General features: G+C 45.5%; 1 protein-coding gene and 1 non-coding gene across 2 annotated transcripts; both read left to right on the forward strand.

Moving 5' to 3' along the window:
• The first annotated feature begins 4,247 nt into the window (after positions 1-4,247).
• LOC144510240 (protein polyglycylase TTLL10-like) lies at positions 4,248-52,844 on the forward strand. The gene is made up of 12 exons (XM_078239733.1): positions 4,248-4,368; positions 10,968-11,048; positions 11,946-12,117; positions 13,188-13,306; positions 17,735-17,855; positions 24,873-24,958; positions 29,045-29,216; positions 31,795-31,966; positions 40,544-40,684; positions 42,209-42,325; positions 51,747-51,840; positions 51,974-52,844. The coding sequence occupies exons 1-12, from the start codon at positions 4,248-4,250 to the stop codon at positions 52,609-52,611; spliced, it is 2,034 nt and encodes a 677-aa protein (XP_078095859.1). The 3' UTR covers positions 52,612-52,844.
• On the forward strand, positions 27,564-27,761 carry LOC144510300 (U2 spliceosomal RNA). Its single transcript, XR_013500607.1, has one exon. It is a non-coding gene; the product is annotated as a U2 spliceosomal RNA (small nuclear RNA).
• Positions 52,845-60,948: the final 8,104 nt, after the last annotated feature.

Here is a 60,948-nt window from a genome sequence, read left to right on the forward strand (position 1 = left end):
GGAATGAATCCTGACAGCGCAGTCGAACAGAGCGAGTGTGAACTCAACTTAGCCAAAAGATGTGATTCCACTTTCAGGACAACCGCAGGCGAAGGGAACCCCGGTGAGGATGTTGGAAATGCTCCGTCCAAGGAAATAATTAGCCTGGCCGATGACACCGGGGTAAACAGCGAGGGGACAGGTGACAACACTGGAGCAGAAAGGAGCCACTGTTTGCCAGAATTAGCCAATGTTTGTCCAGAGAGAGGTGCAACTTGGGAGGGCAAACTGGACACAACCGCGGCCAAGTTGCAGAAGGAGACTAAGAAGCCATTACTCAACCAAACAGTACAGGCCATGTTCTATCGAGCAGTGGGGTTTTCCAAACCCAGGAAAGGTGTGTTCCCTCTTAGATTCACTTCCCATGATTTTCCATGTGTCCCATTCGCATCGTGTGTGGCTGTTATCCTTGAATTCTGTCCCCTGTGCTGGGAATTCCTTTGGACAGCAATGCATCTCTTGCCAGGTACATAACAACATGGGTACAGAGCTGTTGCACTCAAACCCCAATACATTTTACATTGAAAAAATACAAATGCATTGGCTCCTGTTAAATATTTATGATAAGTGTGCAATTCAAAAACAAAGCTTTGGAGATACACTCTTTTATAAATATTCCAAACAGGAAGGAGTGAGTTTTCATCTCTGGGTTCATGGAGTTGTGTCTGACTGGAACATGTGTTTTGTCCCTGTATTTATGCTTAATTACCAAGGCCAAGGGCCAGAGCAGTGCATGTTCTCCCTGATCCATTACCTAATTTCATGCCCGTACACCAACCACTGGGGTTTCCAATAAACATCTGGCAAAGCCACAGCGGTGGAGCGGAGCAACTCCCAGGAAAATCCCAGCATTTAGACCAGACAGAGGGATTTCGACAAAGGTGAGTTGTGCCATCCTTACAGAAGATTTACACCTTCAGAAAGAAAGACTTGCATTTATATAGCGCCTCTCATGACCGCAGGACATCCCAAAGCACTTTACAGCACTTTTAAAGTGTAGTCGCTGTTGTAATGTAGGAAAAGTGGCCACCAGTCTGCCCGCAGCAAGATCCCACACACAGCGGTGTGGTCATGGCCAGACCATCATGTTGATTGAGGGATGAATATTGGCTTGGCCAACTAGGGTTAACTCCCCTGCTCTTCCTCGAGAGATCCTTTGGGTTCACCTGAGGGGAAAGCAGACAGGCCCTCGGTTTAACGTTTCATGTGAAAGGAGGTATCTCCACCCGTATGGGACTCCCTCAAACACTGGGAATGTTTCAAGACATATTTATATGTGAATTTCCTGGACCAGCTCACCTCATTTTCATTGGAGTGGAGATCAACGTAAACTGAGGGTAATCTGTTGGGCCGCATAAACATGTTAGTGCTGCCTTTGAACAGGCCAGTTGTGGTTGATCCTAGCGACTGCAGTTTTATGGGGTAAGCAGATGAATAGGGGACAGTGCTCACTCTTTGACTCTCAGCTAACTCGGTTGCTTATCTCATGTAATAGTATTCCTGCCACCTTTTCAGAATGTCTACATAGGAGCAACTGACATATACAACTAAACAAGAACTAACACGTTGGCAGAAGCTCACCTCACTGATCTACATTGGTTCTAAGATATAACATACTTATTTTTGTTCTCAAATCCCCTTATATTGACTTACTTGAGAAAGGATATACTGGCACTGGAGGAGGTGCAGAGGAGATTCACTAGGTTGATTCCGGAGTTGAGAGGTCTGATTTATGAGGAGAGACTGAGTAGACTGGGACTATGCTCATTGGAATTCAGAAGAATGAGGGGAGATCTTATAGCCGCATCTAAGATTATCAATGGAATAGATAAGACAGAAGCAGGGAGGTTGTTTCCACTGGCAGGTGAAACCAGAACAAGGGGGAGCAGATTTAGGACTGAGTTGAGGAGGAACTTCTTCACACAAAGGGTTGTGAATCTGTGGAATTCCCTGCCCAGTGAAGCAGTTGAGGCCACTTCTTTGAATGTTTTTAATGCAAGGATAGATACATTTTTGAACAGTAAAGGAATTAAGGATTATGATGAGCAGGTGGGTAAGTGGAGCTGAGTCCATGAAAAGATCAGCCTGATCTTATTGAATGGTGGAGCAGGCTCGAAGTGCCAGATGGCCTACTCCTGCTCCTAGTCCTTATGTTCTTATTACCTATGTAATCTCTTCCAGCCTCACAACCTGAACCGTAATGTTGTTCCCTTCACCTAGCCCTGACTTCAGCCGCCTAGGTCTCATGTCAGAAATTTCCTTCCTAAAATTCTTTGCCTCTCGACTTCCTCTTCCTATAAGACCCTCTTCTAATGATTGTGATTTGATAATGATCATAGGGAACTGCGCTGACCCCAAACTAAGTTCACTCTTGGGTGATTGATATATGTGTGTGAGCCATCCAGAGTCCCTTATGGATGACATAGTGGCACAGTGGTTAGCATTACTGCCTCACAGCATCAGGGACCCGGGTTCGATTCCAGCTTGTCCGTGTGGAGTTTGCACATTGTCCCTGTGTCTGGGTGGGTTTCCTCCGGGTGCTCCAGTTTCCTCCCACACTCTAAAGATGTGCAGGTTAGGTGGATTGGCCATGCTAAATTGCCCCTTAGTGTCCCATGAATGAATGAATTAAAAATGGGTGCTATATAAATTCAGGTTGTTGTTGAAATCATGCAGGAAAACGCTCCCCTAACCTGTTGGGAAAAGTCACTTTTAAGATATTTAAGCACCGTGGATTCAAAATGAACAAGTTCACATGTGTATAGGTATTCTTTTTAAGCAATTTAACAATCTTAAGGCGGACATGAAAGATTCATGGCAAGGAACTTATTATCTGTGGTGTCATGAGGAGGAAGTGACCTACTTAAAGAAAAATCACAAAGGTTATGTACAAAATGGAACAATTTTGTACAGTCCTCGCAGAGAAATCATAAAGCTCAGTTGAAATAGCAAAAAGCAGGTTAGTAAATATGAAGGGCTGATTCGGGAGCATAATGCAACATCACTAATTGTGATCCAAATGAGGAGTACCATCTATTTTATCTAAAAGGGTGATAGATTGGCACTGTATTGGAAAACATGCTTGATTCTGCATCTCCCTGAGATATGATCGATTAATGTGGCTTCAAGGAGGCAAAATGGAGTCTTGGGAGGGAATTTTCCCATCCTGCCCACACAGGAATCGTAGCAGGTGGGGTAGAAAATCCGGCGGACCATGCAGAGGTCTGTTGACCTTGGGCGGGAATTTCTGACCTTAGGGTGAGTGCGGATGGAAAATCCCCCCCTTGATCTCAGGTTCCCATATGGTTGATAGGCTCCTAGGAATCATAGAATCCCTACAATGCAGAAGGAGGCCATTTGGCCCACTGAGCCTGCACCGACCACAATCCCACCCAGGCCCTATCCCTGCAACCCCACGTATTTACCCTGCTAATCCCTCTGACATTAAGGGGCCATTTAGCATGGCCAATCAACTTAACCCATCTTTGGACTGTGGGAGGAAACTGGAGCACCCGGAGGAAACACACACAGACACGGAGAGAACATGCAAACTGCACACAGACAGTGACCCAAGCTGGGAATTGAACTCAAGTCCCTGGCGCTGTGAGGCAGCAGTGCTAACCACTGTGCCACCCATGCAAAATTGTGTGATCAGAATGAGCCATAGAATCATAGCCACATACAGTGCAGAAAAGGCCCTTCAGCCCATTGAGTCTGCACTGACAATAACTACCACTAAAGGCACACTAATCCCATTTTCCTGCACTTGTCCCATATCCTTGAATGATATGATATTCCAAGTGCTCATCCAAATATTTTTTACATGTTGTAAGGTTTTCCGGCCTCCACTACCTTCCCAGACGGTGCATTCCAGATTCCCACCAGTCTCTGAGTGAAAAAGCTTTCTCTCAAACCCCTTCTGAATCTCCTGCCCCTCACCCTAAAACCATGCCCCCTCGTGAAAGTGGCACCAGATATAATGAACTTGTTAATGGAATGGTTTGTTCTCAGTTCCTCCCTCAGCACACACAACAAAACAAACATTCGAAAGTTGTAACAGTGGGCATATTTTAGTGATGAGATTTATAACCGTTGCTGTGGCTACAAAGATGACAAGCCCAGCAAAGCCATGTTAAGCAACGGCTTTGTGACTGATAGAGGTCACAACTGGCATCATAGTGCATTATGGGGACTAGGCTAAAGATGATATGGCTTCAAAGAAAGATGAAGTCTACTTTTCCAATTTAATAGAATTCAGAATCAACTTCCTCAGCAATGCAAAGCACATTCCGGAAGTCCTCACCAACAAACAGTACGACCATTCTACAGGTTAGTGTTCAACCTTTATGTCACTTGCTGCAGAATGGCAACCCGGCACATATTATCCTGCATCCTTCGCATTGTCAACCTGTGATCCACAATCAGCAGAATCTCTAGCCCAAGTTACATGGGACGTACAGACGGAAAGCACCAAACAATCATTTTCTTTGATATTGATTGCATTGTGCTCAAAACTGGGACAAATTTACCTCAAGCTATCCATCTGGAAGCTAACAACATGGTGTGGAACGTTGCTTTTTGAATCATACTCAGTCTGCACTAACCGCAGCGCAGACAATGGGTAGAGAATAAGTCTAGTGTTACACCCAACCCTTAGTTTCTCAACGAGTGGCAGAGGTTAAAAGTGCCCCCTATTGTTCTTTATTTGGTGGGCAGGAGGGGTGTGGGGGTGGGGGGAGTTGCTGCATAGTCTGAGATATCTTCCATGATGCCATATCACACTGATTGAGACAAGCGATAGTCAGTAGGAGAGAGGCTGGGCGGGATTTTCCGGCTGCGCTCATCCCAAAACCGGAAAATCCCGCCCGAGGACAATGGACCTTTGCATGGTCCACCCGCTACAATTCCCGTGGCAGGCGGGATGGGAAAATTCCACCCTCCGTATCAGTCAAAGTAACATATTTAATCTCACAAAGAACGCTATTCAGTGTGAATGCTTTTTATTTAAACGGTTGTGCAGATGATGTAAGGTCTTGTTGGGAATCATAACTTGCGACCCCCAAGAGTTGGGAGGTTTGTGAATATCTTGTGGAACCCCAGACTCTGTTGCATCCTTGCAGATATTTCAAATCAATATATTAATAATCTCTTACAGTGGTCACATAATTGGCAACTGGATTTCGCTGTAATTAAGTGTGAGATATTACATTTTGGTAAGAAAAGAAGATAAGTCACATTATGTCTAGAAAATAAGAATATAAATACAGCAGGAATCTGAAAATACACCAACCACTAAAAATAGCAATGCAGGTGAATGAAAAAAGGAATCCAAGCACGAGGGTTTATTTCTAGGACGCTAGAATTGAAAAGTAAAGAAGTCATCCTGTACCTTGGTTAGATCAATAAGAAGTCGCACAACACCAGGTTAAAGTTTAATCTGTATGATTAGGGAGTTTTCATCTCAGCAGCACTCTCGCAAAACTTGATTGTGAAGTTTTGGAGTGGAATTTACAATGAGCGTGTGTGAATTTTTGAAATGTGCTGCCCAATGAACTTGTGGCCGATAGCACATTCTAGAGAAATCACATCATGTATGTCATCTTACTAATGCCAATGGGTCCAACAGCTTTAAATGTCTCTGTTGTTAGGCAGGATTACAAGGCATTTATGTCACCTTGAATGTTATTTAAGTCCAACAGTTCTCATTGAACTCAACTTCAATTGAGCTCAAGGGTGTAGGAGATGAAGTCATGCTACATCTCATAGAGACTTATAAAAATCTCTTAAGAGACTTATAAAATTCGAACAGGACAAGACAGGGTAGATGCAGGGAGGATATTCCTGATAGTGGGGGCGTCCAGAACCAGGGGTCACAGTCTGAGGATTCAGGGAAGACCATTTCGGACGAAGATGAGGACTCATTTCTTCATCCAAAGGGTGTAGTTGATGCCAAAACATTGAATGTATTCAAGAGGTGGCTGGGTATAGCACTTGGGGCGAATGGGATCAAAGGTTATGGGGAAAAAGCAGAATTAGGCTATTGAGTTGGATGATCAGCCACGATTGTGATGAATGGCAGAGCAGGCTCGAAGGGCCAAATGGCCTCCTCCTGCTCCTATCTTCTATGTTTTTATGTTACTTGGAGGCCCAGATTTGATTTTGGGTCTTCCTTCAACTTTCTAATTTTCTTCCAATCCCTCGTGTCCCGAAGGTCTTAACTAGTCACTGAGGGCGATACTCTCAGATGGTTGCTGTTCCAATACCTTGCTGGGACGGCCATTCTTCACGTATGATCTTTAACCATTTCTGTCAGCAAGCAAGCCAACTGGAGACTGAGCCCTGATCCTGTCCTTACCTGGTGTCAACACAACAGGCACTCACTCCCTGGTAAAGCTTGTTGCATTGTGGTCTGGAGTGGGACCTGCCACTGGGTCCCCTTTCAGAATCCAAAGGCTCGCAACTATGTCACAAAACCGGAATCGACCTCCCTGGTCAACTGGTTTCTGGAATTGAGTTTTGATGCTGACATATTGGAGAAATCGTGGATGACGGGAATGTTACAACTCGCAAATAGAAGTGTCCTCCTATCACTTGGAGGCTGTGATCATCCTTCTTGCAAAGTCTTTTTCCGTGTCACATGCTGCCTGCAGCACAAAGCCTCTTTGTGTCACCACACTGCCTCCCATCCCACATCTTGTAGTTTTACTATTAAGAATAAGAGCATTGTTAGTCCAGGGGACAAGGTGCAAGTTAGCTGCAAGGCAGAAGGCAGAGAGTAGGGGTGTGAGGGTAGCTATTCTGAGAAGGAGAGAGTGCAAAGTGGAGTGCCACGAGGATCACGATTATTCACAATGATTTAGATTTTGGGATCAAAATCACAAGTTCTAAATTTGAGGATGATGTCAAATCGGGAGAAAGAGGCAATACTGAGGAGAGCTACAACAAATCACAAGAAATATATTAATAATCTTGTGCAGTGGTCACATAATTGGCAACTGTAATTAAGTGTGAGATATTGCATTTTGGTAAGAAAAGAAGATAAGTCACATGTTACCCAGAAAATAAGAATATAAATACAGCAGGAATCTGAAAGTACATATACACAAACCACTAAAAATAGCAATGCAGGTTAATGAAAAAGGAATCCAAGCACGAGGGTTTATTTCTAGGACACTAGAATTGAAAAGTAAAGAAGTCGTCCTGTACCTTGGTTAAATCAGTAAGAAGTCTCACAACACCAGGTTAAAGTCCAACAGGTTTATTTGGAATCACAAGCTTTCGGATCGGCTCCACGCCCTTACTACTCTCTGAGTAAAGAACCTACCTCTGACATCTGTCCTATATCTATCACCCCTCAATTTAAAGCTATGTCCCCTCATGCTAGCCATCATCATCCGAGGAAAAAGGCTCTCACTGTCCACCCTATCTAATCCTCTGATCATCTTGTATGCCTCTATTAAGTCACTTCTTAAGCTTCTTCTCTCTAACGAAAACAGCCTCAAGTCCCTCAGCCTTTCCTCAGACGATTTTCCCACCATACCAGACAACATCCTGGTAAATCTCCTCTGCACCCTTTCCAATGCTTCCACATCCTTCCTATAATACGGCGACCAGAACTGTACGCAATATTCCAAGTGTGGCCGCACCAGAGTTTTGTACAGCTGCAACATGACCTCATGGCTCCGAAACTCAGTCCCTCTACCAATAAAAGCCAACACACCGTACGCCTTCTTAACAACCCTATCAACCTGGGTGTCAACTTTCAGGGATCTATGCACATGGACACCGAGATCTCTCTGCTCATCCACACTACCAAGTATCTTACCATAAGCCCAGTACTCTGTATTCCTGTTACTCCTTCCAAAGTGAATCACCTCACACTTTTCCGCATTAAACTCCATTTGCCATCTCTCAGCCCAGGTCTGCAGCTTATCTATGTCTCTCTGTAACCCGCAACATCCTTCCGCACTGTCCACAACTCCACCGACTTTAATGTCATCCGCAAATTTACTAACCCATCCGCAGGTTTCCCTTTATCTACAAGACGTGTTACTCCTTTAAAGATCAGTTAAATATGATTTTCCTTTCACAAAACCATGTTAACTCTGCCTGATTGCCTTGAATTTTTCGAAGTGCACTGACATGACATCTTTAATAATGACTTCTAACAGTTTCCAGCTGACTGATATGAAGCTAACAGCCCTGTTTTTATCCTGCTCTTGGTCTTCCTTCCTTTTGGAATAAAGGAGTTACATTTGCTATCTTCCAATCTAATGGACCTAAAGCTGCCCGAGAAGCTGGCATCAGACTGCTGAGTGGGCCACTGCGCATGTGCCGATCTCCAAGTATACTGGGAGCTCAATTGACATGCACCTCCGCCCAGACATCACCGGCTTCTGGATCGCCAGCCCCAAACCCCCACCTTGCTGATCGCCGGCCCCGAACTCCCCCAATGGCTGGCCTCCTGATGACCAGACCCGGCCTCCGATCCCCGACCCCAACACCAGCCCCCACACTCCCGATGCAGAGTTCCCCCATTCCCTCCCTTCTTACCTCCCCCAACCCCTCAGTTTGGCTCCGCCCCATCTGGCCTCACTCACTTGGCACTGCCCTGTGTCCAGTAGGCACTGTCAGTGTGCTAGCCTAGCAGTGCCAGGATGCCCAGTGGACAGTGCTAAGGATCTGTCTTGACTAAGGAGGAAACAAATAAATTCCAGAAATACTGGGGAATAGAGTGTTTAGCATGAAGGAAGAAGGAAATCCTTATTAGTTAGAAAATTGGATTGGGGAAATTGCTGGGATTAAAACCCAATAAGTCCCCAGGGCCTGATGCTCTGCATCCCAGAGTACTTAAAGGGTCCAGAGGAGGTTCACAAGAATGATCCCTGGAATGAAGAGCTTGTCGTATGAGGAACGGTTGAGAACTCTGGGTCTGTACTCATTGGAGTTTAGAAGAATAAGAGGGGGATCTTATTGAAACTTACAGGATACTGTGAGGGCTGGATAGAGTGGACATGGAGAGGATGTTTCCACTAGTAGGAAAAACTAGAACCAGAGAGCACAACCTCAGGGTAAAGGGACTATCCTTTAAAACAGTGATGAGGAGGAATTTTTCCAGCCAGAGAGTGGTGAATCTGTGGAACTCTTTGCCACAGAGAGCTGTGGAGGCCAGGTCATTGAGTGTCTTTAACACAGAGATGGGTTCTTGATTAATAAGGGGTTCAGGGGTTATGAGGAAAAGGCAGGAGAATGGGGATGAGAAAAATATCAGCCATGATTCAATGGCGGAGCAGACTCGATGGGCCAAGTGGCCTAATTCTGCTCCTATGTCTTACAGTCTTATGGTCTTATAGTCTTAAGGAAATGGCCCTAGAAATAGTGGATGCCCTGGTGATCATTTTCCAGCATTCTATAAACTCTGGGAGAGTTCTTATGGATTGGAGGGTAGCTAATGTAGCCCCACTTTTTAAAAAAGGAGGGAGAGAGAAAACAGGGATTCATAGACTGGTTAGCCTGACATCTGTGGTGGGGAAAATGCTGGAGTCAATTATTAAGGGCATAATAACTGAGCATTGGAAAGCAGTGACAGGATCGGTCTAAGTCAGCATGGATTCACTAAAGGGAAATCGTGCTTGACAAATCTTCTGGAATTTTTTGAGGATGTGACCAGTGGAGTGGACAAGGCTGGACCAGTGGATGTTGTGTATCTGGACTTCCGAAAGGCTTTTGACAAGGTCCCACACAAGAGATTAGTGAGCAAAATTAAAGCTCCTGGTATTGGGGGAATGTATTAACGTGGATAGAGAACTGGTTGGCAGACAGGAAGCAGGATGGGAATAAACGGGTCCTTTTCAGAGTGGCAGGCAGTGACTAATGGGGTACCGCAGGGTTCAGTGCTGGGACCCCAGCTGTTCACAATATACATTAATGATTTGGACAAAGGAATTGAATGCAATATCTCCAAATTTGCAGATGACACTAAGCTGGGTGGCAGTGTGTGCTGTGAGGAGGATGCTAAGAGGCTGAAGGATGACTTGGACAGGCTGACTGATTGGGCAAATACTTGGCAAATGCAATATAACATGGATAAATGTGAGGTTATCCACTTTGGTGGCAAAAAACAGGAAGATTATTATCTGAATGGTGGCAATTTAGGAAAAGGGGAAGCGCAACATGACCTGGATGTCATGGTGGAACAGTCACTGAAGGATGGCATGCAGGTACCAACTGCAGTGAGGAAAGCAGTTCCTCACTGCAGTGGGGAAAGCTCATGGCATGGTGGCCTTCATAGCAAGAGGATTTGAGGATCGGAGTAGGGATGCCTTGTTGCAGTTATACAGGGCTTTGGTGAGGCCATACTTTGAATATTGTGTACAGTTTTGGTCTCTTAGTGTGAGGAAGGGCATTCTTGCTATTGAGGGAGTCCAGCGAAGGTTCACCAGACTGATCCCCGGAATGGCAGGACTGACATATGAAGAGAGACTGGATCGACTGGGCTTGTACTCACTGGAATTTAGAAGAATGAGAGGGGATCTCATTGAAACATACAAAATCTTGGTGTGACTGGACAGGCTGGATGCAGGAAGAATGTTCCCGATGTTGGGGAAGTCCAGAACTAGGGGTCACAGTCTGAGAATAAGGGATAAGTCATTCAGGACTGAGATGAGGAAGAACTTCTTCACTCAGTGAGTTATGGACCTGTGGAATTCTCTACTACAGAAAGCTGTTGGGGCCAGTTCGTTAGATATGTTCAAGAGGGAGCTGGATGTGTGGCCCTTGTGGCTAAAGGGATCAAGGAGTATGGAGAGAAAACAGGAGTGGGATACTGAAAGCGCATGATCAGCCATGATCATATTGAATGGTGGAGCAGGCTCGAAGGGCCAAATGGCCTCCTCCTGCTCCTATCTTCTATGTTTCTATGTTTACAGGGTTGCCATCAGCAAGCCGGCCATCGGGGGCATGCTGGGGACCATACGTGATGCCCGCTGTTGTGGCCCTCCACCAGCAAGGTCGGAAACATTACCAAGCCTGGGCGATTGTGTCCCGGGCTCACTAAGTAGATTCAAATCAGCTTTTGCATATTGTAATCAGCCTTGCACTTTTTCCCGGTGCGAGGCTGATTACGTGGAAAACAAATGGCAGGGGAAGATCGCCTCAGGTACTTTCTAGAATTAGTTGGATCACTCTGCTAGGAGGAAAACTGGTTGGCAGGTCAGGTGATAGGAACACTTTCATTTTCAGTTCTGAGCTGCAGTTTGGTTTTGGAAGAGACAGCAAGCTGAAAAGAAGTTTCTCTCCTGAAATTCTGCTGGTTATCTGAAAACAAGGTCTTGCCTTTCTGAAGGAGAGAATCTGCTGCTGGGGGCTTAACTAGAGTCTCTCCCTGGTGTTCTGGGAAGCTGTTCTGACTTCAAACTCTTCAGAGTCTATCAAGAGAACTGCAGAATTCATCTAAAGGACTCAATTCCAGTATCACGTGAGCATTAGTCTTTGCATTGTCGAACTTGTTTAAAGTGTTGTTTATGGGATTGGTTTTGATTGGACATCTTAGATATATATTTGTTGTGGGTCATATATTATTGTGGTTGCTTTGTTTTTTGTTTGTAATTGATAAAAGTTCTTGCTAATATTCTTACTATACATGTTAACTATATTCTTAATTAAACCTTGATAAAAGCTCCCTTGTGGGTTATTTGAATCATACCTGCAGTGAAACATATCATGCTCATCCTAGCCAAATTTAAGGTGCAAAACTTATAATTCAGGCGGCCTCCGTAAAACACATTGGCATTTCTGACTTGAACCATAACATTGATTTTGAAGTTTTTGAGAACTCCCAGGAGTCTTGTAAGCCTCTTCTGATGCTTTTTGTCTTGCTTCCCTCTGAATTGCCCCATCCTACACAGCAGGACCTGATGCCTCACACCACAAATTGGAAAATGCAAGGTCTCGTAACAACATCTCTCATCTCAAAGCAAGCGGAGACGTGAGCCCCAGGCCCAACAAATCCAGGAAGGTGGAGGACCCCAAAGATTGCAGGCCGATCTTCTATGCTTCAGGCACAAATGGAACTGACCTGTATGTATAAAAGTAGAATTTCATTGTAAGTTATTACACAATGCAGCTTTCATTAAATATTCTAGCCCAATATTCAGAAATATAATCATAGAATCCCGAGGAGACGATTCAGCCCATCGAGTCTTCACCGATGCACTCTGATAGAGCATCTTGCCAAGGCCCTATCCCCATAACCCCATGTATTTATGCCATTAATCCATCTAACCCACATATCTTGTGACACTAAGGGGCAATTTAGCATGGCCAATCCGTCTAACACGCATCTTTGGACTGTGGGAGGAAACTGGAGCACCCGGAGGAAACTCACGCTGATACAGGGAGAATGTGCAAACTCCACACAGTCACCCAAGGCTGGTATTGAACCCAGGTTCCTGGCTCTGTGAGGCAGCAGTGCTAACCACTGTGCCACCGTGCCGCCTCCAATTTAAGATTGTTTTGTCACTTTCTTGCTTAGTAACTACTATACGAGTGCTCAAAACTTGAATTTGATGTAGTTTTCTGGGACTAAATTGCTTTAGCACAGACTAATTACATTTTTCCCCTCATACCTATCTGTTTCTCTTTCATACCACAACCTGCCAGAACAGTCAGGTTTTGGGTGCAGGTACAGTAATACATTGCACAGAGCCAAAAAGATAGAGGAGGTTGGGTTTCAAATGGCTCCCAAGCATCATTGCCCAAACCACTGGCATTGATGTTCTTACAATGCATGTTGTCCAGCGTAACAAGTTGCAATGTACAGAGAGTGAGAGAAGGGAGGAAGTTGGGAGTGGCAAAGCTGGGGTTTCCTTTAAGTTGCTGTTTTTCTACCACAATGTTGTGGTGGACACCCTGTTTACATGCTATCAGGCCTCCTGCATGTTACCGGCCATGTTGCAATCGTGAAGCAAGAGCAATCCCAAAGAAATTACTGACCCCAAGTCAGGCTGAGAGCTGTGTGTGTGCGGATCCAGGGAAAATGCTGACTGGGAGAGAAAGGCGAGCAGAGCGACAAATAATGTAACCTGTCGACATTTTGCTTTGTTCGGTGTTGACTCTTGCACTTTAAGATATATTTCTTTTCAATACAGAGTTGTCAACTTCTGTGAGAATAGGGGCTGGAAGCGGATCTATGACAATGACAAAGCTGACTACTTATTAAAATGGTGTGAGATTAATACGTCAACCAACTTCCAATACTTCCAAGAAGGTAAAGGTTTATTTGAATGAATAAATAAAGGAGATGTTGTAAGTGGAACATAATAAACCCACAATCCCAAATTTTTAGATCCTTTTTTGTATGCACAATGTTGTAACCTGGAATTTTTATCCACTTTGGGAAGGGAAAATGCACCTAATCTTTTTGCTTGCTCAGATTGATGGCATATATCATAGAATCCTACAGTGCAGAAGGAAGCCATTCGACCCATTGAGTCTGCACCGACCACAATCCCATCCAGGCCCTATCCCCTTAACCCCATGCATTTACCCTAGCTAGTCTCTCTGACACTAAGGGGCAATTTAGCATGGCCAATCCACCGAACCCACACATCTTTGGACTGTGGGAGGAAACCGGAGCACCCGGAGGAAACCCACGCAGACACGGGGAGAATGTGCAAACTCCGCACAGACAGTGACCCGAGGCCGGGAATTGAACCCAGGTCCCTGGCACTGTGAAGCAGTAGCGCTAACCACTGTGCCAGCGTGCCACTCCAATAGTTCTTTCTATTTTAGAGCCACTGATTTTTTTTTAATATTTGGTTTCTTTGCAAATTGAAGTACTATGAGATTCGCTGTCAGTAACATATGTTTGTCCCTAATCTTTCTTTTTCCTCTCTGTCCTGCCTGGAAGACAGTCAAAGCATAATTCCATAATCACCACTCTGGTGTGTCCCTCGACCATACCCAGCCAGCTAGCCATTATTCAAGTGTGGGCTTTTCCTGGACTCAGTTATTGGAGAATATCATGGCAATCCTTTTCTTTGTCCAGCAAAAACTAAGTTGTGTTTCACGATCTGAGTCATATGTTATTCAATCATTCTTAGATCAATAGACAACATGCTGAGCTGAAGCTATTAAAAGCTTTTGAAATCCAGCCAAGTATTCATCATGGCTATGTCATTAAAACAAAGCTGCCAGATACATTGGCTGAAACTGACAGGAGGGAATAGTGCCCCATTTCCATTTTAAGGCCTTAATGAAAATGATGTGAGTTTGGAAAGGCAGAGGAAAATTGTATTTCCAGCAAAAATAAACTAAGTTTGGTGTTTCATGAACTCGGTCGTACTTTTTTCTTGAGAATTCCGAAGAATGATCAGCGATATAAGTGAAACCAACAAAATACTTAAAGGGATACACTGTGGCACAGTGGCACAGTGGTTAGCCCTCCTGCCTCACAGTGCCAGGGACCTGGGTTCAATTCCTGGCTTGGGTCACTGTCTGTGTGGAGTCTGCACATTCTCCCCGTGTCTGTGTGGGTTTCCTCTGGGTGCTCTGGTTTCCTCCCACAGTCCAAAGATGTGCGGGTTAGGTGGATTGGCCATGCTAAATTGCCCTGTAGTGTCAGGGGGACTAACTAGGGTAAATGCATGGGGTTATGGAGATAGGGCCTGGGTGGGATTGTGGTCGGTGCAGGCTCAATAGTCCGAATGGCCTCCTTCTGCACTGTAAGATTCTATGATTCTATTACATATACTATCAAACTGAGCAAGCAAAAAAGTGTAGGTGCATTTTCCCTTCACAAAGGGGAAAAATATCCAAGCTACAACATAGATACAGGTAAGATGGTTGGGGAGTTTGAAACCAGGGGCACAATTTCAAAATATGGGAGAAGCCACTTCAGACCGAGATGAACAGAATTTTTATTTTACGCAGAGGGTGGTGAATCTTTGGAATTCTCTACCCCAGGGGGCTGTGAAAGCTCAGTCATTGCATCATTAAAGCAAAGATTGATAATTTCTAAATAACAATGACATAAAGGGGTAAAGGGTTGAGGAATGAGGTGCAGGGGGCCTTTCAATGACATTGGGAGCTGGACTGCTGAGTTGGAGATTTGAGGTGGGCCTTCTAAAAAGCCGACACATCCAGACGCACACTCCTCATGTACTCCATTGTGGTTTGCAAAAATGCACTGCGAACATGACCCTGTGCGAAAAGGCTAAGAAGATCTTTTGTCACACATGGATTAGAAGTACATTTTGGAAGGTGCTAAAATGGACATGTCAAGCCCATAGGATTTTTTAAAAATTTATTTGTGGGACATGGGGGCGTCGCTGGTTGGCCAGCATTTATTCTCCATCCTTAGTTGCCAATGTTCAGAGGGCACTTGAGAGTCAACCACATTGCTGTGGCTCTCACAGTCACATGTAGGCCAGACCAGGTAAGGACAGCAGATTTCCTTCCCTAAAGGATCAGATGGGTTTTTCCGACAATGGTTTCATTATCATCAGTAGATTCTTAATTCCATGTATCTTTTACTGAATTCAGATTGCACCGTCTGCCGTGGTGGGATTTGAACCCAGGTCCCCAGAACATTGGCTGAGTTGTTGGATTAATAGTCTAGCAATAATACCATCAGGCCATCACCTCCCCATGATATTCCAAGCCCATGTTTTTATATTTCTGTCATTGGTACAGACACAACTGGACCATATTAAAACAAGGAGCTTTCCAGCTGGCTACACTGGACAGTAACCAACAGCTGGAATGCCAGGTGATAGGCTTCCTCTTTTGTTTCCATCACGGATGTCAAGGCAAGTTTTAATGCTTCCACCATAATCCTGGTTTAAGGGCAGCTAACTTAATACAGATCAAGCCTGGGATATTCCCCATGTATGTGGCTCACAGGATTGTCCCAGTGGTATGCCTTTATCTTCAGCCCAATGGCCGGTCTCTATCTCCTTGTGGAACATAGGAGCAGCAATAGGCCATTCAGCCCATCAAATCTGCTCCACCATTCAGTACGATTATGGCTGATCATCCACTTTATCTCACATTATCCCCAAATCCCGATATGTCATTGTTATTTAGAAATCTGTCAATCTCTGCTTTAATGATGCAGTGACTGAACTTCCACAGCCCCTGGGGTAAGGAATTCCATAGGCCTCTCAGTAAAAAAAAAAATTCTCCTCATCTCGGTCTGAAGTGACTTCTCCCTTATTTTGAAATTGTGTCCCCTGGTTCCAGACTCCCCAACGAGGGGAAACATCTTACCTTCTTCTACTCTGTGTATCCCTTTGTAGGTTTCAATCCTATCACTTCTCATTCTTCAGAACTCTAGAGAATAGAGTACGACTCAAGTCATGAAACACCAAACTTTGTTATTTTTAGTCGAAGTACAATTTTCCTCTGCCTTGCCAAACCCACATCATTTTTCTATAGATCTTAAAATGGAAATGGGACGCCATTCTCTCCTGTCAGTTTCAGCCAATGCATCTGATACCTTCTTTTGTAATGACATAGCCATTATGAATACTTGGCTGGATTTCAAAAGCTGTTGATAGCTTCAGCTCGGCATGTGGTCTATTGATCTAAGAATGATTGTAACTATTAAGAGGCTGTAATAACAGAATATGTCTTTGATGTGGTTTCTTGTTTGCATATAACCTAATACACATGGGGTGTGGTGGAGTGAGTGGTTGAGGGAGAGAGGGTGGGGGAGGTGGCGAACGGGTTGAGGGATGAGGTGTAGGGGGGGCCTTTAATTGATGTTGAGAGCTGGACTGCTGAGTTGGAGACCAAGGTGGGCCTCCTAATCAGCTGATATCCAGACCCACACTCCTCATGTACAGTATGCTGGCTTGCAAAAAAGCACTGCGAACACTGTGTGAAAAGGCAAATATCCAAGGCAAAGTCACACATGGATCAGAAGTGCATTTTGGAAAGTGCTAAAGTGGACACATCAGGTTCCCCCAAGCCCATAGGATATTCTAACCCCATGTTTTTATATTTCTGTCAGTGGTACAGACACAACTGGACCACATTATAACAAAGAGACCAACACATGATACATACATGGTACATCAAAGGAACCTTGGTATATCAGAGAGACAGGTGCAATGCATATCAGGATGTGGCTAAGGATGTGCAGAAATTTGGGGAATTTTGAGGCTTGTAAGCATTCATTATTTCCCAAAAATGTAAATATATGTGCCACAGTGGTTAGCATTGCTGACTCACTGCACCAGGGACCCGGGTTCAATTCCGGCCTTGGGTGACTGTCCTTGTGCACTTTCTCCCCATGTCTGTGTGGGTTTCCTCTAGGTGCTCCAGTTTCCTCCCACATTCTGACAAGGGGTAGGTGGAAGATTTTTATCACTTCATTTAATGTTTTAAATGAAACATCAATTGTTTTAATTTATTTTAAAATGTTGAGCTTGGAGCCCAAAGATGTGCTGGCTAGTACAGCACATAGTATATTGCCCCTTAGTGTTCAAAGATATGTGGATTAGGGGGATTAGTGGGGTAAATACCTGGTGTTGCAGGGATAGGGTAGCGGAGAGGGCCTGGGTAAGATATTTTGTCAGAGAATTGATGCAGATCTGATGGGCCGAATGGCCTCCTTCTGCACTGTAGGAATTCTATGATTGTTAATTGGCCTCTCTAATACGTCTGGCTTTTATTTCTCTCAATCTGACAGGTAAGCAGCTCTTAAACCAGATCCCAAACGACAGGCTCCTGACCACCAAGGTTGGTCTCTGCTCTGCCCTGAAGACCCATGAACAGACAGTAACTAAATATACAAAGATTATATATCCCAGGTAAGAGAATTCATTCCCTGCATATTTCCAGAACAAATAAAAACTACTCACATTTATATGCTGTCAACGTTAGAATTAAATGTCCCAAGGCTCTTCTGAAAGATCTGAGGGAAAAAGGACATTGCGTTGATTTGATTTGATTTATTATTGTCACATGTATTAACATACAGTGAAAAGTATTGTTTCTTGCGCACTATACAGACAGAGTATACTGTTCATAGAGAAGAAAATGAGAGAGTGCAGAATGTAGTGTTACAGTCATAGCTAGGGTGTAGAGAAAGATCAACTTAATGCAGGGTAAGTCCATTCAAAAGTCTGACAGCAGCAGGGAAGAAGCTGTTCTTGAGTCAGTTGGTATGTGACCTCAGAATTTTGTATCTTTTTCCCGACGGAAGAAGGTGGAAGGGAGAATGTCCGGGATGCATGAGGTCCTTAATTATGCTGGCTGCTTTGCTGAGGCAGCAGGAAGTATGGACAGAGTCAATGGATGGGAGTCTGGTTTGCGTGATGGATTGGGTTACATTCACGACCTTTTGTAGTTCCTTGCAATCTTGGGCAGAGCAGGAGCCATACCAAGCTGTGATACAACCAGAAAGAATGCTTTCTGTGGTGCATCTGTAAACGTTGGTGAGAGTCGTAGCTGACATGTAAAATTTCCTTAGTCTTCTGAGAAAGTAGAGACGTTGGTGGGCTTTCTTAACTATTGTGTCGGCATGGGGGGACCAGGACAGGTTGTTGGTGATCTGGACACCTAAAAACTTGAAGCTCTCAACCCTTTCTACTTCATCCCCATTGATGTAGGCAGGGGCACGTTCTCCTTAACGCTTCCTGAAGTCATTGACAATCTCCTTCATTTTGTTGACATTGAGGGAGAGATTATTGTTGCTGCACCAGTTCACCAGATTCTCCATCTCATTCCTGTACTCTGTCTCGTCATTGTTTGAGATCCGACCCACTATGGTGGTGTCATCAGGAATTAAACTTTCCTTAATAAAGGAAATATGCAGGGAAAGTTTAAATGGGGTGACCAAAATACTGGTTAAATAATTCAGTTTTAGGGAGGCAGGCATGAGAAAGGTATTCCAGAAAGTGGAACTTAACAGGCTGATGGCACAGCCACCAATAGTGACGCAAAGGATGGGGGTCAGAGAAATGGGAATTCTTCATACTTTCCAGTTTTAAAAAATTCATTTGTGGGACATGGGCGTCGCCGTCTGGCCAGCATTTATTGCCCATCCCTAGTTGCCCTTGGAAGGCAGTTAAGAGTCATCCACATTGCTGTGGCTCTGGAGTCACATGTTGGCCAGGCCAGGTAAGGACGGCAGATTTCCTTCCCGAAAGGACATTAGTGAACCAGATGGGTTTTTCCGACAATCAACAATGATTTCATGGTCATCTGTAGATTCTTAATTCCAGACTTTTTTTTATTGAATTCAAATTCCAACACCTGTCGTGCCAGGATTTGGGAACCCAGGTCTCCCAGAACATTCACTGAGTTTCTGGATTAATAGTCTAGCGATAATATCACTAGGCCATCACCTCCCCCAAATAAGTCCTCCCTCATCCTTTCTTCATTACTTCATGGGACATGGGCGTCGCTGGCTAGGCCAGCATTTATTGCCCATCCCTAGTTGCCCTTGAGAAGGTGGTGGTGAGCTGCCTTCTTGAAACACTGCAGTGGTGTGGGTTGACCCACAGTGCCAATGGGAGGGATTTCCAGGATTTTGACCCAGCGACTGCGAAGGAATGGCGATATATTTCCAAGTCAGGATGGTGAGTGCTTAGAGGGAAACTTCCAGGTGGTGGTGTTCCCATGTATCTGCTGTCCTTGTCCTTCTGGAATCATAGAATCCCTACAGTGCAAAAGGAGGCCATTCAGCCCATTGAGTCTGCATTGACCACAATCCCACCCAGGCCCTATTCCTGTAACTCCACATATTTACCATGCTAATCCCCCTGACACTAGGCTCAATTTAGCATGGCCAATCAACCTAACCCCACACATGTTGGGAGTGTGGGAGGAAACCAGGGCACCCGGAGGAAACCCACGCAGACAAGGGGAGAATGTCCAGCTCTACACAGAGAGTCATGCATGTCGTGTTCCTGGCATTGTAAGGCAGCAGTGCTAACCACTGTGCCACTGTGCTGCCGTAGTTCTAGATGGAAGTGCTTATGGGTTTAGAAGGTGCTGTCTAAGGATCTTGTGGATCTCGTGCCATCTGCCTTCCCTAATTGGGTAGAGAATGCAGAGGCTGGCAAAATTAACCCAGGGGTTGCACTAGTAAAATTCTCAAACTCCGCACCCAGAAGTGGTGCTAATGTCAGCAAGGAAAATTTAGCCTCGTGTTTTTCACACCTGTGGTCAGATGCACTTCAAGTTTATTTATTAATGTCGCAAGTAGGCTTACATTAACACTGCAATGAAGTTACTGTGAAATCCCCTAGTCGCCACACTTAGGTGCATGTTCAGGTACACTGAGGGAGAATTTAGCATGGCCGATGCACCTAACCAGCACATCTTTCGGACTGTGGGAGGAAACGGGAGCACCTGGAGGAAACCCACGCAGACACGGGGAGAATGCGCAGACTCTGCAAAGACAGCGATCCGAGCCGGGAATTGAACCCGGGTCCCTGGCGCTGTGAGGCAGCAATGCTAACCACTGTGCCACCGTGCAATGATCATTCTGAGGGAAAAGCCTGGCCAGGCGAGGCTGGACACAAATCATTAAACCGATTTATCCCATAGATTAAATGGGAACATGCGGAGCCTCAGTCAAACTAAACTTCACTAGTCTCAGCTAAAAGAGAACAGAAAAACAATAATGAACCATCTGCCTTCCCTTTTAGGGAGATGATGTATTTGAATCATAGAATCCTACAGTACAGAAGGAGGCCAGTCAGCTCATCGAGTCTGCACCGACCACAATCCCACCTAGGCCCCATCCCCTGGACTACACGTATTTACCTTGCTCGTCCCCCTAAATACTAGGGTCAATTTAGCATGGCCAATCAACCTAACCTGCACATCTTTGGACTGTGGGAGGAAACCGGAGCACCCGGAGGAAACCCACGCAGACATGGGGAGAATGTGCAAACTCCACACAGCCAGTGACCCAAGCCGGGAATCGAACGCGGGTCCCTGGCGCTATGAGGCAGCAGTGCTAACCACTGTGCCACCTTTTGGCTCCACTTCACTTTCATTTCTTCCTCCATTCTTAAAGTTACAAAGTCAGTGCGCCGAGTGGATCACAGAGACCCAAATCCATCTTCTCCAATTCAAATTCAAATTGAATCCAATTCATGGTCCCGGCAAGAGTGACAAACAAGATCCAAACTGACAAGGAAAGGCATTACACCCCAACTGTGGCTTGATCTGACGCTTGACTTGGCCAAAAGGCTAAGAAGTGCACCCCCGCCAGGTGACCATAAGACCATAAGACATAGGAGCAGAATTAAGCCACTCGGCCCATCGAGTCTGCTCCACCATTCAATCATGGCTGCTTTTTTTCTCGTCCCCATTCTCCTGTCTTTTCCCCATGACCCCTGATCTCCTTATTAATCAAGGACCTATCTATCTCTGTCTTAAAGACACTCAATGACCTGGCCTCCACAGCCTTCTGCGGCAAAGAGTTCCACAGATTCACCACGCTGTGGCTGAAGAAATTCCTCCTCATCTCTGTTTTAAAGGATCGTCCCTTTAGCCTGAGATTGTACCCTCTGGTTCTAGCTTTTCCTACTAGTGGAAACATCCTCTCCACGTCCACTCTATCCAGGCCTCGCAGTATCCTGTAAGTTTCAATAAGATCCAACCTCATCCTTCTATACTCCAACAAATACAGACCCAGAGTCCTCAACTATTCCGGTGGTCATGGTTTCACCTCTCAAACTGAGTTTTTAGCCAATGGCTGCGGCTCGCAGCCCCCTATTCAGAACCTAATTGCCCCTGGATTCTTTAACCCTGGCCATTCTGACACGTGGAACCATACAGGCAGGATCTCTGACATGTTCTTTTTGTCAGGCTTTCACCAGGTATCCTCAAGAGGTGTCATCAAACCTCTTCCACAAAATCTGTATTGTCTTCCAAGTCTTGATTGCAAGGCCATGTGAATCGAATCATAGACTCCACCCTCCAGAAGGGGAAAGAGGAGTCCATGTTTTACCAGCACATGCAGCAGTTCTGTTCATAGAATCCTTACAGTGAAGAAGGAGGCCATTTGGCCCATTGGATCTGCACCAATTCTCTGACTAAACATCTTACTCAGGTCCTATCCCTGTAACCCGACATATTTACCCTGCTAATTCCCCTAACCTACACATCATAAACAATTGGTTGCCTGAGATGAGATGGGAAATTACTCAAGATCTCTGGCCATCTTGGCTGCTGGACCTAGCATGAGACAAATGTTGTGACGGCTTTAAATAAAGCGGGAGTTGTGATATTCTCTGAGCAGTTTGCCATCGTTCTGTATTTCACAACGCCCGCAAACAGTGGCTTTCATTTAACTTGTGCAAGTTCACTTCATATTTGAACACAGTCAGAGGCTATACTGAATCCCAAAGCCCACTGTATGAAAAATAAATCAGCAAACAGCCCGCATCGTGGAACTCAAATGCTACAAATTTTCTTCCCACTGATCTCTTCATCCGTCTCGGGATTCTGTCGAGGTTTAGCCTGAGCCAGACCGGCTGATTGGAGAGGAATCTGAAGCTATTCCGGGTGTAACACTCTCGCTTGAGGCTGGATTTAGGGTTTGTTGCCATGAGTCCAGTTTGAAATGAACATTGGCTGTGCAAACATTTTAGGTTTAAGTTTATTCATTAGTGTGACAAGTAGGCTTACATTAACACTGCAATGAAGTTACTGTGAAAATCCCCTAGTCGCCACTCTCCGGCGCGTGTTTGGGTAACACTGAGGGAGAATTTAGCATGGCCAGTGCACCCTAACCCGCACGTCTTTTGGACTGTGGGAGGAAACTGGAGCACCCGGAGGAAACCCACGCAGACACGGGGAGAATGTGCAAACTCCACACAGACAGTGAACTAAGCCGGGAATTGAACCCAGGTCCCTGGTGCTGTGAGGCATCAGTGCTAACCACTGTGCCACCATGCCTCCCAACATATTTACTACAGAATTTTGAAGATTTACTTCTGCTGAAATAGGATATGGGCCATTCATCTGCTTATTAATATTTTGCTTTGATATTTTAATTTAAGTAACATCTGTTCTGCTTTATCCATTTGAATGGAACATGTCTGCGACAACAGATGTTTATGTGCCGTTGAATGATGCAATTTCAGCTGCAGATGTTTTAAATAATTAGTATGAGGTGAATCATTTATAGTCAGTAAATAATTAAAGCAGAGCAGAACTGGTTAGTGGCCCATTTGAATACAGGTGCATGTTAGGTACTTAAGCAATGTCATCCTTAACAATGCCACATGGCACAAATCCGATTGTTTTCGATTCAAACATTGGACTGCTGGTGAACATGTATCTCATCAAAATTGAGGGTGGTTTCATTCTCCTGAGTTGTGATGTTTACAATGCCTGCCTTCCCTCCTTCCCCCACCCCACCTGATGCTTAATTCACTCTCCCTGGTCCTCCCTGCAGTCCCCACCTGTGATAGAAACATAGAAACACAGAAACTAGAAGCAGGAATAGGCCCTTCGAGCCTGCTGCGCCATTCATTTTGATCATGGCTGATCATCAAATTCACTATCCTCATCACCCCCCCCCCCCGCCCCCCATATCCCTTGATCCCTTTAGCCCCAAGAGCTATATCTAATTTCTTCTTGAAAGCAAACAACGTTTTGGCCTCAACTACGTTCTGTGGGAGTGAATTCCACACATTCACCACCCTCTGGGTGAATAAATTTCTCCTCACCTCAGTTCTAAAATGTTTACCCCTTATCCTCAAACTATGACCCCTAGTTCTGGACTCCCCCACCATTGGGATCATTCTTTCTGGATCTACCCTGTCTGGGGTATGGGGAAAGTCCTTGACTTTCTCCCCATATTTGTGGTCCTCTCCTCTGTACCGTTACAGAAATGTCATGTGTATCCGAAAATTAGTGTGAGCAGACTAGGAGAGAAGTCTGCATTGGGGTGGCACAGTGGTTAGCACTGCTGCCTCACAATGCTAGGGACCCGGGTTCAATTCCGGCCTCGGGTGACTGTCTGTGGAGTTTGTATGTTCTCCCCGTGTTAGTGTGGGTTTGCTCTGGTTTCCTCTCACAGACCAAGATGTGCAGGTTAGGTTGCTTGGTGATGCTAAATTTCCTCTCAGTCAGAGGGATTCGCAGGGTAAATACGTGGGGTTACGAGGATACAGCCTGGGAGGGATTGTTGCCAGTGCAGACTCGATGGGCCGAATGGCCTTCTTCTGCTCTGTAGGGATTCTATGCTATGATTTTTCCATGCTATCAGCTCTCCAAAATCCAATCAGTCCCATTCTCTTTCTCTGCAATTATTTTTCCTTTTAAAAAATGTATCCCTTTTGATGTTACTACTGAAACTGCGCCCACCTTCTTTTCATGATGTGGAGATGCCGGCGTTGGACTGGGGTGGGCACAGTAAGAAGTCTCACAACACCAGGTTAAAGTCCAACAGGTTTATTTGGAACCAGGAGGTTTATTTGGAATCTGATGAAGGAGCAGCGCTCCGAAAGCTCGTGATTCCAAATAAACCTGTTGGACTTTAACCTGGTGTTGTGAGACTTTGTGCTGTACTTTCTTTTCAGGCAATGCATTCCAGATCATAGCAGCTTTCTGCATGAATGAATGTCCCTTCATTTTGCGTCTGTCGAGCTCTTGTGTGAACGAGCATTAAACCTGTCTCCTTCAGTTACCATCCCTTCTGAAGTTTCTACCTGTCCACTCTATCAAAACCCTTCTTCATTTTGAACAGCGTCAGCAAATCTCTCTTCAATTATTTTGGTTGTAAAGTGCTTTGGCACATCCTGAAGCTGTAAAACAAGATACGTCAATGCAATTTCTATCCTTTTTTTTCACTCTAGATTTCTGAAAATGGCAGAGTTTTATCCTGAAACGTATCGGATGGATGTGAAAAGTGAACGTCTAGCTTTCTTTGAAATTATGCAAGGTATTCTCTCTTTCCCCCCATTCCAAAATATGACTTTCCCTGCCCCATCTCCCCACAGAGTAAACCTTGATGCTAAAACAGGGAACGCTGCAAAATCCCAGCAGGCCTGACAGCATCTGTGGAGAGGGAATAGAGTTAACTTTTCGAGTCTGAATGACTCAGCATCAGAGCGAAAGAAAACTAGAAATAGGCTGACATTTATACTGTTATGTGCGGGGGGAGGGGAGTGAGTCGGGGCTGACTTAGAGGGCCAATGGAGGCACGGGACAGATTGACAAAGATGTCATGGACAGAAGGACAAAGGGGATGTAAATGGTGGTGATCATGGCTAAGAAGGATGCTAATAGCAGCACATTAGGAGATCAGAATGTGTCAATGGCAGAGCAAAGGTGTAAGCAGTGTGACAAATGACAACCTGAGACATGTAACAGATGGCCCGAGTGAGAAGAGGAGATGATGTTAAAGGGAAAAAAAAGATGGAAAGCAGGATAAAAAATGGAGGAAAAATGAATCTATGGAAGAAATGAAAATAACCTGATAGAAATAAAAAATGGGGTGAAGGTGGAGGAGGTATAAACCTTGATGTTTGTTTTTATGATGCATCATTGACCGGAAGGCCAAAGAATGAATTAGTTACTTCCTCAAAGAATCCATTTAAATTGCAACAGAGAGCTTACCAAGAGAGCGTAGTGCTATCCTCTCTGTGGCTAGGCCCATTAGCAACACAGACCACTGGACAACAGGGGCTTACAACCACTATCCAAATAACCATTCCCATGGGTTTAAAGAACTATTAAGAAATTAGAAAAGGTTGGAGAGAGGTGTAGAGGTTTATGACATGGAAAGTTCATTGCTTGTTTTCAAATCTCTCCTTGGCTTTGCCAGTCCCTCTCTGTCTATCCTCCTCCACACCTTTCTGAGATATTTGCAGTCCTCCGATTCTGGCCACTTGCGCACCCTTGATTTTCATAGAATCTCAACAGTGCAGATGTAGGCCATTTGACCCATTGGGTCCGCTCTGACTCTCTGACAGAGAGGCCCATGTCCTCTCCCCCGCCCCATCTCCATTACTCCACACATTTACCTTGGCCAATTCACCTAACCTGCATATCTTTGGACTGTGGGAAGAAACCAGAGCACCCGGAGGAAACCCACGCAGACATGGGGAGAAAGTGCAAACTCCACACGGACAGTGACCCAAGACTGGAATCGAACCCTGGTCTCTGGCACTGTAAGGCAGCAGTGCTAACCACTGTGCGACCATGCTGTCCACTTTAATCACTTCACCGCTGGCAGTCATGGTCCCTAAGCTCTGAAATTCCCTCCGTAAACCTCTCTGATTTAATAAATCTCTTTCCTCCTTTAGCTACATCTTAAAACCTACCTCTTTGACGAAAGTTCTAATTATTAGTCCTAATATCTCCTCCTGTGGCTTGGGTATCAAATTGTATTAGATAATACTCCTGGACTTCAGTTGTAAGGATGGCAAATCAAGTCAGAGGACCAAACGGAAGCCTATTAAAACACTTTGTTGAGTTGCTTTCACTCCATTTCTGTTGGCTATCGTTTAAAAGTTGAGTTATGTTGTCTTTTAACTTGATGTTTTGGCTGTATGCATGTCATTTTCAGTATAATACTAGCAAGTGGTTTGCTCTTGACTGTGGGCTGCACAGTGGTTAGCATTGCTGCGTCACAGTGCCAGGGACCTTGGTTCGATTCCCGGCTTGGGTCACTGTCTGTGAGGAGTTTGCGCATTCTCCCGTGTCTGTGTGGGTTTCCTCCGGGTGTTCTGGTTTCCTCCCACACTCCAAAGATGTGTGGGTTAAGTTGATTGGCCATGTTAAATTGCCCCTTAGAGTCCTGGGATTTGTAGGTTAGAGGGATTAGCGGGGTAACTGTGTGGGGTTGTGGAGATAGGGCCTGGGGTGGGATTGTTGTCGGTGCAGATGTGATGGGCCGAATGGCCTCCTTCTGCACTGTAGGGTTTCTATGATTCTAAAAGCACAATATGCTATACGCAGCAAAACTACAGAGTACATTTTGTAGTCATTTTGAGAACAGATTGGAGTCTGCTGCAGACTGTCTATAACCTTCTGTCTTCACCTTTCCGGCAATGAAGATATTTGTATATTATGTACACACTAGTATAGTGATTGTGTGTGATTAAAATAAGCACCTTAGGATGTTTTTCCATCTTAAAGGCGTTTTATAAACACAGGTTTTTGGGGCTCGATCTATGAAATACTCTTTATCTTTCCTTCCCATTTTTCCTGATTCATCTTTTTCACTTTTCTGTGCACACCTGAGTTTTCCTTTGATGTACTTCACAGCTGTTTGAACATTTTAAGCTTGAATTCTTGACCTGTATCTGTTGTTTTCCTCCCCACCTCCCCACCCCCTGTTTTCCTGGGTTCGAACTGATCTGTGCTTGCGAATCCTTTGATGGTGCATTTTTATTAACTTTAGCAATTACTGTGTGAAGTGGTAGTGTTGCTTCAAACTGACACTGAACTTGTGCAATCATTATCCAGAGTTCATAACTCTGGGTAGCGATTGCTCCATTAACTGTTAATCCAAAAAAACCCCCCAAAAAACTGTTAATCCCATCGCTTCTTGGCCTTTTGGCTAAGATCAAGTGTAGTATGGACCGGATGCTGCGCTTGGTTGAGGTCATTAGGTTGCATTTAAGCTTCATTTGAAGCAATTTTTAAAAGCGGTATCTCGGCCTTTTGGCTAAGATGCAAATCAGATCAAGCCTTGGAGGAGGAGGACTTGCACCTACTCCAATCAGCTTGGCTCATGTCGATCAGGCCCAAGACAGGAGTGGAGGCCCTGTCTTGTCAGCTTGGATCGGAAATGTCTCAACTTGTTGAGACTCTGAATTGGACTTGATTTGATTGAATTGGAAAAGTTTTTTAAAAACTGTTAATCCCCCCCACCTCTCCCCCCCACCCCCCTCGCCCCCACTTGGTTTCTCTATTTTGTATGGGAGCTCCTTTTCCTCCACCTGGTGTTTTTTCCTGCGATGCTGCCTTTGTGCCCCAGAATCTGCCAGATGTCAGGCTGTTTTGTGGAGCTCTGCGTTGCTTGATCCTTGGTGGAAACTCTTACCTGCCTCAATTATCATCACATTTCACTTGGTATTGCCTCAAATACTTCCCTCTATTACAATCTGCTGCATTACTGCTGCATTACAGCCTGCTGCACGGTGGCACAGTGGTTAGCACTGCTGCCTCGCAACACCAGGGACCCAGGTTCAATTCCGGCCTTGGGTGACTGTCTGGAGTTTGCATGTTTTCCCCATGTCTGCATGCGTTTTCTCTGAGTGCTCCAGTTTCCTCCCAGACTCCAAAGATGTGCAGGTTAAGTGGATTGGCCATGCTAAATTGCCCCTTAGTGTCCAAAGATGTGCAGGTTAGATGGATTAGCTATGGTAAATGTGTGTGGTGATACGGCGAGGTAGAGATCTTGGGTAAGATACTCTGGCAGAGAGTCGGTGCAGATCCATATGCCAAATGGTCTCTTCTGCACAGTAGGGATTCTATGCATTACAATCTGCTGTGGTGCAATCTACTGCGTAACAGTTACTGTTAATCTATATATCATTGGACAACACAGGTAAATTCTTTTATTCAGCTCCTAATAGTATTCTATAGAAAGAGATGAACTAAGCAGAGACTGTGCCACTGGGCGGCATGGTGACACAGTGGTTAACCCTGCTGCCTCACAGTGCCAGGAACCTGGGTTCGATTCTGGCCTTGGGTCACTGTCTGTGTGAAGTCTGCATGTTCTCCCCGTGTCTGTGTGGGTTTCCTCCAGGTGCTCCGGTTTCCTCCCAGAGATGTGCAGGTTGGGTTTATTGGCCATGCTAAATTGCCCCTTAGTGTCAAGGGGATTAGCTGGGTAAATACGTGTGTTTACGGGGTTAGGACCTGGGTGGGATTGTTGTTGACGCAGGCTCAATGGGCTGAATGGCCTCTTTCTGCACTGTAGAGATTCTATGATGTATTCAACTGTTTGCTGATCGCTAGGAAGGACCGCATCCTTTCTGCTGACGTTTTGTTTCCTGTGTTTCTCACCACACAGATGGACCCATTTGGATTTCGAAACCTGCCGGGTCAAACCTGGGCAAAGGAATCTTTCTCTTAAAGTGCCAGGAGGATTTACTGGACTTCCGTGAGAAACTGGAAAGTGTGGAGCGGAATGTTTCCGGCAAGATGTATTATTACAGTTTACCCATCAACAGAATAGTGCAACGGTAATTAAGGGCAATGAGAAAATAATCCAAACTGCAGGTTATGTGCACAGAATGAATGCAAAGGGAATTATAAATCGCATTTAATGAAAGAGGGTATTGAAATAGTCTCATTCTTCTGTTAATTGGATGTGACACTTCAGGATTGTCCTGTATCAGTATAGATATCAGCTGTCAATCAGTGGGTAGCTCGCCTCTGAGTCAGAAAGTTGTGGGGTCAAGCTCCACTCCAGACACAAAATATGGAAAATTTCAGCCCCTAAATCTAGAGTGCAGTACTGAGGGAATGCTGCACTGTCATGAGTGCCTTCTTTTGGATGAGATGTTGAGACAAGGTCCGGTGGATGTAAATGGTTATTCGAAGAAAAGCAGGGTAATTTGACCCAGTGTCATCGTCAATATTTATTCCTCAACCAACATTGCCAGTGACTGCCACGATTCCCACATTACAACAGTCACAACACTCCAAAAGTACTTCATTGGTTGTAAAGTATTTTGGAACAAAGCGAGGTTGTGAAATTGAGCCCTATGTAAATGTAAATCTTTTTTATTTTACTGCATCAGGCCTGGAGTACCCGATGTGGACGTCGGTTCTGGAAAAAGTTGCCATTGGTTCTGATTTCTGGATCATATAACGTTACAGCACCGAAAGAGGTCATTCAGCCCATCTTGTCCATACTAGCTCTTTGATAGAGTTAATTGAATCATAAAAATGCTACAGTGCCAATGAAGGCCATTCGGCCCATCGAGTCTGCACTGACAACAATCCTACCCAGGTTCTCTCCCCGTCACCCCAGATATTTACCCCACTAATCCCTCTAACCTACGCATCCCGGGACACTAAGGGGCAATTTAGCATGGCCAATCAACCTAACCCGCACACCTTTGGAGAGTGGGTGGAAACAGGAGCACCCGGAGGAAATCCACGCAGACACGGGGAGAACGTGCAGACTCTGCACAGACGGTGACCCAAGCCAGGAATCGAATGCAGGTCCCTGGCGCTGTGAGGCAGCAGTGCTAACCACTGTGCCACCGTGCCGCGCCAAAATAATCCCGCTCCCCCGCTCTTTCTCCACTGTCCTGTAATTTTTTTTCCCTTCAATTGTTTACCCAGCTCAGGTTAGGGAGTTGTTATTGAACCTGCTTCCACCAGCCTTTCAGACAGTGCACTCCAGATAACAACAACTCATTCTATAAACAAAAAGGTTGCCTCCTGTTGCCTCTGTTTTGTCCTCTGGTTGCAGACCCAAAACCATTCGTAACTTTGAACACCGTGTATCAAATCTCCTCTTCACCTTCTTTATTCTAAGAAGAACAAATCAAGTTTTACCCGTAACTGAAGGCCCTCATCTCTAACACTATTTTAAGAAATCTCTTCTGCATCTTGGCCAAGACCTTGATGTCTACCTTAAAGTGACTGGAACACAATTTTCCGACTGAGACCTTGCCAATGTTTCATAAAGACGTTTCATCTTAGAATCTCTACGGTGCAGAAGGAGGCCATTCAGCCCATTGAGCCCACACTGACAACAATCCCACCCAGGCCCTAATCCCATAACCCCACATATTTCCCCTGCTAATCCCCCTGACACTAAAGATCAATTTACCATGTCCAAATAACCTAATCTATACATCTCGGGACATTAAAGGGCTTTTAGCATGGCTAATCCCTCTAACCTATCCATCTTGGGACACTAAGGGGCAATTTAGCTTGGCCAATCCACTCAACTTTGGAGTAGGGGAGGATACCAGGCACCCGGACGAAACCATGCAGACATGTGGAGAACGTGCAAACTCCAAACAGACAGTCATCCAAGATTGGAATTTAACCTGGGTCCCTAGAGCTGTGAGGCAACAGTGCTAGCCACTGTGCCACCGTGCCAGCCCAGACAGAGATACGTGAAAAGAAATTCTCTCTCTTAAATGGTCTGTGGAACTCTCTTCCTCAGAGAGTGGTGGGGGCAGGGTTATTGAATATTTTTAAAGCAGAGGTTGATAGATTCTTGACTAACAAGGGAGTCAAAGGGTATAAGGAGGTAGGAAGCAAATGGTGTTGTGGCCACAATCAGATCAGCCATGGTGTTATTGAAAAGCGGAGCAGGTTTGAGGGACTGACACTTATTTATTCGTCACAAGTAGGCTTACATTAACACTGCAATGAAGCTACTGTGAAAATCCCCTGGTCGCCACAGTCCGGCGCCTGTTTGGGAACACTGAGGGAGAATTTAGCATGGCCAATCCACCTAACCAGCACGTCTTTCGGCCTGTGGGAGGAAACCGGAGCACCCGGAGGAAACCCACGCAGACACGGGGAGAATGTGCAAACTCCGCACAGACAGTCATCCAAGTCCGGAATTGAACCCAGGTGCCTGGCGCTGTGAGGCAGCAGTGCTAACCGCTGTGCCACCGTGCTGCCCCACCTAAATGGTTGACTCTTGCTCTGAATTTGTATATTTGTCTGTGGAAAGATGAAAGGTCCAGCACTAGTGCGGCGGAAAGCATGAGAAATTAAATATCCGTGTGATACTTCCCCAACCGATCTTAAAACAGTGCTAAAATACCTATGCTTTGACCCAAACAGGTATCTGCACAAACCTTTACTTCTGGAAGGTCGAAAGTTTGATGTCCGATCTTACCTCCTGATTGCTTGTACCTCACCTCACATGATCTTCTTTCGCCATGGTTACGTCAAATTGGCATGCAACAAATATGATCCTTATTCGGATGATCTGACAAGTCACCTGACCAATCAGGTAAGGTGAACAGTGGGAAAATGTCATCCTTTCCATTCCCTTGTTTCTGTTGGAAGTTATGAATTGAACTATTAGAGCGTCACAAAATAAAATAAAGATGTAAAATAGATTGATTTAATGCTTTTGGGTCTTTTTAAAATCTTCCTACCCTAAATCACTGGCTGCCATAGATCACTCACGGGTATGTCTCAACGGCCCAAACCTCCAGCAGGGACCCCTCACTCCCTTCCCGGAGATTATTGTAAGTGTTGGGTTTCAGATTGTTTTCCTGTTCTATTAGTTGTAACACCCCAGGTCTTTGTCTTTCACCATACAGGGCATGGTTTCCGTATGATTCCATGATTCTTTATTGCTGAGTTCACTATTCACTACAAAAAACCAGGTACCACAATTCACAATTCCAATGTGACTACAGCACGGCACGGTGGCACGGTGGTTAGCACTCCTGCCTCACAGCGCCAGGTACCCAAGTTCCATTCCCGGCTTGGGTCACTGTCAGTGTGGAGTTTGCACATTCTCTCCCTGTCTGTGTGGGTTTCCTCCGGGCGCTCTGGTTTCCTCCCACAGCTCAAAGATGTGTGGGTTAAGTGGATTGGCCATGCTAAATCGCCCCTTAGTGTCAGGCGGACTAGCTAGGATAAATGCATGTGGTTATGGGGATAGGACCTGGGTGGAATTGTGATCAGTGCAGACTTGATAGGCCGAATGGCCTCCTTCTGCACTGTAGGGGTTCGATGCTGATTCTATGATTCAAACAATGGTTTGCCTAAAACTCTTAGACCAATTCAAGCTTTTGGATCGGAATTCTCCAACCTCGTCCGCGGCTGGGATTCCCCAGTCCCGCTGCAGTGAATAGCGATTTTACTGTGCGCCAAATTCTCTGTTCTCGCTGGCAGTGATAGCGGGTCGTGCATCATCGGGGAAATGCCAGCCATGATCTCTACATTGAATATATACTGATATCAAACCATAATCATCAAAGATACATTGTACAGACATCAGGTTTACAGCATGGAGCCAAGAAAGTATATTTTAGTTCTCAATCTCACCCTGTTACCATGGTTATATGGTTTACTTCAACTCTTCAATCATTTTATGACAATAAAAATTGACCAAACATGTTCAAGTCTGTTAAGCCATGGGTGAGTGACTTTTCCATTCATTCAGCTCCTCAACCTTGCCATAAGCCTGCTTTGCAAAGCATCCCTCGATTTATTACATCGATCCCATCCTCATTGCCAGTGTAATAAATTGAGGGCGACTCAATTGGCTTAAATTTATTGCCAACAATAAATAATTATAGATACAAAAGGTCAGGCTGACAACTCTCCTCCCAGGCTCCGTTTGCAGGACTTTCCTCGACTTTCCAGGACTTTCTGCGCCCTCACTCCTGATTGACAATCCATAGGGTTTGGTCTGATCACATGGCCCTCAGGTAACGCCATCTTAGAGGACCACAGCTCCACTCAAACCCTGCTGAAAATAAGCGCGCAGGTACAGCAAGCAGTAAGGAAGGCAAATGGTAAATCGGCCTTTATAGCGAGAGGATTCGAGTGTAGGGATAGGGATGTTTTGCTGCAATTGTATAGGGCATTGGTGAGGCCACACCCGGAGTATTGGGTGCAGTTTTGGTGTTCTTATCTGAGGAGGGATGCCCTCACTATACAGGGAATACAGCGAAGGTTTACCAGGCTGATTCCTCGGATGGCAGGTCTGTCATATGAGGAGAGCCTGAGTCAGTTAGGATTATATTCTCTTGAGTTTAGAAGAGTGAGAGGGGATCTCATAGAAACTCATAAAATTCTAAGAGGGTGAGACAGGGTAGGTTCAGAAAGAATGTTCCCAATGGTGGGAGAGTCCAGAACTAGGGATCATAGTTTGAGGATAAGGGGTAAAACTTTTAGAACTGAAGTGAGGAGAAATTTCTTCACCCAGAGGATGGTGAATGTATGGAATTCACTATCACCGAATATAGTTGAGACCAAAACACTGTCAGATCTCAAGAAGAGATTAGATACAGATCTTGGGATTAAAGGGATCAAGAGATATGGGAGGAAGGGGGGGATCAGGATATTGAATTTGATGATCAACCATGATCAAAATGAATGGCGGAGCAGACTCGAAGGGCCGAATGGCCTCCTCCTGCTTCTAGTTTCTATGTTTCTGTGATTGCTTTTAAGTACCGGACCAAGTTATTACCTTCAGTCTTTGAAAGCATCACATCAGACCTCATGTGAAATGTGAAACATCAAGTAATTGTTTTCAACTAACCATGATATAGAGAATAATCTGGCAGCAATACAATACATTTACACATTTACATAGTCAAATTCCTTCCTAGTCTCATCCCTTCCTATCTCTATGAGTTCCTCCAGGCTTGCACCCTTTCAAATATCAGTACTTCTTGAATTCTAGCTGCTCATGCCTTCAGCTGTCAAAGGCCTAAGCTCTAGAATTCCCTCCATTAGCTGGTCCACCTCTTTATCTCCTTTCCTCTCCCACGGCGATCCTTAAAATTTATCTCCTTGAGCAAGCTTCCAGTTACCTGTCCAAAGGTCTCCCCATGTGTCTTGTGTCAAATCTAGTTTGATTATGCTGCTCTGCATCGCCTTGGGCCATTTTGCTATGTTATAGGCAGCATCGTAAAAGCAAGTTGTTGTTTTTGGAATCTTATATCTAACTTGACAAAATAAAAGGTTATAAATCCAGGAATGAAATTAATCCTCCTCTGGAAGAGATTTTCAAAGGCGGGCGTAAAATTCTCTGGCCTCCGGGCTGCATGTTTCCTGCTGGCGGAAGGTGGCGCGTTGTTTGCTAGCGGTGGGATTCTCTGGTCCCGTCACTGTCAATGAGAATTCCGATTAATGTCACCCCACACTGGCGGGAAACCTGTGGGTGGGGGGCACACTGCCGGTGGGATTGGAGAATCCCACCGGCGTGAACGGCCGGAGAATTCCAGGTGCTTCCCTGGTCTCTCCTGAAAGTTGAAAACAGCTCCTTTACCTTTTTTTTAAGATATGAAAAGTGTTCCATTTTCCAGCCATCGTCCCTCTTGAGAAACTACTCCAATTTGAAAAGTCTCTCTTAAATCCCACTGTAATAATCTCACCAAGGCCAGTCTTCCAGTGCCACACTGCTTTGTTTAACACAAAGGAAAAGCCATGTGTGTGGCTTACAGCAACACAAGCCCTGAGGTCCAGATCTACTCCAGGTCCAGGTTGAGAGTGTCGGTTTTAAGCTCCCGCTACTCATCTCTCATTGGGCGAGCTCCCACTTGCTCAATAAGGAAACCCGTTCTCCACGAAGCCTAAGAGGAAATCTTGAGTTCTTCGTAGCTACCATAACACCCAGGAGCAAGGGTTAACAATACGTGTTGGACTTTTCAGTTTTCCATCACTCAGGCACTTATTTCAAAATTTCCCACTCTGCAAATCAATTGCAAAATTCATATGTTCGAATCTGTGTTGGACCCCATCTTAAACCCATAATCAAAAAGATGATGATGACACACCTCACCACAATATACGTTATATAGATTTTCTGCGCATTATTGGCTTTGAAATTCCACCCCCCCACACCCCCCACCACCCCCCACCCCGCATGTTTAATAACCATCTTAAAGCGAAGGCACCAAAATAAGAATCCATTTCAAGAAAAATCAAGTTTGTCACATGGATTTTGTTATTAATTAAAATAATTAATTAAAATGGGGGCGGCACGGTGGCACAGTGGTTATCACTGCTGCCTCACAGTACATTGGGGAGACCATGCAGACGCTGCGACAACGGATGAATGAACACCGCTCGACAATCACCAGGCAAGACTGTTCTCTTCCTGTTGGGGAGCACTTCAGCGGTCACGGGCATTCGGCCTCTGATATTCGGGTAAGCGTTCTCCAAGGCGGCCTTCGCGACACACGACAGCGCAGAGTCGCGGAGCAGAAACTGATAGCCAGGTTCCGCACACACAAGGACGGCCTCAACCGGGATATTGGGTTTATGTCACACTATTTCACATAAATATTTCTGCTTTTTTCCTCCTGAGTCTTTATCATGCGATCCTAGAATCAGAATTTATGTCACACTATTTGTAACTCCCACAGTTGCGTGGACCTGCAGAGTTTCACTGGCTGTCTTGTCTGGAGACAATACACATCTTTTTAGCCTGTCTTGATGCTCTCTCCACTCCCATTGTTTTGTTTCTTAAAGACTGGATTAGTTGTAAGTATTCGCATTCCAACCATTATTCATGTAAATTGAGTCTGTGTCTTATAAGTTCTGTTTGTGAACAGAATTCCCACTCACCTGAAGAAGGGGCTCAGAGCCTCGAAAGCTTGTGTGGCTTTTGCTACCAAATAAACCTGTTGGACTTTAACCTGGTGTTGTTAAACGCCTCACAGTGCCAGGGACCCGGGTTCAATTCCGGCCTCGGGTCACTGTCTGTGTGGAGTTTGCACATTCTCCCTGTGTCTGCGTGGGTTTATCTCCGGGTGCTCCAGTTTCCTCCCACACTCCAAAGATGTGCGGGTTAGGTTGATGGGCCATGCTAAATTGCCCCTTAGTGTCAGGAGGAATTGGCTGGGGTAAATGTTTGGGGTTACGGGGATAGGGCTTGTGGTTGGTGCAGATTCGATGGGCTAAATGGCCTCCTTCTGCACTGTATGGATTCTATGATTCTATGAAAATACAACTTGGGGTTTGCTGACCCTATTTCCTCATCCATTGACTGGTAAATTGTTCGTATAAAGATGTTGAATCTTATGGATAGATGTTGAGTGGAGGCTAATTTCAGCACCTATTTACGTAAGGTAATTTCCTGAGGCCTGGACAGTTTTCTCCCACCCTATCGGCAAGGGATAGAATTCTACAACACAGAAGAAGACCATTCAGCCCTTTGAGCCCTCATTGAAAGACCGAATCAATTAGTTCTACTCCCCTACTCTTACTCCTCCAAGGCCTGCTAGTTCCCATTTCAAACACGCATCTAAATCCACTTTGAACGTTGCTGTTGAATCTGCTTCCGCTGCCCTTTCAGGCAGTGCATTTGAAATCAGAGCAACTCACTGCATAGAAAAATGATGGAAATAAACATCAGGGTGTAACTGGGTTGCTGGCTTACTGTCACTTGTTTTGCAATATTGCACCAAGTCGATATCTACTCCATAGAAAGAAATCTCAGGAGTTTGTTGATTCTTGTTTGTTCGTGTAGTCAGGGAGTGCGAATTTCAGCTGCTCAGGTGAGGCCAGGCCTCCCAGGTGAATTTTGGGTTGGTGTTCATTAGTATTGTGTTGATTACCCAGCAACCCCCAAGGGGGTGGGTGAGCAAAAACCCACCTTGGCAGCTGTTGACAATCTTTTCCAGAGGTGTGCACCTAAACATCTCTCATGTATCAGTCAATCTTTTTGTACTTTACCAGTGAAAATCTCAATTTTTGATGATTTTTTTGAAAAGTTTATTTGTTAGTGTCAAAAGTAGGCTTACACTAACACTGCCATGAAATTATTGTGAAAATCCTCTATTCGCCACACTCCAATGAGTGTTCGGGTACACTGAGGGAGAATTTAGCATGGCCAATGCACCTAACCAGCACGTCTTTTGGACTGTGGGAAGAAACCTGAGCACCCGGAGGAAATCCACGCAGACACAGGGAGAACGTGCAAACTCCACACAGACAGTGACCCAAGCTGGGAATCGAACCCAGGTCCCTGGCGCTGTGAGGCAGCAGTGCTAACCACTGTGCCACCATGCCTCCAACATGGCCAATACATCTAACCAGCACATCTTTCAGACGGTGGGAGGAAACCAGAGCCCCCGGAGGAAACCCACGCGGACAGGGGGACGCTCCGCGCAAACAGTGACCCAAGCCGGGAATTGAACCTGGGTCCCTGGCACTGTAAGGCAGTAGTACTAACCACTGTGCCACCGTGCCGCCCATATAGAATCGCTAATGCTAAATCTACATCTGTACGAATCTTCCGATATAACAGCTGTCAGAATCTCTAAAGACACAGGGCTCAGGCATGTTCGGGCAGAGGTGAGGGAACTTCATTTTGAATCTCCCCTCAGCTGTACATCATCCCCACTGTCACTGATTCTTGTATTGGACATTTGGAAAAGTCCGTCACTGTCTAATCCCCCAGCACTGATGTGAAGAGTAGAAATTGTAGGATCAAAATGAGAAGTCACTGAGGATTGAATGAAGCAAACGTGTATCATCAACAACAACTTGCATTTATATAGCACCTTTATCATAGTTTAATGGAGAGGCAATGGTTTAGTGGCATTATCACTAGGCTATTAATCCAGAAAGTTAACCAATGTTCTGGGGACCCAGTTTGAATTCCGTCACAGCAGCTGGTGGAATTTGAATTCAATAAAACATATTTGGAATTAAAGATCTACCGATGACCATGAAACCATTGTTGATTGTCGGAAAAACCCATCTGGTTCGCTAATGTAATTTAGGGAAGGAAATCTGCCTTCCTTATCTGATCTGGCCTACATGTGACTCCAGAGCCACAGCAATGTGGTTGACTCTCAACTGCCCTCTGCAATGTCCTAACAAGCCACTCAGCTCAAGGGCAACTAGGGATGGGCAATAAATACTGGCCAGCCAGCGACACCCATGTCCTACGAATGAATAATAAAAAATCTTGAGGTGCTTCACAGGAGTGTTATCAAACGAAACAATTTGACACTAAGCCATGCGAGAAGATATTAGTGGGGATGACCAAAAGCTTGGTTAAATGAGTACATTTTAAAGATTGTGTTAAGGGAGAGAGTTATGGAGGTGGCGGGGTTTGGCGAAGGAGTTCCAGTTCAGGGTCCAGAAAACTGGAGGCTTGGCTGCCAGAGGTGAAAATGCAGCAAATACTGGAGGCACAGGATTCCAGAGATGGGAATCTGCCACGTAGGGATTTAGTGAAGGAATTGCAAAGACTGCGGTCCAGGCAACTTAAAACTCTGCCAGGCTGTGGTTGGAGAGTTGGAGCACACACAGGAACCTACAACAATGCTTAAGATCTTCCAACCGAAACCACTGAGAAGTGTTTTAGGTCAACTGCATTGATCCTTATCCTGGGCACATTTGTCAAACTGTGCATTGATGCTGTTTAGGACTCAATGCGTAAAGAATTATTAGCCCACAATGTCCAATCTCCTGATGGTTAGAGGGGTCCTCCACCCCCACCCCCCCACCCCTCCCCTGCCCCTGAGCCCACCCGCCACCTGCCACCCCTTGCCCCCCCCTCTACCTCTGCCCCCATCTTCCAGTTTAACTGCAGGGGGTGGGGGTAGAGTTTGAGTGTTGCTGAGTAACCCATTCTGGAGGGACAAGCTCGTAATTATAGTAAATAAATCAGGCTCTGTAACTCACCTCAGGTCAGCACTTCCAGCACAGGTATCCTGGGTGCAGGAACCTTGTCAGTGGGAGAGAAGTGGGAGCTGACAGAATCAGCAGTAAGTGACTTTCTAGCAGTGCCTGTGAGCCAGGAATGCGTCCTCTCCAGTCTCTCAAGCTATGTTGCCACCACCTGCCTCCCTCCTCATAATCCGCTATCCCCCTGCCTACTATCCGTAACTACTTTGACCTGCCCCAGCTCTGATTTCTCCTCTGTGGCTTTTTCCCCTGAATTCTGTCTCATGACCTCTCCCCATGACCTTTCCAGTTGTGACCTCTCCTGCTGTGACTTCTCCCCACTGACCTCTCCCCCTCTGATCTCCCCTTCTGACCTCTTCCCCCTCTGACCTCTCCCCCTCTGACCCCTTCCCTCTGACCTCTTCCTTGTGATCTCTTCCCCTGCAAACTCTCTCTTTATAATCTCTCCCTGTAATCTCTCTCCCCGGGATCTCTCCCCCATGTGGTCTCTTCTCCCTCCGCAATCTTTCCCTTCTGCAGTAATCTCCCTCCCCCGGTGGCACAGTAGTTAGCGCTGCTGCCTCACAGCACCAGGGAGGCTTCGATCCTCGGCTTGGGTGACTATCTGTGTGGTGTTTGCACATTCTCCCCATGTGTGCATGGGTTTCCTCCGGGTGCTCCAGTTTCCTCCCACAGTCCAAAGATGTGCGGGTTAGGTTGATTGGCCATGCTAAATTGTCCCTTAGTGTCAGAGGGATTAGCAGGGTAAATATGTGGGGTTACGGGAACAGGGCCTGGGTGGGATCGTGGTTGGTGCAGACTCGATGGGCTGAATGAACTCCTTCTGCACTGTAGGGATTCTATGATTCTATGATTCATGCACTGCCACTCTTTGATCTCAATCTTTGCCGCTCACTCATCCACTGTAATCCTCCACCCCTATGCTCTTTTCCTCTCTTCCCCATGATCATCCACCCCTATGATCTCTACCACTCCCCCCTCACCTGTCACTTGTGATCGGCACCATGTCTCCTACACCACCCACAGCCCCTCATTCCTCTCAATTGCTGACTATCCCCAGTGTTCAGCAAAAGTCACCATTGGTCAGAAATCACCCCCCCCCCCCCGCTGCCCCCCACCCCCCACCCCTCCACCCCCCAAGCCCATGTGGTTGGAGTATTATTCCATTAATTTCACCTTTGCATTATCTTATCTGCAGTTTGTACAGAAAAAGAACCCCCTGTACAGTGAGATGAAGGAGGACACAGTCTGGTCCATGGAGCACTTGAATGAGTATATTAATGAGAATTATATGGAAGCAAAGAGTCTCCCCCAGGACTGGGTCTTCAGTGTTTTTGAGGTAAGTTTAGCTTTCACTCATGCTTTAGTTAAGGAGATTCAGTTGTGTTAGCATCAGAGGCGTGAGGTACTGTTTTTGTGGTAAAATATAAAACATCTCAGGTTGATTGTTTTACATTTTATTCTTTCCAATGGGGGGAGGCGATGGCCCAGTGGTGTTATCGCTCAACTATTAATCTAGAAACTCAGCTAATGTTCTGGGGACCTGGGAATGTCCTGTCTTGGGCTACTCGCAGACGGAGAATCCCGTTCCCAATCACCAATGTGTGAGAAGAACGGTTTGAACCAGTTTCACTGTTTGTCCCATTGGAGTGTTGGAGGCTGCAGTATTCAGGCTCTTCATATGCAACGCCTTGCCTCAAAAGAGGCCGATTCCTGAAACTGCAGAGATGTAGACCACGAATTCTTACCCAAAAACAGAGAAAGAAAAGCTTGCCTTGATATCGTGTCTTCCACAACCTCATAGCCAAGTAAATACTTTGTGAAATGCAATCACTTTTGTAATATAGAAGGTGGTGGTTGGTTTAGCTCAGTTGGCTGGATAAATGGTTGGCGACACCAACAGTGTGAGTTCAAATCCCGCACCAGCTGAGGTTATTCATGCAGGCCCCGCCTTCTCAACTTTGCCCCCTCTCCTGAGGTGTGGTGGTGATCCACAGGTTAAATCACCTGTGGATACCTTTGGTCATCTGGGACAATGGCGACTTTACTGTTACTTCATAGAAGGTGCCACAACCAAATTGCAATCAGCAAATTCCTGCAAACGGCAATGTGGTAATGTGATAATTCTTGTTGCAAACCAATTTGTTGGTTATAATGTTGATTAAGGGATAAATATTGACCAGGAAATTGGGGATAACTCCCCTGCTCGTATCATTGAATTATAGAATGGTTATAGCACAGGAGGCCATTTGGCCCATAGTGTCCATGCTAGTTCTCCGTGAGCCCAACTCACCTAGTCCCACTCGCCCACCTTTTCCTCATAATCCTGCAATTTTTTTTCACTTCAGATAATTACCCAATTTTCTTTTGAAGGCCTTGGTTGTATCTGCCACCACCACGCTCGGACAGTACTCCCCAGATCTGAGCCAGCCACTGCTTAAATTTGCCAAGTCTTCTTTAAATCTGTGCATTCTGGTTCCGCCAGTGGGAACAGTTGCACCCTATCTACTCTGCCCAGAGTCCTCATGTATTTTTTTGCAATTGTGCACTTGAGAAAGCAGATCGGGCTTTGATTCAACATCTCATCCAAAAGACGGCACCTCTGACAGCATGGCACTCCCTCAAGTACTGCTCTGGAGTGAAGGCCTGGATTATGTGCCCAAGTTGCTGGAGTGGGCTTTGGATCACAACCTTTTAAAGATTGATGGAGAATCCAGAGAGGGTATGGGTTGTGTGTGTGTGGGGAGGGGGAATGGGTAATGGGGGGGGTGGGGTAACAGAGGTAAGCTCAATTGAGAGATAACCTGCCCGGGTAAGGAAAGATTAAGCTGTGTAATCCTGAGCTTCATTAACCTCTTTTCAGAAGAGAATGAAGAAAATCATGATACAATGTTACTTCGCTGTCAAGGGGAAACTGGAATGCAAACTGGGCTACTTCAATCTGTTGGGCTGCGACTTTATGGTTGATCAGAACTTCAAGGTAATTGTGCTTTTCATTTTATACATTATGAGAGTAAGTGGATTGACTGTACTGTCATAAACAGCTGCTTTGGGTCATAGAACATAGAACATAGAACATTACAGCGCAGTACAGGCCCTTCGGCCCTCGATGTTGCGCCGACCAGTGGTACCAATCTAAAGCCCCTCTAATCTACACTATTCCAATATCATCCATATATTTATCCAATAACCACTTGAACGTTCTCAACGTTGACGAGTCCACCACTGCTGCAAGCAGGGCATTCCACGCCCTTACTACTCTCTGAGTAAAGAACCTACCTCTAACATCTGTCCTATATCCATCACCCCTCAATTTAAAGCTATGTCCCCTCGTGCTAGCCAACACTATCCGAGGAAAAAGGCTCTCACTATCCACCCTATCTAATCCTCTGATCATCTTGTATGCCTCTATTAAGTCACCTCTTAACCTTCTTCTCTCTAACGAAAACAGCCTCAAGTCCCTCAGCCTTTCCTCATACGATTTTCCCACCATACCAGGCAACATCCTGGTAAATCTCCTCTGCACCCTTTCCAACACTTCCACATCTTTCCTATAATACGGTGACCAGAACTGTACGCAATACTCCAAATGCGGCCGCACCAGAGTTTTAGACAGTTGCAGCATGACCTCCTGGCTCCGAAACTCAATCCCTCTACCAATAAAAGCTAACACACCGTATGCCTTCTTAACAACCCTATCAACCTGGGTGCCAACTTTCAGGGATCTATGCACATGGACACCCAGATCCCTCTGTTCATCCACACTACCAAGTATCTTACCATTAGCCCAGTACTCTGTATTCCTGTTACTCCTTCCAAAGTGAATAACCTCACACTTTTCCGCATTAAACTCCATTTGCCACCTCTCAGCCCAGCTCTGCAGCTTATCTATGTCCCTCTGTAACCTGCCACTTCCCTCCGCACTGTCTACAACTCCACCGACTTTAGTGTCATCCGCAAATTTACTAATCCATCCTTCCATGCCCTCATCCAAGTCATTAATAAAAATGACAAACAGCAGTGGCCCCAAAACAAGATCCTTGCGGTACACCACTAGTAACTAAACTCCAGGATGAATATTTCCCATCAACCACCACCCTTTGTTTTCTTACAGCTAGCCAATTCCTGATCCAAACCACTAAATCACCCTCAATCCCATGTGTCCGTATTTTCTGCAAAAGCTTACCATGGGGCACCTTATCAAACGCTTTGCTGAAATCCATATGCACCACATCAACCACTTTACCCTCATCCACCTCTTTGGTCACCTTCTCAAAGAACTCAATAAGGTTTGTGAGGCACGACCTACCCTTCACAAAACCGTGCTGACTATCCCTAATCAAATTATTCCTTTCTAGGTGATTATAAATCCTATCTCTTATAATCCTTTCCAATACTTTGCCCACAACAGAAGTAAAGCTCACCGGTCTATAATTACCAGGGTTGTCCCTACTCCCCTTCTTGAACAAGGGGACAACATTTGCTATCCTCCAGTCTTCTGGCACTGTTCCTGTCGACAATGACGACACAAAGATCAAAGCCAAAGGCTCTGCAATCTCCTCTCTAGCCTCCCAGAGAATCCTAGGATAAATCCCATCCGGCCCAGGGGACTTATCTATTTTTACCCTTTCCAGAATTGCTAACACCTCCTCCTTATGAACATCAATCCCATCCAGTCCAACAGCCTGCATCTCAGTACTCCCCTCAACAACACTGTCTCTCTCCAGTGTGAATACCGACGAAAAATATTCATTTAGTGCCTCTCCTATCTCTTCATACTCCACGCACAACTTCCCACTCCTGTCCTTGACTGGCCCTAATCTTACCCTATTCATTCTTTTACTCCTGACATACCTATAGAAAGCTTTAGGGTTTTCTTTGATCCTACCTGCCAAAGACTTCTCATGTCCCCTCCTGGCTCTTCTTAACTCTTTCTTTAGGTCCTTCCTGGCTAACTTGTAACTCTCAAGCGCCCTAACTGAGCCTTCACGTCTCATCTCATCAGTTCAAAAACTTGATGCCTGGTGACCACTTCATGCAAATGTTTCGTTGGTGTTTTTTTAGATTCCACCATATAGAATGGGGGGAACCTCTACATGATGAACTTTCCCCTTACCATTGGACAAAAGAATACTGAAATAATCCAATACATAAATACCCAGAGAGTTTGAAGCTGTTAACTTGGACTCCAGATATAGTACTAAACATTCAGATTGAACATCCTTGAGAACATGGCGATTTCTTTCTCCAGATACTACCGAATATGCAAGCATAAATTGTTATTTGTGAAACCCGAAAGAGAAAACGCTGGAAAATCTCAGCAGGTCTGGCAGCATCTGTAAGGAGGGAAAAGAGCTGACGTTTCGAGTCCAGATGATCCTTTGTCAAATTGTTATTTGTGGATTAACTCCTCCAGATAGTGGATTAATAAATATCTGATTGGTAACGAGGTTCAAAGTTAGAGGGTTAAGCCTTTGTTTTGATTTGATTTGGTTTATTAGTGTCACATGTATTGGTATACACTGAGAAGTATTGTTTCTTGCACGCTATACAGACAAAGCATACCGTTCATTGAGAAGGAAAGGAGGGGATGCAGAATGTAGTGTTGCAGTCATAGCAAGGGTGTCGAGAAAGATCAAATTAGTGTGAGGTAGGTCCATTCAAAAGTCTGATGGCAGCAGGAAAGAAGCTGTTCTTGAGTTGTTTGGTACGTGATCTCAGATTTTTGTATCTTTTTCCCCACGGAAGAAGGTGGAAGAGAGTATGTTCGGGGTGTGTGTGGTCCTTGATTATGCTGGCTGCTTTTCCAAGGCAGCCGGAAGTGTAGACAGAGCTAATGGATGGGAGGCTGGTTTGAGTGATTGACTAATCAGATAGTTGGCTAATGTTAGGAGTAGATGAAGAATGCTAAATTTTCGAAGAGTAAGCTGATTTCTTGTGGACCTAATTTGTAATCCTACTTGTCATTAACATTAGCCTTGGTATAGTTAGGGGAGACAGTGGCAAAGTGGTATTGTCGCTGAACTAGTAATCTAGAGACCCAGGGTAATAATCTGGGGACCCAGATTCGAATCCCACCACGGCAGATGGTAAACTATGAATTCAATAAAAATCTGGAATTAAAAGTCTAATTATGGCCATTAAACCATTGTCAATTGTCGGAAAAACGTATCTGGTTCACTTATGTCCCTTTAGGGAAGGAAATCTGCCATCCTTACCTGGTCTGGCCTACATGTGACTCCAGATCCACAGCAATGTGGTTGGCTCTTAAGTGAGAGATGGGCAATAAATGCTAGCCCAGCCAGTGATGCCCACATCACTGACATATGTATCCCATTAATCCCTCCAGTTTATATATCTTGGGCCACTAAGGGTCAATTTATTATGGCCAATCCACCTAACCTGCACATCTTTGGAATGTGGGAGGAAACCGGAGCGCCTGGAGGAAACCCACGCAGACGCGAAGAGAATGCGCAAACTCCATACAGGCAGTGACCCAAGGCCGAAATTGAACCTGGGTCCCTGGCACTGTGAGGCAGCATTACTAACCACTGTGCCACCCCTAAGTCCCCTAAGCTTCGCAACTGGGAACCTTTTGGGTATAAAGCAAACACAACACCCACTGTACCACAGAAACAATACGCAAGAGTGCCACAATAGTGCTCACACCCCTGTCCTATCCCCATAACCCCATGCATTTAGCATGGCCAACCTACCTAATCTACACATCTTTGGACTGTGGGAGGAAACCAGAGCACCCGAAGGAAACCCACGCAGACACGGGGAGAACGTGCAGACTCCGCACAGTCACCCAAGCCGGGAATCGAACCCGGGTCCCTAGTGCTGTGAGGCAGCAGTGCTAACCACTGTGCCACCACTACTCAAAGAAGTGCAGAGGAGTTTTCATTGCATACATGTCTGGCCTTGGAGTCTGGATTATTTGAGATTAGAGATGATAGGCAAAAATGAGGCTTCACCGGCAGATGGGTTGAGATGGGGTGGAATCGGTGATGTAACTGGGGTGAAAGTTCAATGTGAACAGGTTTTGAACCATCATATCAATAACAGGAGATGGCAATCGGACAGGAGTGGTGCAGTTGTAGAGCAGGGAGCCATCATTGAACAAGGGGGCAAATCAACTCCATGTCCACAGATAATTTCACCAAGAGAGGGCCACTGATAAATCCTTGGGGCACCCGGAGGTAACTGAGTGGTTATAGGAGATACTGTAGCTGCGATCAGAAAGATTAGGTTTAAATCAACTGAGGGCAATCGCACTAAGCTGGAGAAGAGAGGAAAGATTTTAGAGAAGGATGGTGTTGTTGACTGCAAAGCAGTTGAGAAGAATGAGGAGTAGGGGGCAGCACGGTGGCACAGTGGTTAGCACTGCTGCCTCACAGCACCAGGGACCCGGGTTTGATTCCCAGCTTGGGTCACCCCTTTGTGGAGTATGCACATTCTTCCCGTGTCTGCATGGGTTTCCTCTGGGTGCTCCAATTTCCTCCCAGTCTGAAAGATGTGCAGGTTAGGTGGATTGGCAATTCTAAATTGACCCTTAATGTCTGGGGACGAGCAGGGTACATAGTTGGGGTTATGGGGATAGAGCCTGGATGGAAATGTTGTTGGTGCAGGCTTGATGGGCCAAATGGCCTCCTTCTGCACTGTAGGGATTCTATAATTATGCACCATGACTGCGATCACGGAAGGTGCCATTTTGTCACTTTGGTTCGGATGTTTGCAATGCTGTAGATAGGATGGACACTTGTTTGGATAGATTGAAACATTGGGTCGCAAGAAAGATGGGCACAGATCTCTGGGACAATAACGACTTCAAGAACTTTGTAGGGGTTAAGGGCAATTGGAGATGGGGTGGCAGTCTGCAAGGACAGAGAAGTTGAGAGTGAACCTTACAGGGAGAGGATGATGTTGGCTGTTTCAAAAGAGAATGGACTTTACCCGAGGACCAATAACTAAACGATTTACAATGTCACCTCCTGGCATGGGGCCAGGAATGGAAGCTAGAGTGAGCGGCAGGAACAGGGCTGAAGGAGCAAGAGATAGGTCACAGGGGCAGGATAATAAGCTCAGAGAGGGCAAGAGGGAAGATAGGAGATGAACTGGAGAAAGATACAGGTGAGAGGGGACATGAATAAGAGGTGGCTTTGTGTGCAAGAGAATGGGAATGGTGCAGCAGAGGATGATCTTGTAGTTAGTGACAAAGATGTCCACGAGTTCCTTCGCGATTGTTGGAGGTGAGGCTGGAGTGGGCAAGGGAGAAATGTCCATGGATAATTGTATTGGAGTCAACAACGGCAGGGATTATCTTTGCTCTCAGTGAACTTGATAACTTGGAGTGAGAACACAGGGAGTAGTAGACAGTTTGTCCCACTTGATGTCTTGCATAGGATTGGAAGACAAGAAGGAATCCTTGTGATTGGAATAAAAAAACATTAAATTAATGTTTATGTCAATTAAAAAGGCATCAAGTGGAATTCATTACCACAGGAAGTAATTGATGCCAAAACATTGAATGTATTCAAGACACGGCTGGATATAGCACTTGGGGCGAATGGGATCAAAGGTTATGGGGAGAAAGCAGGATTAAGCTATTGAGTTGGATGATCAGCCACGATCGTGATGAATGGCAGAGCAGACTCGAAGGGCCGAATGACCTCCTCCTGCTCCTACCTTCTATGTTTCCATGGGTATGGGGAGAACAGGGGTGTGTGATGTTGAGATAGAGGATCAGCCATGTTCATATTGAATGGCGGAGCAGGGCCGAAGGGCCAAATGGCCGACTCCTGCTCCTATTTTCTATGTTCCTATGTTAAGTTGTGCAGTAGTATAGAGAATGCATCAAAGGACAGAGTGCAGTGTTTGAGGTGGCCGTGTTTGCCCTTGTTTATTTACTTGCTGATTTACCCACTTCACAAATTCAGTGTTCAGCCCTTTGTCACGGGGAATCTTTCAGCAAAGAATGGGAACAATAGTTTGCTGGTTTTCTGGAGGCCTCAACCGTGTTACCTAGCAGTCGCAGGCCCCGGTCGAACACACACAGATGTCAATGCCGAAGACAGCATTGACCCAGCTATAGTTTATTTGGATTGCATTAATGTGTGCAAAACACTGCGCAATAATGAATCCCCATCAGTGAGAGGGAGGGAAGGGAATGGCAGCCAATGGGAAATGGGGTTCTTCCAATAAATTTCTGCTCATGGTGCCAGAACTCTATCTACATAGTGAGCTATCCCAGCGTACAATGATACCTGCAAGATGACACAGTGTTAGCACTGCTGCATCACGGCGCCAGGGACCCGGATTCGATTCCTGGCTTGGGTCACTGTCTGCGCGGAGTCTGCATGTTCTCCCTGTGTCTGCGTGGGTTTCCTCCGGGTGCTCCGGTTTTCCCCCACAGTCCGAAAGATGTCAGATTAGGTAAATTGGCCGTGCTAAATTCTCCCACAGTGTAGCCGAACAGGCGCCGGAGTGTGGCCACTCGGGGATTTTCACAGTAACTTCATTGCAGTGTTTATGTAAGCCTACTTGTGACACTAATAAAATAAACTTTAAAGGGTCTTGGCCTCAGAATTCTTATAATCGTAGGAAAAAGTGGGATTTTTTTATTCGCTTATTCATGGGATGTGGGCGTCGCTGGCTGGGCCGACAATTATTGCCCATCCCTGAGGGCATTAAGAGTCAACCACATTGCATGGGGGCTGAGGTGGGATGGAGGTGGGGATTGGTGGGGGTGGGGGAGGGGGGGGTGGGGAGATGGACCAAGTTTTGGACTCTTGTTCATGAAGACAATGTCCCTTTAAGGCTGCTGGAAAAGTAGTGAGCCTTTAGTTAAAAAAAGTGCTTAATCTAACGTTAACATGTGGGTCGAGGGGTTGGCTGAGAAAAACTGATAAAATCTAACTGAAAACTATACACACAAAAGTCGAATGCTGGATATCTGAAAGGAAAGCAGAAAAGACTGGCAACACTCAGCGGGTCTAGCAAGATCTGTGTGTGGAGAGAGAAACAGAGTGAATGTTTCAGGTCAGTGGTCCTCGCCAGATCTTCCAGCATGTTCTGCTTTTAGTTTGCAAATATATGTTCTCATTGTTAAAAGACTTCACTTTTAGGGCATGTCAATAGAATAGGTAAGAGAAAGTAACTTTAAACATAGAACTTCCCCAGTGCAGAAAAGGAGGCCATTCGGCCCATTGAGCCAATCATGGGCTAGGTGTAGTACTGAACGTTCAGAATTATCATTATTGAGAAGATGTTAAGATGTGTTTTCAACAACAATCCCATCCTGGCTCTATCCCCGTAACCCCACATATTTACCCTGCTAATCCCCTTGGGGATTTTCACAGTAATTCCATTGCAGTATGAATGTAAGCCTACTTGTGACTAATAAATAAACTTTAACTTTAACTAAGGGGCTATTTAGTATCACCTATTCACCTAACCTGCACATCTTTGGAGTGTGGGAGGAAACCGGAGCACTGGGAGGAAACCCACCCTGACACAGGGAGAACGTGCAAACTTCATACAGTCACCTGAGGCTGGAATTGAACCAGGGTCCCTGGCACTGTGAGAAAGCAGTGCTAACCACTATGCCACCATGCCGCCCTATTTGCTAATAGAGTTACATAAATATGACAGCTGCTCAGCACAATCAAAAGGAAAGTTAGAATATGAGCAAATCCTGAAGGTTTGCAAACTTATTGAGATTATGAACATGGATAATATTTTCTCGATGATAGACTTGAATCACATGTGCATGTCATCCATTTCTCAACCTTTTCTCTTTGTGTTTTTATTTTCCTTTTGGCACCTAACTTTCATCGGCTTTAGTGATAATTGTTATAAAGTCCATCCAGTGCAGAAAGAGGCCATTTGGCCCATCGGGTCTGGTACCAGCCCTCTGTACAGCAGTCCACTTAGTCTCATTGCCCTGCTCTATCCCTGGAACCCTGCCTCAGTTATCTCATGCCCTATTGAAAAATGTTACTGAATCCGCTTCCACCATCTCTTCAGGTGTAACAGTGCCACCATGACCCCCCTTAAATTTTCCTCATATTTATTCTATAGAAGCCTGCAACTTTAAACACTTACATTCACACAGTGTTGATGTAAGCCAAACAAATAAACTTTAAATTTTACGTCTACGCTGTCAATCCCCTTCAACATCTTAATCTGCTCAATCTTTCTTCATGAAGACAAGGCTGGAATCAATCTCGTGAACCTTCTCTAAACTGCCTCTAATGCATTTACATTAAAAGAGTCGGTGCAGACTCGATGGGCCAAATGGCCTCTTTCTGCACTGTAGGGATTCTATGATTCTATGATTCAGTCACCAGCTCTCCTGTCCATTTCTTTCCCTCTCACTCCACCCCACCCCAGTCCCTTTGGCGAAACAATGATAGTTTTTTTGGAAAAGGGATCTTTCTATCTGAATGTTTGCAGAAAGAAGAGGAGGATCTAAGGAGGGATATCACGCAGGTTACAGAACACCCATCTGTTAGTAGCCACATCTACATCACTTTACTTTGGCAAACGGTTAGTATAAGTGGCGGCTGCCCTTCATTAGGGAAGCTGCATCAATTGGTTCAGTGGCCACAATCAAATACCGCGAATGTCAGATTATCCCGTATCTTCAAAGCATCTCATATATCAATAGATCTAATGGATGCTATTGCAGGGTGTGCAGGGAACTATCCTGATGTCCCAGCCAACATTCCTCCCTCAACCAGCAGCACGGACATGTAGCGGTCATTCATGACATGAGTTGCTGCGACTACCTGCTCAGTAAGCACTGCCATTCAAAGAGAGAATTATCTAACTGTGACCCCCTGCCCTTCAGAAACTCACTACGTCAGTGTGACATTCTCCTTTTCCGAACATGATGGCCGCAATTTCACTGCCCCTCCCATCAGAGGAATTGGAGCGGGCGAGGGGAGGAACATAGAAAGGTCTGTTGACCTTGGGCGGGATTTTATAGTTTCAGAACGAATGAGGCCGTAAAATCCTGCCCCGTGGCTTTTTTCAACCTCCAAAACTTGCGGTGTGAAGAACAATTTTGCTATTAAATGGCTAGCGATTGTAAAAAAAAGTTTCATGGAGAAACCTTATAGATATGGGATGGAATTTTAGCAGCACATCTGCCCGAGGTTCGTACAATCCCGCCCGAGGCCAACAGTGAATGCCGTTCTCCGAGTCTCATCCGCCCCCGGAATCAGGGCGGGCATGCTGGTAAAATTCCAGCTATGGGAGATGTTTCCGAACGATATTTGATCTCAGGTCGTGGAGGTGAAAGACCACTCAACCCATGACGCCACCCAGTGCCATCAAAACGAAAGATGGAAGGCACACATATGGATTAACGGATCTGCTTTTGGTCTATTTTTCAGGTTTGGTTATTGGAGATGAACGCCAATCCATCTTTACAGAGGCACTGTGAAGTTCTCAAAACAGTCATCCCCAAATTAGTGTATGAAGCTCTTGGTAAGATGCTTGCTGCCTTCATTACATTGTTACAGAAGGAGATTTGTGGCGCCCACTAAATCGGTGAAATTAATATTGCTGTCATAAACTATTAAAGGGTTGTGCTTTCAACAATATTTCTTTCTCTTCTTAGATGTGGTAGTTGAGATATTCAAAAAATGCAGCAAAGGATTGCAGGCCTTGCCCCTTCAGTCACAAAGGGAGTTTGTCCTGTTATACAGTGGGCGCCACCAGGAAAAGCTTACCAAGTCTGTGCCGAGGACAGAAAACAACATTTCACCGATTCTTAAGCAACCTTACCACGTGACTCTGGGTTCTGTAAAACGCACCGAGAACACTCCCACGCAAAAGCCCACGGCTTCCTCAGATCATGTCGTTTCTCCAGCGAAAGGGAAAAGGCTTCAGAAAGTGGTTTCCCTGGTGCCTTACAGAAAGTTGCCAGCCATCTCACTCACGGGGAAATGGTACCCCGTGAAGAATAACCCTCCGGCAATTCACCAACTGGCCGTAGCCACTTTGGGTGAACCGGACCAGCTAAAATCCAGCCGAGATGTGGACGCTTTCAAAAAATTACCAGTTGCCGCACAGTTAAGACCTCTAATCAGCAAAACCCCGCACGCCAGCCCCCAGCAACACCCAAGTATGGAGAGCAGTCCCTTGTTGGTCAGCAGTGGCTTTCAGCCGCGGTATATTACCAAGATGGTCACAAAATCATCCAAGATGAAGATGAGCTCCAAAGAGAACAAGACACAGTCTGGAGATGCAGCCTAGTTGGCAATGATAGCAATGGATGGACAATCACTCCTCACAAAACAAAGTTGTCTTAAAATTCCTACCATCCTCCTACGGGACAGTTGATTCTATGATTGACACTGATCTCATTGAGATGAGTGCTGTTCCAAAAAATAGGTTAGTGTTTCCAATCATCTCTAAATCAATAGAAAATATCCTTGATTGGACTGTATTGGCTACACATTTTCTGGAATAAAAGGCAAACCTTCCTTCAAGTTGCCATCTATTCATTTTTACCTCAGCATAACAGGGTTGCCCTCCCCGCCCGTCCCACTCCCCTTCCTTTTAAATGTGACACTTACCTTACTCAGCTGAAAGAAATCCATCCGATTAATTGAAAATAATATTAATCAAGATTCATTGACATTCAGTGAATCCAGCTCTTTGCTTTTCATTGATTCCAGGGAAATATGGGGAGATTTCTTTGCTCAGAGAGTGGTGAGAATGTAGAACCCGTTACCACAGGAAGTGGTTGAGGCAAATAGCTTTCAAAAGAAAACTAGACGGGTATCGTAGAAATCATAGAATCTCTACAGTGCAGAAGAGGCCATTTGGCCCATTGAGTCTACACCGACTTTCCGACAGCCCGCCCACACCTTATCCCCGAAACCCCATGCATTCCTCTAACCTGTGGACTAGGGGTCGATTAGCTCAGTTGGCTGGATAGCTGGTTTGTAATACAGAATAACGCCAACAGTGCAGGTTCAATTCCCATAGCAGCTGAGGTTATTCCTAAAGGTCAGCCTTCTCAACCTTGTCCCTCATGTGAGGTGATCTTCAGATTAAATCCTCACCAGTCAGTGCCTATGATCATCTGGGACTATGGGAACTTTACTTTTTTTTACAGGACTAATCCCAGGAATGGGTGGATTGTCCTATGAGAACCATTTGGACAGGCTAGCTTTGTATCCACTGGAGGTTAGAAGAGTAAGAGGTGACTTGATTGCAACCTTTAAGATCCTGAGCATTCTTGACAGGGTAGATGTGGGGAGGATGTTTCCAACTGTGGGAGAATCTGAAACTAGGGGTCACTGTTTCAAAATAAGAGGTCGCCCATCTAAGACCGAGATGAGGAGAAATTGTTTTTCTCTCAGAGGGTAGTGAGTGTTTGGAGCTCTCTTCCTCAAAAGGCAGCAGAAACAGAGTCTTTGAATATTTTTATGGCAGAGGTAGATAGATGAGGGTGAAATGCGGGATTCAGTTTACAATCAGATCAGTCATTGCTCTAGGAAATGGACAAGGGGGTGGCACTAAATGGGTAGCTCTTTTGAAGAACCAGCAAAACCACAATGGGCCGAATGGCTTTCTTCTGTGTTGTGAGATTCTATAATGCTTTTGTGATAAATGATTGAGGATGTACAAGAGGGGCGGCACAGTGGCACAGTCATTAGCACTGCTGCCTCACAGTGCCAGGGACTCTTAATGCCCCAAAATGTGTAGATTAGATGGATTAGTCATGGTAAATGTGCGGGGTGACAGGGATAGGCATGGGGTAGGCCTGGGTAAGATGCTCTTTCAGAGAGTCAGTGCAGACTCGATGGGCTAAATTGCCTCCTTCTGCACTGTATGGATTCTATCTAAGAGACAGGCCCTGCTGCAGAAGGTAGATAGAGTTGATTTTTGAGGTGTCTGAAGAAATCTCTTACTTTGTTGTTATTTTATCTTACGTTTGCTGATGAGGCCTGCCTGAGCATGTCTATCCACTGGCCTGTTCTGCCCAAGCCCTGATGCTCCCTCAGCACATTGAGCACTGCAAGCCAGGGCCTAACCGGCAAGCCCTGGACATGAGCAAACATAAAAAATAGGATGAAGGTTGCATTACCTCATTATCTTGTGATCTACATGTACCTGATCGCATGCCGGTAAGTGCATGTAGGCCAGAGGAAGAGAACTGGAAAGTTTAGGCCGTAATCTGGAACCATGTAGCAAATTGATATTCCCAAAGCAGACCAAACTTTTATAAATGCCACAGATAAAGGAGAGGCGATGGCCTCGTGATATTATCGCTAGACTATTAATCCAGAAACTCAGCTAATGTTCTGGGGACCCAGGTTCGAATCCCGCCACGGCAGATGGTGGAATTTGAATTCAATAGAAAAATAGCTGGAATTAAGAATCTGCTGATGACTATAAGGCCATTGTTGATTGTTTGGAAAAAAATATCTGGTTCACTAATGTCCTTTAGAGAAGCAAATCTGCCATCGTTACCTGGTCTGGCCTACATGTGACTCCAGAGCTACAGCAATGTGGTCAACTCTCAGCTGCAACTAATGATGGGCAATAAATGCTGACCAGTCAGCGATACTCATGTCCCACGAATTAATAAAAAAATAAATGTACATCTGGACCATTTGAAGGGGCAGTTATGAGAAGCCATTTTGTGCAACCCTTCCTCCACTCAATTGTGACATCATGCAGTCAATTTTGAGTGACAGCATGAAGTTGGGGGGGGGGGGGGGGAAGGAAGGGTGACATGGGATTCTGGGAGTGTCCCTTACTTGTGATGTCAGTTTATGATGTCAGAATAGAAAGGTTCTGACATCAGGGGCCTGCTAGACAGGTTCCAGCCTGCAATTAGTGACTGAGATGGACAACACCACAGATCTTCATTGATAGGTGCCCTGAATTAACACCATTCAATGTTAGACTAAAACAATCTACACAGTGCAGCAAGTGAATAACTTTGCCAAGGGGCATTGCCAGGGGGCATTGCCAGGGTATTGCCAGTCCATGCCCCTCTCCCCATGGGCCTATGCTTAACTTTATGCTCTGGGAGAGACCCCCATGACAAGTTCACGCAATATACGGCGGGGGGTGGCATGGCAGGAGGAGGGGGTCAATATCTGTCGAGGGGGGGTTGGTTAATTAAATTAAAATATATTCAAATCCGTATAAAGCAGGTTGACCCGGTGATATCGCCGGTGAGGGGCAGGTAAAATCTGAAATTGTATTCTCGTAGAACTGTGTCTTCCAGATAGAAATGTAGAAACATAGAAGATCGGAGCAGGAGGAGGTGATTTGGCCCTTCGAGCCTGCTCCGCCATTCATTAAATCATGGCAGATCGTCCAACTCAATAGTTTAATCCTGCTTTCTCCCCAAAACCTTTGATCCCATTCGCCCCAAGTGCTATATCTAGCCATCTCTTGATTACATTTAATGTTTTGACATCAACTACTTCCTGTGGTAATGAATTCCACAGGCTCACCACTCTTTGGGTGAAGAAATGTCTCCTCACTTCCATCCCTAAATGAGCCTGAATCCTCAGAGTGTGACCCCTGGTTCTGGACTCCCCCACCATCGGGAATATCCTCCCTGCATCTACCCTGTCTAGACCTCCACATAGCCAGGAATACCAGGCAGGGCCAGGGGTGGAACAACCAGGGTTCCTGCGCCTCATTCCTCTCATTGCTCAGTGATCCTGACTGGAAAGTGAAAGGGTGATGGCGTCAGGTGAGGTGGGTGAGGTGGTGGGGCAGTGAGGTGGGGAGGGTGGGGTGGGGGGATGGTTTCACATCCAATCTCCGTTCTTTAAACAGCTTCTGGGCACCAGGCCACATCCTGCACCTGCAAGACATATCCCACGGCATGAGGCGATCGCCCCGTATTCCAACTGTGACTGAACATCAGCAGTACCTCATTGGTCTCAAAGCACTTTGGGACGTCCTGAGGTCATGCCAGGTGCCATATAAATGCAAGTCCTTTCTTTGCTTTTTTTCCTTTGATGAGAGATATTAAAAAAGGCCGTCTTCAAAAACTTGGATTTGTTTTTGCTTTTATGATCCCGGTGCGAAATGCTCGGTGACAAATCTCCCTCTCAGTTCCCAAGAAGATATTTTCAGTGTCCCACATCATCTGTTACTCCCTCTGTAACATCCTCCATCATGTTATAATGCAGCGCTGACATCACAGTAGCTCCTTGCAGTGTTGAATCCACATATGTCTCACCCCCCCACCCCCCATCATCTTTAAAGGCATCTAACACCGTATCTATCTGGTTAAGACCGCCTTTGTCCAACGCAGCACACAGCTGGCGAATGGGGAATAATGCTGTCCTTTGATCTCAGGCTTTACACACGTGTCACAAACCACTCATATTTTGCTGTCTCTGCCCTACAACCTGAGCTGGGCAGGTCACAAAAGGGACAACTTGGCCAAAGATGACATGGCTTCAAATACGGATGAGCCTTTCTTTTCCAACTCCAAAGAATTCCGGAACGTCTTCCTAAGCAATCTACTTCTCTTCCCAGACATCAGATTGCGCCAAGGTTCAACAGGTCAGTTAACGATCCAAGCCAACTGCATCATCCTGGCATGTTCTCTGTCTCGTCTGGGGTTTAGGATCCAGGTGGGGTTACTTTCGAGTCTGCTGGTTACCCTATGAATGCTGTCATAGACTCTTTCTTGTCCACACCATTCTCGTCTATTTACAGATCCATGAGCATCCCAGCAACTCAACACGAGGTTGTGGTCATGTGACACTGCATCACAGTTACATCAGTATCAGGTGGTGCTGATGTTAACCCGCACGCTCCAGTTTTAACTTGTGCACTTCTACCTCCAACAGCTTGATTTTGCTTCACAAAATTCCACTCTGGGATCTGGGCGTGCAAGCTAAACTGACAATCTGGTGCAAGCCTTTGACGGGGGTGGGGTGGCATGGGCTGGATGGTGTCTTGCCATGTTGCCCGTGGAGATTACCTACAGTTATTCCATTGCAAGCAATCTCTGTGGGACCATTGCGGGAATGGCAGTCACAAGGGTGTTAAGTTTAATCTTGCCACCATCTCATATTTTAGGCCTGAATTGGGGAATAGGAGGGCAAAGCACAGGCAAAAATAAAAATTGACAATTTTCTCTGGGGGGGAGGGTATGATTTTTGGCAGACATTGACCGCACTGGGGACACGCACTGTCAAATCAATGTCTACCAAAAAAGGGAAGGGGTTTTGTAAGCATGGGCAGGAAGTGATGTTGTCAGGAGTTCCTCAACGTCAGTTTTGTGTTATCCTGTGATTTCCATTTCCATTTGCAGCTCTCATTTACATAAATTTAGGAACTATTTTGCTGGTAGTTTATAGTTCACTTTTGGCAACTTAATTGAGCATCAACTATAAATGTTAGCCGAGCTTCGGAAATCGGATAACACACTTTTTGTTTAGTCAAGTGGGCCTCCTCCTATGTTAGAATACCAGATCAGAAACTGCAAACTATATTACGGAGCCCAGACTAGACCACAATGACTTTCTGTTTTAGAACATAGAACATAGAACATTACAGCGCAGTACAGGCCCTTCGGCCCTCGATGTTGCGCCGACCAGTGGTACCAATCTAAAGCCCCTCTAAACTACACTATTCCAATATCATCCATATGTTTATCCAATAACCACTTGAACGCTCTCAACGTTGACGAGTCCACCACTGCTGCAGGCAGGGCATTCCATGCCCTTATGACTCTCTGAGTAAAGAACCTACCTCTAACATCTGTCCTATATCTCTCACCCCTCAATTTAAAGCTATGTCCCCTCGTGCTAGCCAACACTATCCGAAGAAAAAGGCTCTCACTATCCACCCTATCTAATCCTCTGATCATCTTGCATGCCTCTATTAAGTCACCTCTTAACCTTCTTCTCTCTAACGAAAACAACCTCAAGCCCCTCAGCCTTTCCTCATATGATTTTCCCACCATACCAGGCAACATCCTGGTAAATCTCCTCTGCACCCTTTCCAACACTTCCACATCTTTCCTACAATACGGCGACCAGAACTGTAGGCAATACTCCAAATGCGGCCGCACCAGAGTTTTGTACAGTTGCAGCATGACCTCCTGGCTCCGAAACTCAATCCCTCTACCAATAAAAGCTAACACACCGTACGCCTTCTTAACAACCCTATCAACCTGGGTGCCAACTTTCAGGGATCTATGCACATGGACACCCAGATCCCTCTGTTCATCCACACTACCAAGTATCTTACCATTAGCCCAGTACTCTGTATTCCTGTTACTCCTTCCAAAGTGAATCACCTCACACTTTTCCACATTAAACTCCATTTGCCACCTCTCAGCCCAGCTCTGCAGCTTATCTATGTCCCTCTGTAACCTGCCACTTCCCTCCGCACTGTCTACAACTCCACCGACTTTAGTGTCATCCGCAAATTTACTAATCCATCCTTCCACGCCCTCATCCAAGTCATTAATAAAAATGACAAACAGCAGTGGCCCCAAAACAGATCCTTGCGGTACACCACTAGTAACTGAACTCCAGGATGAATATTTCCCATCAACCACCACCCTTTGTTTTCTTACAGCTAGCCAATTCCTGATCCAAACCACTAAATCACCCTCAATCCCATGTGTCCGTATTTTCTGCAAAAGCTTACCATGGGGAACCTTATCAAACGCTTTGCTGAAATCCATATACACCACATCAACCACTTTACCCTCATCCACCTCTTTGGTCACCTTCTCAAAGAACTCAATAAGGTTTGTGAGGCACGACCTACCCTTCACAAAACCGTGCTGACTATCCCTAATCAAATTATTCCTTTCTAGGTGATGAGAAATCCTATCTCTTATAATCCTTTCCAATACTTTGCCCACAACAGAAGTAAAGCTCACCGGTCTATAATTACCAGGGTTGTCCCTACTCCCCTTCTTGGACAAGGGGACAACATTTGCTATCCTCCAGTCTTCTGGCACTGTTCCTGTCGACAATGACGACACAAAGATCAAAGCCAAAGGCTCTGCAATCTCCTCTCTAGCCTCCCAGAGAATCCTAGGATAAATCCCATCCGGCCCAGGGGACTTATCTATTTTTACCCTTTCCAGAATTGCTAACACCTCCTCCTTATGAACATCAATCCCATCCAGTCCAACAGCCTGCATCTCAGTACTCCCCTCAACAACACTGTCCCTCTCCAGTGTGAATACTGACGAAAAATATTCATTTAGTGCCTCTCCTATCTCTTCAGACTCCACGCACAACTTCCCACTCCTGTCCTTGACTGGTCCTAATCTTACCCTAGTCATTCTTTTACTCCTGACATACCTATAGAAAGCTTTAGGGTTTTCCTTGATCCTACCTGCCAAAGACTTCTCATGTCCCCTCCTGGCTCTTCTTAACTCTTTCTTTAGGTCCTTCCTGGCTAACTTGTAACTCTCGAGCGCCATAATTGAGCCTTCACGTCTCATCTTTACATAAGTCTCCTTCTTCCTCTTCACAAGAGATTCAACCTCCTTAGTAAACCACGGTTCCCTCACACGTCTGCTTCCTCCCTGCCTGACAGGTACATATTTATCAAGGACGCGTAGTAGCTATTCCTTGAACAAGTTCCACATTACAATTGTGCCCATCCCCTGCAGTTTCCTTCCCCAACCTATGCCAGCTAAATCTCGCCTAATCGCATCATAATTTCCTTTCCCCCAGCTATAACTCTTGCCCTTTGGTATATACCTATCCTTTTCCATTGCTAAAGTAAACGTAATCGAATTGTGGTCACTGTCACCAAAGTGCTCACCTACCTCCAAATCTAACACCTGGCCTGGTTCATTACCCAGTACCAAATCCAATGTGGCCTCGCCTCTTGTTGGTCTATCTACATACAGCGTCAGGAAGCCTTCCTGCACACACTGGACAAAAACCGACCCCTCTAAAGTACTCGAACTATAGCTTTTCCAGTCAATATTTGTAAAGTTAAAGTCCCCCAGTACAACTACCCTGTTACTTTCGCTCCTATCCAGAATCATCTTTGCAATCTTTTCCTCCACATCTCTGAAACTTTTCGGAGGTCTATAAAAAACTCCCAACAGGGTGACCTCTCCTTTCCTGTTTCTAACCTCAGCCCAAACTACCTCAGTAGACGAGTCCTCATCAAATGTCCTTTCTGCCACCGTAATACTGTCCTTGACTAACAATGCCACACCTCCCCCTCTTTTACTTTGTGAGGAGTAAAAAACCTTATCATAAGACCATACTTCCGCTCCTATGTCTTATGGTCTTGTGATAAGGTTTTTTACTCCAGGTGCGATTCTACTGACAAACTGGAAGCGCTTATCAAATCAAACTTTATCTAACAACACAGTTTAATTATAATAAAATGAATTAGCTTAACTTCTAACAATTGAGCACATAATCATGACAAGATACAATTCTTAACTGCTAACCTATTGCCCTGAGTTCCAATTCAAACAATATTCCTCTTATAGACTTAACCCCCTCTTTAAAATGAATTAGCAAAACATAGGCATGTTTGCTTGTCTTAAGTTACCAGGTTTGGAGCTTTCAGAAAACCTTTGGAGAGAGGGGCAGGAAAGCACTG

Source organism: Mustelus asterias, chromosome 22, assembly GCF_964213995.1.
Source record: "Mustelus asterias chromosome 22, sMusAst1.hap1.1, whole genome shotgun sequence".
In the NCBI taxonomy this organism is placed as follows: domain Eukaryota; kingdom Metazoa; phylum Chordata; class Chondrichthyes; order Carcharhiniformes; family Triakidae; genus Mustelus; species Mustelus asterias.

What these genes read in the sequence shown, in the direction of transcription:
- LOC144510240 (XM_078239733.1), top strand. Translation starts at nt 4,248, where the DNA reads ATGGCTTCAAAGAAAGATGAAGTCTACTTTTCCAATTTAATAGAATTC. An exon ending in GGGTCTTCAGTGTTTTTGAG is followed by an intron (nt 40,685 to 42,208) that starts GTAAGTTTAGCT and finishes ACCTCTTTTCAG; the next exon opens with AAGAGAATGAAGAAAATCAT. An exon ending in TGGTTGATCAGAACTTCAAG is followed by an intron (nt 42,326 to 51,746) that starts GTAATTGTGCTT and finishes TCTATTTTTCAG; the next exon opens with GTTTGGTTATTGGAGATGAA.